Source organism: Schistocerca serialis, chromosome 11 (genome assembly GCF_023864345.2).
Source record: "Schistocerca serialis cubense isolate TAMUIC-IGC-003099 chromosome 11, iqSchSeri2.2, whole genome shotgun sequence".
NCBI lineage: Eukaryota > Metazoa > Arthropoda > Insecta > Orthoptera > Acrididae > Schistocerca > Schistocerca serialis.
The window spans coordinates 179,509,273-179,581,361 of record NC_064648.1 but is presented as its reverse complement, the minus strand read 5'-3'; the positions used below and the strand labels follow the sequence as shown (position 1 = coordinate 179,581,361).

General features: G+C 43.3%; 2 non-coding genes across 2 annotated transcripts; one reads left to right on the top strand and one right to left on the bottom strand.

Moving 5' to 3' along the window:
• Nucleotides 1-50,557: 50,557 nt before the first annotated feature.
• Trnas-cga (transfer RNA serine (anticodon CGA)) lies at nucleotides 50,558-50,634 on the bottom strand. The gene has a single exon. It is a non-coding gene; the product is annotated as a tRNA-Ser (tRNA).
• Nucleotides 50,635-65,768: 15,134 nt separating this feature from the next.
• Nucleotides 65,769-65,839, top strand: Trnag-gcc (transfer RNA glycine (anticodon GCC)). The gene has a single exon. It is a non-coding gene; the product is annotated as a tRNA-Gly (tRNA).
• Nucleotides 65,840-72,089: the final 6,250 nt, after the last annotated feature.

The following is a 72,089-nucleotide window of genomic DNA, read 5'->3' as shown; positions in this document are numbered from 1 at the left end:
CTTCGGCCGGCCAGTTGTGTAACAGCTTTTGCAGTGACAGAGATACGAATGAGAAATGTCGTTTAGCGATCCCCTACGTGCTCACACGTTCAATATTACCTGTTGTCCTATCTGGTACTAATCCCACACACAAGAGTAACATTCCACGGTTGGTTGCACAAGTGTTTTCTCAGCTGTCTTGATTGCAGACTGGATGCATTTTTCCAGTATTCTGAAATCAATTGTAATTTCATCACATTCCTTTAAACAAAACGTTTTTGATATAACTAACTACACCATTACAGTCAAGAAATTGGTACGTAAACACTGAATAGTAAAATGCAATATGAAACATCTTTAATAAAATTTCGAAAATTTGTGTAAGCTCACATTATGTCTAATAGACACTATAAAATACTTACATATATAAAGTGTTATTTGGATTATTAGTTCCAGCTTTAGGTTTTAATTATATCCCGTATTTTAAAATAAATCATGTGATGACGAATCTTTATTAGTATATGTTAATCATATGTGTTCTACTTGACTACGGCACACAAGAAAGCCCTTTTAATCATTTATATGTTATGACATGAATTGCATAATTGGCTCTGAGCACTATGGGACTTAACATCTGTGGTCGTAAGTCCCCTAGAACTTCGAACTACTTAAACCTAACTAACCTATGGACATGACACACATCCATGCCCGAGGTAGGATTCGAACCTGCGACCTTAGCGGTCACGCAGTTCCAGACTGAAGCGCCTAGAACCGCACGGCCGCATAATTCAGATATAAGTTAGTATAGAGAGCTCTTAAAAACACTGGGATCAAGTACTATGACGGAGGCGTTGGAAATTTTATAATGGCGTGCTTCTAAAAAATATTAAATTTGTATTTGGCATCTGTTTTTAATGTTCTGCAAGTTGATTGCCGTGTGGAGTCTTGGCTTTTTTTGTAATAGTTTGTTAATCACCAACTTTTTAAGATTTTGTGTGGGCCGAAAAATTTCCAGGCTATATTTTTTCACGAGTGTATGTCGTGATTAACGCCTAAACAACGTGAAAATGGACTTGGACACGCACTTGACGAAAAAGCCGCATGTAAAGCAACAATCTACACACTGAAGCGCCAAAGAAACTGATTTGGGCATGCATGTTCAAATACAGAGATACGTAAACAGGCAGAACACGGGGCTGCGGTCGCCTGTATAAGACAATAAGTCTCTGACGCAGTTGTTAGATCGGTTATTGCAGCTCGAATGGCACGTTATCAATGTTGAAGCGAGTTTAAACGAGGTGTTGTAGTCGGCGCACGAGCGATGGGACACAGCATCTCCGAGGTAGCGATGAACTGGGGATTTTCCCGTACATCTATTTCACGTAAGGAATCCGGTAAAACATCAAATCCCCGACGTCGGTGCGGCTGGAGAAAGGCCCTGGAACAACCGGAACCAACGACGACTGAAGAGCATCGTTCAACGTGACAGAAGTGCAGCTCTTCCGTAAATTGGTACAGGTTTCAGTGCTGGGCCATCAACAAGTGTCAGCGTGCGAATCATTCAACGAAACACCATCGACATGGGCTTTCGGAGCCGAAGGTCCACTCGTGTACCCTCGATGACTGCACGACACAGAGCTTTACGCCCCGCCTGGGTTCGTCAACACCCACGTAGGACTGTTGGTGACTGCAAACATGTTCCCTTGTCGGACGAGTCTCCTTTGCCGGCCGGTGTGGCCATGCGGTTTTAGGCGCTTCAGTCTGGAACCGCGTGACCGCTACGATCGCAGGTTCGAATCCTGCCTCGGGCACGGATGTGTCTGATGTCGTTAGGTTAGTTAGGTTTAAGTACGAGGGTTATTCCAAAAGTAAGGTCCAGTTATAAAAAAAAAATCAAAACTAAAATGTTTTTTCAAAACAATTGTTTTATTTACATTCCTTACATCTTTATCTATTTTTCTACATAACTTCCATACTTATTTAAACATTTGTCACATCGTTCAACAAGCTTTTGAATGCCCATGTTATAGAAATCGGCCGCCTGTGACGATAACCAGTCCTTAACTGCTTCTTTCACTTCATCATCTGTGTCGAAGCGCTTGCCGCCGAGAAACTCCTTTAAGTAACGGAACAGGTGGAAATCACTTGGCGCCAGGTCCGGACTGTCAGGAGGATGGTCCATCTGTTCCCATCCAAATTTCTTGATCAGAGCTTGCGTTTCATTTGCAGTGTGGGGTCTGGCATTGTCATGCAACAACAAGATTCCAGACGACAAAAGACCACGTCGCTTATTCTGGATTGCACGTCGAAGTTTAGTCAGGGTAGCGCAGTAGGCGGCTTTATTAATCGTTGTTCCTCTCTCCATAAAGTCGACTAACAATACTCCACGTCTATCCCAGAACACAGTCGCCATAACCTTACGTGTTGAGATTGTCTGCTTTGCCTTGACCTTGACTGGCGATGACGTGTGACGCCATTGCATTGACTGACGTTTAGACTCTGGAGTGATGTGAGAAACCCATGTCTCATCCCCTGTGACAACATTGTCTAAAAGACTGTCACCTTCCTTATGATATCGCTCCAAAAAATCAAGAGCAAAAGCCATTCTTTTCATTCGTTGGGGCTCAGTAAGCAGCCTGGGAAGCCAACGGGCACACAATTTGTGAAACTTCAAATGTTCAGACACAATTCTGTACAAAGTTGTTCTACTCACATTCGGAAAATGCATGTCTACGTCTGTAATAGTGAATCGGCGATCTTCACGAATTTTTTGTCAACCGCATTGACCAAATCGTCTGAAATCACTGATGGTCGGCCACACCGTGGTTCATCGTGCACATTATCCCGTCCTTCATTAAAAGCTCGCACCCACTTGCGCACTTTACTGTCGCTCATTATGTTAGGACAGTACACTTCAGTAATCTGCCGATGGATTTCCGCCGCTGAATTGTTTCTTGCAGACAAAAACCGTATCACTGCCCTTACTTCACAATCGGCGGGCTGATCAATTGTCTTAAACATTGTAAAGTGACACTGTGAACTACACTCAGCAACAGTAACAAAGCGAATGGCGGCGTTTGACGCGCAAGGCTTGCCAGGAGTCGGCGCGCATGCGTGTTTTGTCATTGGCGCCAAATTTCAATAGTTACGGCGAATCGGACCTTACTTTTGGAATAACCCTCGTAGTTCTACGTTCTAGGTGAGTGGTGACCTCAGATGTTAAGTCCCATAGTGCTCAGAGCCATTTGAACCATTTTTCGAGTCTCGTTTCAAATTGCATCGAGCGGATGGATGTGTACGAGTATGGAGACAACGTCACGAATGCATCGGCCCTGCACGTCAGCAGGGGACTGTTCAAGCTGGTGGAGGCTGTGTAGCGGTGTGGGTGGTGTGCAGTTGGAGTGATGTGGGACCCGGCATACGTCTAGATACGACTCCGACAGGTGACACGTACGTAAGCATCCTGTCTGATCACCTGCATCCATGCTTGTTCACTGCGCATTCTGACGGACTTGGGCATTTCCAGCAGGACAATGCGACACCCCACACGTCCGGAATCGCTACAGAGTGGCTCCAGCAACACTCTTCTGAGTTTAAACAATTCCGCTGGCCACCAAACCCCCCGAGACATAAACATTATTGAGGGTATCTGGGTTTGCAACGTGCTGTTCACAAGAGATCTCTCTACCTGTTCGTACTCTTACGGATTTACAGACAGCCCTGCAGGATTCGTGGTGTCAGTTGCCTCCAGCACTACTCCAGACATTAGTCGACTCCATGCCACGTCGTGTTGCGGCACTCCTGCGTGCTCGCGGCGGCCCTACACGATAATGTAGCAGTTTCTTTGTCGCACGAAGTAGACTCGCAGTCTAAGACAACTTCCCCTGTCGGAAATTGGCGTCCTCCCTCGGACATGGGTGTGTGTGTGTGTGTTGTCCCTGGCGCTACTTAGTTTAACGGGGGTAGGGGGTAGGACGTCAAACGGGCCGACTTGGAGCAGGAGAGGCACCACAGGACATTTTAATTTCCTACTGTCCATACTTTTACAAATAAATTCACAAACCTTTGTCAGCATCACCAGGAAGGATTCAGTATTCACACTCATTGCAGTGGAAGTTCGAAAACATAACAAAATAAATTTTTTTACGTGTGAAATTTCATCACTTTTTGCACTTACTAATGGCAGCATTTGTTGCTATAGGTACAATTTTCTTCATAAGTAAGAGAGACTGTCCGATGAATTTTGCACAGCATACAAACCATACTTACAGGTGTCTGAAACTGTAGAATTTATTTAATTTGTGAAAAAACGAATGATCTGTTGCATTTTAAACTTCATGTATAGAAGAAACAAAAATTTTGTAGTTAATTACCTCAATTTTTACCACAGTTTTTAATACATTTGGAAAATTCTAGACTTTCGTACATCTTTAAGTATGGTTTGTATGCTGTGCAAAATTCATCCAATCGTCTCTCTTACTTATGAAGAAAAGTTTACCTATAGCAACAAATGCTGCCACTAGTAAGTGAGAAAAATGATGAAATTTCACACGTAAAAAAAATTACTTCTTTATGTTTTCGAGCTTCCACTGCTATGAGTGTGAATTCTGAATCCTTCCTGCTGATGCAGACAAAGTTTTATGAACTTATTTGTAAAAGAATAGACAGTGGCAAATAAAATGTCCTGTGGTGTCTCTCCTGCTCCAAGTCGGCCCGTTTGACGTCCTACCCCCGTTAATTTGGATTAAATAGTGTGTAAGCCTATGGACCGATGTCCTCAGCAGTTTGGTCCCATAGGAACTTACCACAAATTTCCCAGTTTCTTTGGCTCCAAGGCTGGAAGGGGACACGAAAAACAAGTAGGCATGAATTTGAGACTTTACTTCCAGAAAGACCGTCGTATCACAGCAGATGGAGGGCAAACGGCCCGGCACGGCCCGCAAGAGACCGCGGCGGCCGCGCGCGTGTGACGTCACAACACGAGCAGGCAGCTTCAGTGCGTGTGCGTAATCGTGCGTGCGTCTGTCTCGCGGCGTCAACCGGACCAAACCGGCTGATGCAGCCAATCGGCTGCCGTCGATCTGCAGTAGGGTCACGTGCGTTCCCCCGACACGCCGGTCAGTGCGCGTGTGTCTGTGTGTGTGCGTGTGTGTGTGTGTGTGTGTGTGTGTGTGTGTGTGTTGTACGCAGCCGTCACCAAGTACACTACTGGCCATTAAAATTGCTACACCACGAAGATGACGTGCTACAGACGCGAAATTTAACCGACAGGAAGGAGATGCTGTCATATGCAAATGATTAGCTTTTCAGAGCATTCACACAAGGTTGGCGCCGGTGGCGACACCTACAACGTACTGATACGAGGAAAGTTACCAACCGATTTCTCACACACAAACAGCAGTTGACCGGCGTTGCCTGGTCAAACGTTGTTGTAATGCCTCGTGTAAGGAGGAGAAATGCGTACCATCACGTTTCCGACTTTGATAAAGGTCGGATCGTAGCCTATCGCGATTGCGGTTCATCGTATCGCGATATTGTTGCTCGCGTTGGTCGATATCCAATGACTGTTAGCAGGATATGGAATCGGTGGGTTCAGGAGGGTAATACGGAACGCCGTGCTGGATCCCAACGGCCTCGTATCACTAGCAGTCGAGATGACAGGCATGTTATTCGCACGGCTGTAACGGATCGTGCAGCCACGTCTCGATCCCTGAGTCAACAGATGGGGACGTTTGCGAGACAACAACCATCTGCACGAACAGTTCGACGACGTTTGCAGCAGCACGGACTATCAGCTCGGAGACCGTGGCTGCGGTTACCCTTGACGCTGCATCACAGACGGGAGCGCCTGCGATGGTCTACTCGACGACTCACCTGGATGCACGAATGGCAAAACGTCATTTTTTCGGATGAATCCAGATTCTGTTTACAGCATCACGATGGTCGCATCCGTGTTTGGCAACATCGCGGTGAACGCACATTGGAAGCGTGTATTCGTCATCGCCATACTGGCGTATCACCCGGCGTGATGGTATGGGGTGCCATTGGTTACACGTCTCCGTCACCTCTTGTTCGCATTGACGGCAGTTTGAACAGTGGACGTTACATTTCAGATGTGTTACGACCTGTGGCTCTACCCTTCATTCGATCCCTGCGAAACCCTACATTTCAACAGGATAATGCACGACCGCATGTTGCAGGTCCTGTACGGGCCTTTCTGGATACAGAAAATGTTCGACTGCTGCCCTGGCCAGCACATTCTCCAGATCTCTCACCAACTGAAAACGTCTGGTCAATGGTGGCCGAGCAACTGGCTCGTCACAATACGCCAGTCACTACTCTCGATGAACTGTGAAGCTGCACGGCCATCTGTACCTGTACACGCCATCCGAGCTCTATTTGACTCAATGCCCAGGCGTATCGAGGCCGTTATTACGGTCAGAGGTGGTTGTTCTGGGTACTGATTTCTCAGGATCTATGCACCCAAATTGCGTGAAAATGTAATCACATGTCAGTTCTACTATAATATATTTGTCCAATGAATATCCGTTTATCATCTTCTTAGTGTAGCAATTTCAATGGCCTGTAGTGTATGACTGTGGTTGCCTGCATAGTAGTTATACAAATTATCAGCGCCGGCTTGTACACACATTTCTTTGTACTTCATTCCCTACCAGAATGTGAGCACTACTCTTATATTATTTTATTTTTTATTTTTTGAATCATCAATCTTCTGTCACCTGCCAACCTCTTCATCTCCGAGTAGCACTTGCAACCTACGTCCTCAACTGTTTGCTGGATGTATTCCGATCTCTGTCTTCCTCTACAGTTTTTGCCCTCTACAGCTCCCTGTATTATCATGAAACTCATTCCGTGATGTCTAACAGGTCTCCTGTCATCCTGTCCCTTCTCCTTATCAGTGTTTTCCGCATATTTCCTGCCTCTCCACTTCTGCACAGAACCACCTCATTCCTTTACCTTAGGTGCCCACCTAATTTTTAACACTTTTCTGTAGCACCACATCTAAAAAGCTTCGATTCTTTTGTGTTCTGATTTTCCAACAATTCATATCTAACTACCGTACAATGCTGTGACCCGGACGTATATTCTCAGAAATTTCATCCACAAACTAAGCCGTATATATGATACCAGTACAATTCTCTTGGTCAGGAATGCTAGCCTGCTTTGTATGTGCTCCCTGCCCCGTCCGTTATTTTGCTGCCTAGGTAGCAGAATACCGTCATTTCATCTACTTGTTGACCACCAATCCTGATCGTAAGATTCTCAGTGTTCTCATTACTTTAGTCTTTCTGCGATTTACTCTCTGTCCATACTTTGTACTCATTAGACTGTTCGTTCCATTCAGCAAATCATGCAGTTCTTCTTCACTTTCACTAAGAATAGCAATGTCATCAGCAAATCTTTGACATCTTTTCACCTTGAATTTCAGTCCTACTCTTGAACCTTACTTTTTATTTTCGTCATTTCTTCTTTCAAAAATGGTTCAAATGGCTCTGAGCACTATGGGACTTAACTCCTGAAGTCATCAGTCCCCTAGAACTTAGAACTACTTAAACCGAACTAACCTAAGGACATCACACACATCCATGCCCGAGGCAGGATTCGAACCTGCGACCGTAGCAGTCCCGCGGTTCCGGACTGAAGCGCCTAGAACCGCACGGCCACCGCGGCCGGCATTTCTTCTTTGACGCATAGATTGAACACCTCGCTCTTGGTCGTCCACTCTTATTTTTCCAGCCGGCTGCTGTGGCCGAGCGGTTCTAGGCGCTTCAGTCCGGAACCGCGCTGCTGCTACGGTCGCAGGTTCGAATCCTGCCTCGGGCATGGATGTGTGTGACGTCCTTAGGTTAGTTAGGCTTAAGTAGTTCTAAGTTCTAGGGGACTGATGACTTCGGATGTTAAGTCCTATAGTGCTCAGAGCGATTTCAACCATTTGTTATTATTCCCTCTTGGCTCTTGTAAATACTCTATATTATCCGTCTTTCAATATAGCTTACCTCAATTTTTCTCAGGATTTTGAACATCTTGCACCACTTTAAATTGTTGAACCCTTTTTCCAGATCGACAAATCATATGAACGTTTCTTGGATTTTCTTCAGTCTTCCTTCGATTGCCAACCACAACGTCAGACGTGCATTTCTGTTTTGCTTTACCTTTCCTAAAGCCAAACTGATCGCCATATAACACATCCTCAATTTTCTTTTTGATTGTTCTGCATATTATTCTTGTAAGCAGCTTCGATGCATGAGCTGTTAAGCTGATTGTGCGATAATTCTCGCACTTGTCAGCTCTTGCCGTCTTTGGAATTGGGTGGATGATGCTTTTCCGAAAGCCACATGGTATGTCACCAGTCTACATCTACATCTACACGGATACTCTGCAAATCACATTTAAGTGCCTGGCAGAGGGTTCATCGAACCACCTTCACAATCCTCTATTTTTCCAATCTCGTATAGCGCGCGGAAAGAATGAACATCTACATCTTTCCGTACGAGCTCTGATTTCCCTTATTTTATCGTGGTGATCGTTTCTCCTATGTAGGTCGGCGTCAACAAAATGTTTTCGCATTCGCAGCAGAAAGTTGGTGATTAGAATTTCGTGAGAAGATTCCGTGGCAGCGAAACACGCCTTTCTTCTAATGATGTCCAGCCCAAATCCTGTATCATTCCAGTGACTCTCTCACATATTTCGCGATAATACAAAACGTGCTGCCCTTCTTTGAACTTTCTCGATGTACTCCGTCAGTCCTGTCTGGTAAGGATCCCACACCGGGCAGCAGTATTCTAAAAGAGGACGGACAAGCGTAGTGTATGCAGTCTCCTTAGTAGGTCTGTTACATTTTCTAAGTGTCCTGCCAATAAAACGTAGTCTTTGGTTAGCCTTCCCCACAACATTTTCTGTGTGTTCCTTCCAACTTAAGTGTTCGCAATTGTAATGCCTAGGTATTTACTTGAATTTACAGCCTTTAGATTTGATTTATCGTGTAACCGAGGTTTAACGAATTCCTTGTAGCACTCATGTGGATGACCTCACACTTTTCGCTCTTTAGGGTCAACTGTCAATTTACACACCATTCAGATATGTTTTCTAAACCGTTTTGCAGTTTGTTTTGATCTTCTGATGACTTTATTAGTCGATAAACGACAGCGTCATCTGCAGACAACCGAAGACGACTGCTCAGATTGTCTCCCATGTCGTTTATGTAGATAAGAAACAGCAAATGGTCTGTAACACTACCTTGGGGAACGCCAGAAAACACATCCGTTTTACTCGATGACTTTCCGTCAGTTACTACGAACTGTCACTTCTCTGACAGGAAATCACAGATCCACTCACATAACTGAGACGATATTCCATAAGCACGCAATTTCACTGAACCCGCTTGTGTGGTACAGTGTCAAAACCTTTCCGGAAATCCAGAAATGCGGAATCGATCTCAAATCCCTTGTGAATAGCACTCATAATGTGAATAAAGAGGTAGTTGTGTTTCATAGGAACGATGTTTTCTAAACCCATGTTGACTGTGTGTCAATAGCCCGTTTTCTTCGAGCTAATTCATAATGTTTGAACACAACATATGTTCCAGAATGCTGCTGCATATCGACATTAATGATACGGGCCTGTAATTTAGTGGATTACTCCTACTACCTTTCTTGAATATTGGTATGACCTGTGCAACTTTCCAGTCTTTGGGTACGGATCTTTCGTCGAGCGAACGGTTGTATATGATTGTTAAGTATGCAGCTAATGCATCAGCATACTCCGAAAGGAACCTAATTGGTATACAGTCTGGAACAGAAGACTTGCTTTTATAAGTTGCTTCACAACTCCGGGGACATTTACTTCTACGTTACTCATGTTGGGAGCTGTTCTTCATTCTGGATTATTTACTTCGTCTCCTTTGGTGCAGGAATTTCGGAAGGCTGTGTTTAGTAACACTGCTTTGGCAGAGAAGAGATTGATTGTTTCTTGCCGCTAACATACTTCACATACGACCAGAATCTCTTTGGACTTCTTGCCAGGTTTCGAGACAATGTTTCGTTGTGGAAACTGTTATAGGCATCTCGGCGCTGAATTTCGAGCTTCTATAAAAGATCGCCCGTCTTGGGGATTTTGCGTCTGTTTAAATTTGGCACGTTTGTTTCTTTGTTTCTGAAACAGTGTTCTAAGCCGTTTCTGACAAATAATGTAAATAGGCGTTTTGTTATTACTTCCCACAAATGATTTTAGGAATTCCGATGGAACGTTATCTATCCCTTTTTGCCTAATTTGATCTTAAGGCTTGCAAAGGTCTTTTAAATAGTAATGCTCGATGACTATCTCTTCTCTGTCGACTCCTGCTTGTTCTTCTATAACATCATCAAATAACGCCTTTAGTGTACGCTTTCTACATACCCGCTCTCTGCTCTGCACCTAACAATGGAATTCCCATTGCACTCTTAATGTTGCCGCCCTTTCTTTTAGTTTCAGTGAAGGTTATTTTTACTTTGTCATGCTCTGATTCAGTCGTGCCAATAATTTCTTTTCCGATTTCTTCACATTGTTAATCCAACCATTTCGCCTCATCTTCCCAACACTCGCTATTTATTTCATTGCCAATGCTCTTGTACTACCATGTACCTAAACATGTACATTTTGACGTTGTCGCCTACATCAGAATATTTTACTATCTGACGATGCAGCTGCCGAAACTAATAATGTGATAATGTGACAATTAATGTGATAAAGAGGGACCTTTACAAATAATGTGCCCTAACATGATAGCGGACTCATTCATATACTTCAAGTATTCAGTTGGTATACTTGTATTTCTGTATTGCTAAATTTCCCTGAACATTTTTTTACTTCATTCTTTCATCGATCAGCTGAAGCATTTCTTCCGTTGCCCTTGATTTCTTCACACTTACGTTCTTTGTTGCAGGGGCAGGAGTCTGGATGTTGACTAATCTGGTCTTGTAACATCAACGAAAACGATCTTTCTGTGCTGGTACTGAGAACGGCTGAAAGCAAGGGGAAAGTACAGACGTAATTTTTCCCCAGGGCTTGCAGCTTTACTGCGTGGTTAATCTTAGAAGATAGATTAAGGAAAGACAACCCTACGTTTCTAGCATTTGTAGACTTAGAGAAAGCTTTTTACAATGCTGATTTGAATACTATCCTTCAAATTATGAATGTGTCAGGAGTCAAATACAGGGAGCGAAAGCCTATTTACAATTTGTGCAGAAACCATAAGGCAGTTATAAGAGTCGAGGGACATGAAAGCGAAGCAGTGGTTGGGAAGAGAGTGAGACAGGGTTGTAGCCTCTCCCCGATATTATTCAATCTGTATATTGAGCAGTAAAGGAAACAAAAGAAAAATTCGAAGTAGGTATTAAAATGCATGGAGAAGAAATAAAAACTTTGAGATTCGCCGATGACATTGTAATTCTGTCAGAGACAGCAAAGGACTCGGAAGAGCAATTGAACGGAATGGATAGTGTCTTGAAAGGCGGATATAAGATGAACATCAACAAAAGCAAAATTAGGATAATTGAATGTAGTCGAATTAAATCGGGCGGTGCTGAGGGAATTAGATTAGGAAATGAGACACGAAGGAGTAGATGAGTTTTGCTATTTGGGGAACAAAATAACTGATGATGGTCGAAGTAGAGAGGATATAAAATGTAGACTAGCAATGGCAAGAAAAGCGTTTCTAAAGAAGAGAAATCTCTTACATCGCGTAAAGATTTAAGCATCAGCAAGTCCTTTCTGAAAGTATTAGTATGGTATAAGGAGGTGAAACATGGATAACAGTTTAGGCAACAAGAGAATAGAAACTTTTGAGATCTGGTGCTACAGAAGAATGCTGAAGATTAGATGGGTAGATCACATAACTAATGAGGAGGTACTGAACAGAATTGCGGAGAAGAGAAGTTTGTGGCACAACTTGACTAGGAGAAGGGACCGGTTGATAGGACATGTTCTGAGGCATCAAGGGATCACCAATTTAGTATTGGAGGGCAGCGCGGAGGGCAAAAATTGTAGAGGGAGATCAAGAGATGAATAGACTAAGCAGATTAAGAAGGATGTAGGTTGCAGTAGGTACTGGGAGATGAAGAAGCTTGCACAGGATGGAGTAGCATGGAGAGCTGCATCAAACCAGTCTCTGGACTGAAGAACACAACAACATCTGATTGAGGATTTGTTGTGTGCATGAATGACCGTTGCGAAAGCCTGCCTGGTATTCGCCAATTTTTTGTTGTAACCGTTTTATCGATGGCAATCTAAACGGTGCAGTGTATGCTGATTTCCTACGTAATGTTCTACCAATGTTACTACAAGATGTTTCACTGCATGACAGAATGGCGATGTACTTCCAACATGATGAATGTCCAGCACATAGCATGCGTGCGGCTGAAGCGTTATTCAATAGCATATTTCATGACAGGTGGATTGGTCGTCGAAGCACCATACCATGGCCCGCTCGTTCACCGGATCTGACGTCCCCGGATTGATTTCTGTGGGGAAAGTTGAAGGATATTTGCTATAGTGATCCACCGACAACGCCTGACAACATGCGTCAGCGCATTGTCAATGCATGTGCGAACATTACGGAAGGCGAACTACTCGCTGTTGAGAGGAATGTCGTTACACGTATTGCCAAATGCTTTGAGGTTGACGGACATCATTTTGAGCATTTATTGCATTGATGTGGTATTTACAGGTAATCACGCTGTAACAGCATGCGTTCTCAGAAATGCTAAGTTCACGAAGGTACATGTATTACATTGGAACAACCGAAATAAAATGTTCAAACGTACCTACGTTCTCTACTTTAATTTAAAAAACCTACCTGTTACCAACGGTTGGTCTAAAATTGTGAGCGATATCCTTGTGACTATTACAGCGCCATCTATGACAAAGAGAAAAAAGTGGTCCAGCTAAAACATTCAATATGTAATAAAAAATGGGGGTTCCTATATACAAGAACGCAGTTGATATTCGTTTGACCTATGGCAGCGCCATCTAGCGGGCCAACCACAGCGCCATCTGGTTTCCCCCTTCAAGCTAGACGAGTTTCGTTCTTTGTAGTTTTTTCGTTTGACGCTTATTTCGTGAGTTATTTGGCCCGGTCACTACAATGGACCACCCTGTATATTTGCTGCAATACGGCATCGATTCATTTCTGTAAATTGTCTTAAATGATTAATTACGTCATTTCAAGCGCCTAACATGCGTTTTGCGGCTTGAATTTCAGTATTTTGTTGTGAAAACGGAAACTAAATTCAGACAACTTGAAAGCCAGCTAGAACGCTCCGTTCGGATCGTGTGATACCTGTGACGTCACAGGCTACCCCCTCTGTTCTTGCAGTCGTAAAGCTCATTCGCGGCGATGTCTCGGCTTTTGGAATTTACGTTTCGGAAAATGTGTTTCAAATGGTGTGTAGTACCATACTGAACAAATACGTTTAAAAAAGTCCTGAAAAGTTGTGTTTGAGTGCTCCAGAGAACGAGAAGATGCGTAAAAGTGTGGTTTCACCGTACCGGCAAACCGCCACAACAACCGACGCGCAAGTTCACGAACTTAATTAAAAATGTGTTGCACTGTGAAATTAGCGTTAACTTACCTCCCCACAGTCACAAGGAAGCATAGCGTCGTTCAACGAAATTAAACTCTTTGCGGAAATTGTCGTTTTAGCTAAATATACCTTAATTGTTTGGTAGCTTAATTGAAGGGGTTGGAGAGATATAGTCACAAGCCACATCGAACTTTTTTTTAGATACAGCGAGTTTAAAGTTCCACAGAGGTCTGAAAATGTTTAATACAAAATAGAAACCTTATTTCTACTGCAAACACTTGCTTAATACTTGCGAAGCATGTTGTTAAATAGTCAACTCTCTGCATGCTATAAAATATTAATTTTAGATGATTTTAATTAAGATATAGTCAATGGTGGCTTATGACTATATCTCCCAAAAAAATTGTTTAAAACACAAAGTATGAATTTGTAAGGATTTATTTTAACTACTCTTACACAGCAAGCAGAATATATAATTCTTACACATTAATATACACATATCAGGTATCTGACATGTATAACTTACTTTTTCATTGATACAGTTACATCAAGGAAGTTCCTCTACCTCATCATTGTACAAGTTATTTCCAGTAGATGACGGAAAGAAATCTTGATTTGCTGCAGGTATGTATATCATAAGAGACAGTACATCATCAATTTTTTTCTGGTTAACTGGTAGTGGCTTTCCGTAATTTATTGGCAGCTGATATGGATTTGGTTCAACTAGCCTTCCTTTCTTTTTGACACGAATATCCACTGACATGAAAGCTCCTATGTCTGAATAAGAGTGCTTTACACTTAGCTTGAAGGGATCTTCAGACTCAAGCTTAAACTGAGTTGCTTCACAGAAATGGTTGGGATCTCCAGACGTCGATTCTGTATGTTTTGAGGTCAATGTCTCCAGGCTTTCCAAACTTCTGAAGTCTTCTCTTTCCATTTTAGTTACAATGAAAAGTTTTGGACTCACAGATTTTGTTACTTCTGCCCATTCATCTGGAGTGTACACTATTGGACGTCTGTTTCTTGCATACAGTTCAATGCGACCAAAATCACGATCGCAAGGTAGCATGGTGTGACCGACCACAGGGAAGTAACACTGGACAGAATCAAATCTTTTGGTAGCAACAATGGACCTTTCCAAAGCAATAATAGTCCAATTCTTTGCCTGACCCTTGCAGATATCTGTAATTATGTGGAGATGTTTTGTCTGAAGATTAGTTACCTCAAGTACTTCAATAAGTAGCTCCAAACCCCATCTGAACCCCGTCCGCCATCTTTCTCGCTCCACAGAAACATATAACCCGTATTCGATACACCGTCATGGATACCATAGTTGTATGTCCACATTTTCTTCTTGTAAAATGCTGGACCAGCTGTTAGTTTAGGTGTGGGGAACGTTTGCTGCATGTCCACTGCTATCAAATGATGCTCTTTCGAATTTTCTTTATCCAGAGCAGTTAAAGACGCAATCATATTTTGTCCTCTGTCAGCCTTATTGAGATGCAGTTCATATTATTGTTTCTTTTCTGTGACTTCTTCTGTATATAATTCTGGATTATTTATTGCAATTAGAAATCCATCACATTTTGAACAGGTGTCACTTTTTTGTAGTTTGAAGCCTGTATTAAATTCAGATACGAAAATTTCTCTGAATTTACTTTCAGATATTGCAGGAACCTGCTTTTCCTTGCAGTATTCCGAGTATTTATCTCGAAATAAGGAAGCAATTGTGAGATCACAATCCAAATACATTTTATTGGGGTTCTGTTGCCTACTGTAATGACTGTTATATTTCGGTATGGCGTTGAGAAATTCTCTAACACTTTGTACAGCTTCGTCTTGAAATTTATGTGGGTAGTTTCCATGTTTTACTGAAAGAAAAAAAAAGATGAGCTTATATCCTCTTCCTAATAGAAATATCTGTATACCTACCATGTTTCCTATTTCCCAAAATGAATGAAAAATGTTTTCTTCCTAGCCGGTCCGAGTGGCCGAGCAGTTCTAGGCGCTACAGTCTGGAACCGCGCGACCGCCCCGGTCGCAGGTTCGAATCCTGCCTCAGGCATGGATGTGTGTGATGTCCTTAGGTTAGTTAGGTTTAAGTAGTTCTAAGTTCTAGGGGACTGATGACCTCAAAAGTTAAGTCCCATAGTGCTCAGAACCATTTGAACCGTTTGTTTTCTTCCTCTCCAAGCAGTTTTGTGAAGCATTTATTTAAACAAGTACAGGGACTTCCTATAGTAGCAGCCTGAACAGTCTTGTGGGTTTTTAAAGACTTATACTGCTGACCAGCATTTCGTCGACGTTTTGCTTTATTTTTCTTCCACTGATCAATATTTCGCTTTCTTTTCTGTTAAGGCTTTGGTTTTTTGGGTGATTCTTCATTTATTCTACTTATTTCAAGCTGTAATATGAAGAGCAAAATAGTCCAAGAATTTGCGTGAGATATAGTCATAAGCCACACAAAACATTAAATTTCACTAAAATCACATTAATGAGAAAATATTTTTTACACATCTTTTGCCTTTGAAACTACATTATTGCACTATTAAGCAGTAATATAAATGTGCCCATCAAGTTTCATCATTAACACACAGGATGGCTTTCAAATGCGTTAGCAATGTTGAGAGAAACAAAGTCACAAGCCACAGGAAATTAATCACCAGAATAAACCGTTTTATATACTTACCGAAACATCATCTGCGCTGGAACTGCTGGTCGATGGATGCCAAGATTCATCACTGTCAGGATCCAGAGTGTAAGGCTCTTCACTTCCACTACTGTCTGTGTCAAATATGCATTGAAGACCCGAAGACGCTTCAGACGTTCCTGACCCACCTGACATTTTGCCGTGGCTTGTGACTATGTATCTTCTGAAAATACCACCAGATGGCACAGCATAGAACTGCACTCCGTCATAGCCTGGCATCTGTTGCAGTAACACGGAACTTTTTCAACACATTGTGAAGAAGACATAGTTAAGAATGCCACAACATGAAAAACTTAATTTCGTGAAAGTTGTGGCTTATGACTATATCTCTCCGAGCCCTTCAATTGTTAGAGCGGTAGGTCGTCGAAATGTATAAGGCAATGTTCATAGATCGCTCGTTCAGGTCTAGTCCGAACGATTATTTTAACTTATTTGCAAAACGACTCGACATATGAAAACCAAATCACAATAACAACACTTCATCTCACCGATCAGAAAAACAATATTCTTCTGTTTCCCTTCTATTTACATGCGATTGCATTTGCAATCGCTGTTCATACACGTCACGTTCAAAACTACACTCCTGGAAATTGAAATAAGAACACCGTGAATTCATTGTCCCAGGAAGGGGAAACTTTATTGACACATTCCTGGGGTCAGATACATCACATGATCACACTGACAGAACCACAGGCACATAGACACAGGCAACAGAGCATGCACAATGTCGGCACTAGTACAGTGTATATCCACCTTTCGCAGCAATGCAGGCTGCTATTCTCCCATGGAGACGATCGTAGAGATGCTGGATGTAGTCCTGTGGAACGGCTTGCCATGCCATTTCCACCTGGCGCCTCAGTTGGACCAGCGTTCGTGCTGGACGTGCAGACCGCGTGAGACGACGCTTCATCCAGTCCCAAACATGCTCAATGGGGGACAGATCCGGAGATCTTGCTGGCCAGGGTAGTTGACTTACACCTTCTAGAGCACGTTGGGTGGCACGGGATACATGCGGACGTGCATTGTCCTGTTGGAACAGCAAGTTCCCTTGCCGGTCTAGGAATGGTAGAACGATGGGTTCGATGACGGTTTGGGTGTACCGTGCACTATTCAGTGTCCCCTCGACGATCACCAGTGGTGTACGGCCAGTGTAGGAGATCGCTCCCCACACCATGATGCCGGGTGTTGGCCCTGTGTGCCTCGGTCATATGCAGTCCTAATTGTGGCGCTCACCTGCACGGCGCCAAACACGCATACGACCATCATTGGCACCAAGGCAGAAGCGACTCTCATCGCTGAAGACGACACGTCTCCATTCGTCCCTCCATTCACGCCTGTCGCGACACCACTGGAGGCGGGCTGCACGATGTTGGAGCGTGAGCGGAAGACGGCCTAACGGTGTGCGGGACCGTAGCCCAGCTTCATGGAGACGGTTGCGAATGGTCCTCGCCGATACCCCAGGAGCAACAGTGTCCCTAATTTGCTGGGAAGTGGCGGTGCGGTCCCCTACGGCACTGCGTAGGATCCTACGGTCTTGGCGTGCATCCGTGCGTCGCTGCGGTCCGGTCCCAGGTCGACGGGCACGTGCACCTTCCGCCGACCACTGGCGACAACATCGATGTACTGTGGAGACCTCACGCCCCACGTGTTGAGCAATTCGGCGGTACGTCCACCCGGCCTCGCGCATGCCCACTATACGCCCTCGCTCAAAGTCCGTCAACTGCACATACGGTTCACGTCCACGCTGTCGCGGCATGCTACCAGTGTTAAAGACTGCGATGGAGCTCCGTATGCCACGGCAAACTGGCTGACACGTACGGCGGCGGTGCACAAATGCTGCGCAGCTAGCGCCATTCGATGGCCAACACCGCGGTTCCTGGTGTGTCTGCTGTGCCGTGCGTGTGATCATTGCTTGTACAGCCCTCTCGCAGTGTCCGGAGCAAGTATGGTGGGTCTGACACACCGGTGTCAATGTGTTCTTTTTTCCATTTCCAGGAGTGTATATTCGTTACTTAAAGTGACCACACACTTTTTACTTTATTAGAAACAATGTTATTTTATCTTCGCACTGTCCAGCTTCGATCCTTACTGTATAAACGTTTGAAGTGGCATCATCTTACATAAAAATGGAGTAATTATTAGTTATGATATACGGTCCCGTAGATAAACTCTCTACAATTCCTTAGTTTTAAGCAAGTTGCACGGAGTTGGGAAAAGACTGTCCCTCGTTGCACATACCGCCGCTCTAAATGGTAGGACCATAAATGCATCAACTTTCGCTACGTCTCCACTATCGGCGATCACAAAATTTTCTTACATTTTTACTTTAAAGTTGTATTTGCGCTTTCCATCGGTAAATAGCTGAACTGCTGACAAAAAAGTACGTAAAAACCTCGCAACTTCGGCTAACGCTTCTGTAACACGAATGCAGCTTCATCTTTGCTCCTAGTCTGTGACGTAACCAGAGCATCAGCCAATAACAGAACGATTTAGATCACGTGACTAGATCTTGATGTTTAATAATTTTTTAAACTACATAATAATAGACATTCCCGTAACTCCAGGCTTCTTCCATGTATACAACCTTCTTTCATGATTGTTGAGCCAAGTGTTATCTATGATATAATGGTAAGACAGAGATTCAGGAACCAGGTTTTAAATTTTAAGACATTTCCAGGGGCATATGTGGACTCTGATCACAATCTGTTGCTTATGAACTGTAGATTAAAGCTGAAGAAACTGCAAAAAGGTGGGAATTTAAGGAGATGGGAGCTGGATACACTGAAAGAACCAGAGGTTGCTGAGAGTTTCAGGGAGAGCATAAGGGAGCAATTGACAGGAATGGAGGTAAGAAATCCAGTAGAAGAAAAATGGGTAGCTATGAGAGATGAAATAGTGAAGGCAGCAGAGGGTCAATTAGGTAAAAGGACAAGGGTTAGTAGAAATCTTTGGGTAACAGAAGAGATATTGATATAAATTGATGAAAGGAGAAAATATAAAAATGCAGTAAATGAAGCAGGCAAAAAGGAATACAAGCGTCTGAAAAATGAGATCGACAGGAAGTGCAAAATGGCTAAGCAGGGATCGCTAGAGGACAAATGCGAGGATGTAGAGGCTTATCTCACTAGGGGTAAGATAGATATTGCCTACAGGAAAATTAAAGAGACCTTTGGAGAAAAGAGAACCACTTGAATGAACATCAAGAGCTCAGATGGAAACCCACTTCTAAGCAAAGAAGGGAAAGCAGAAAGGTGGAAGGAGTATGTAGAGGGTCTATACAAGGGCGATGTACTTGAGGACAATATTATGCAAATGGAAGAGGATGTAGATCAAGATGAAATGGGAGATATAACACTGCATGAAGAGTTTGACAGAGCACTCAAAGACCTGAGTCGAAACAAGGCCCCGGGAGTAAACAACATTCCATTAGAACTATTGGTAACCTTGGGAGAGCCAGTCCTGACAAAACTCTACCATCTGGCGAGCAAGATGTATGATACAGGTGAAGTACCCTCAGACTTCAAGAAGAATGTAATAATTACAATCCCAAAGAAAGCAGGTGTCGACAGATGTGAAAATTACCGAACTATCAGTTTAATAAGTCACAGCTGCAAAATATTAACGCGAATTCTTTACAGACGAATGGAAAAACTGGTAGAAGCCGACCTCGGGGAAGATCAGTTTGGATTCCGTAGAAATGTTGGAACACGTGAGACAATACTGACCTTACGGCTTATCTTAGATGACAGATTAAGAAAAGGCAAACCTACGTTTGTAGCATTTGTAGACTTAGCAAAAGCTTTTGACAATGTTGACCGAATACCCTTATTTCAAATTCTGAAGATGCCACGGTAAGACACAGGGAGAGAAAGGCTATTTACAATTTGTACAGAAACCAGATAGCAGTTATAAGAGTCGAGGGAGATGAAAGAGAAGCAGTGGTTGGGAAGGGAGTGAGACAGGGTTGTAGTCTATCCCGATGTTATTTACTCTGTATACTGAGCAGTAAAGGGAGCAAAAGAAAAATTTGGAGTAGGAATTAAAATCGATGGAGAAGAAATAAAAACTTAAAGGTTCGCCGATGACATTGTAATTCTGTCAGAGACAGCAAAGGACTTGGAAGAGCAGTTGAACGGAATGGACTGTGTCTTGAAAGGAGGATATAAGATGTACATCAACAAAAGCAAAACCAGGATAATCAGTGCTGTCCACAAGGGATCACAGATCGATTCCATATTCCTAGATTTCCAGAAGGCTTTTGATACCGCGCCTCACAAGCAGCTATAAAATAAATTGCGTGCATATGGGGTATCGTCTCAGTTGTGTGACTGGATTCATGATTTCCTCTCAGAGAGGTCGCAATTGGTAGTGATAGACGGTAAATCATCGAATAGAACAGAAGTGATATTTGGCGTTCCGCAAGGTTGTGTCATAGGCCCTCTGCTGTTCCTGATTTACATTAATGATGTAGGTGATAATCTGAGCAGTCTCGTTAGATAGTTTGCAGACGACGCTGTAACTTACCGCCTAGTAAAATCATCAGACGACGAATTCCAATTACAAAATGATATAGAGAGAATTTCTGTTTGGTGCGAAAAAATTGGCACTAAACAAAGAAAAGTGCGAGGTCATCCACATGGGTACTACAAGAAATCCGACAAATTTTGGGTATACGATAAATCCCACAAATCTAAGGGCTGTCAATTAGACTAAATACCTAGGAATTACAATTACGAGCAACTTAAATTGGAAAGACCACATAGATAATACTGTGGGGAAGGCGAAACAGACTGCACTTTGTTGGCGCCAAACCCACTAAAGAGACAGCCCTACATTACACTTGTCCGTCCTCTGCTTGAATATCGCTGCGCGGTATGGGATCCTTACCAGGTGGATTGACGGAGGGCATCGAAAAAGTGCAAAGAAGGGCAGCTCGTTTCGTGTTATCGCGCAATAGGGGTGAGAGCGTCACTGATATGATACGCGAGTTGGGGTGGCAGTCACTGAAACAAAGGCGGCTTTCTTTGCGGCGAGGTCTGTTTACGAAATTTTAATCACCAACTTCCTCTTCCGAATGCGAAAATATTTTGTTGGCACCCACCTACGTAGGGAGAAATGATCATCATTATAAAATAAAAGAAATCAGAGCTCGAACGGAAAGATTTAGGTGTTTCTTTTTCCCACGCGCCATTCGAGAGTGGAATGGTGGAGAAGTAGTATGAAAATGGTTGGATGAACCCTCTGCCAGGCACTTAAGTGTGAATTGCAGAGTAACCATGTAGATGTAGATGTACACTACTGGCCATTAAAACTGCTACACCACGAAGATGACGTGCTACAGACGCGAAATTTAACCGACAGGTAGAAGATGCTCTGATATGCGAATGATTTGCTTTTCAGAGAATTCACACGAGGTTGGCGCCGGTGGCGACACCTACAACTTGCTGACATGAGGAAAGATTCCAACCGATTTCTCATACACAAACAGCAGTTGACCGGCGTCGCCTGGTGAAACGTTGTTGTGATGCCTCGTGTAAGCAGGAGAAATGCGTACCATCACGTTTCCGACTTTGATAAAGGTCGGATTGTAGCCTATCGCGATTGTGGTTTATCGTATCGCGACATAGCTGCTCGCGTTTGTCGAGATCCAATGACAGCTAGCAGAATATGGAATCGGTTGGTTCAGAAGGGTTAAATGGAACGCCGTGCTGGATCCCAACGGCCTCATATCACTAGCAGTCGAGATGACAAACATCTTATCCGCACGGCTGTAACGGATCGTGCAGCCACGTCTCCATACCCGAGTCAGCAGGTGGGGACGTTTGCAACACAACAACCATCTGCACGAACAGTTCCACGACGTTTGCAGCAGCACGGACCATCAGCTCGGAGACTGTGGCTGCGGTTACCCTTGACGCTGCATCACAGACAGGAGCGCCTGCTATGGTGTACTAGACGACGAACCTGGCTGCACGAATGGCAAAACGTCATTTTTTCGGAGGAATCTAGGTTATGTTTACACCATCACGATGGTCGCATCCGTGTTTGGCGACATCGCGGTGAACGCACATTGAAAGCGTGTATTCGTCATCGCCATGCTGGCGTATCACCCGGCGTGATGGTGTGGGGTGCCATCGGTTACACGTCTCGGTCACCTCTTGTTCGCATTGACGGCACTTTGAACAGTGGACGTTACATTTCAGATGTGTTACGACCCGTGGCTCTACCCTTCATTCGATCCCTGCGAAACCCTACATTTCAGCAGGATAATGCACGACCGCACGTTGCAGGTCCTGTACGGGCCTTTCTGGATACAGAAAATGTTCGACTGCTGCCCTGGCCAGCACATTCTCCAGATCTCTCACCAATTGAAGACGTCTGCTCAATGGTGGCCGAGCAACTGGTTCGTCACAATACGCCAGTCACTACTCTCGATGAACTGTGGTATCGTGTTGAAGCTGCATGGGCAGCTGTACCTGGACACGCCATCCAAGCTCTGTTTGACTCAATACCCAGGCGCATCGAGGCCAGAGGTGGTTGTTCTGGGTACTGATTTCTCAGGATCTATGCACACAAATTGCGTGAAAATGTAACCACATGTCAGTTCTAGTATAATATATTTGTCCAATGAATACCCGTTTATCATCTGCATTTCTTCTTGGTGTAGCAATTTTAATGGCCAGTAGTGTAGATGTAGAAAATGTTTTGCAAATAATGCTTCCAATCACAAAATTTGTTCACAACTAAATTATTGATGTAGCCAGGGTACTATTGGGTACAACCATGAGTAGCACCCGGTACGTACGCAGGGCACTGACCTTTGTCACCAATATGAATGACATAGCGCAACCCCTTCTGCACAACACCCCAGACGCCAGTTTCCAGCAAGACAACGCACGACCACATGTTGCTACACGAACACCTGCCTTCTCGGTGTCACAGGATGTCAGCCTTTTGTCCTGGTCCGCCACATCACCAGACTTACCGCCAGTCGAAAATGTGTGGGATACAGTGAAACGACGGATGAAGTATTGTGACCCAGTGCCGATGACCACAGATGAATTTTGGAACCAGGTGAATAAAGCATGGATGACTATATCACAGGACGCCATTCCAGCGTTACGAGGGGGGTTTGAAAAGTCCGCGCAAAGTCCGGGAGATGGTACAACCGGCTTGTATCGAGGTCACGTTTAGTTAGTAGCATCTTTGGAAAGAACGCACACCACGTTTCAGCCATACTTGTCTATTTCTTTGTGCTTGACATTCGTGTTAATCAAGGAAGTGGAGTGATTGTCAAAAAATGGACGAAAAAGAATTTCGTGTGGTGATTAAACATTACTTTATTAAAGGCAAAACGCCTCAGGAGACTAAAGAGAAGTGTGATAAACATTACGGTGACTCTGCACCTTCGATTAGAACAGTTTATGAGTGGTTTCAGAATTTTTCGGAGTGGCCATATGGGCACAAGTGATGCTGAACTTTCTGGACGCCCTGTGGAGGTTACGACTGCAGAAATCATTGATAAAATCCGTGATATGGTGATGGATGACAGAAGAGTTAAGGTGCGTGAGATTACTAGTGCTATGGGCATCTCGAATGAACGGGTACATAATATTTTGCATAAACATTTGGACATGAGAAAGCTATCCGCAAGATGGGTTCCGCGATTGCTCACGCTTGACCAAAAACGGAGTCTTGTGAAGTGTTGCAAGGATGGTTTGCACCTGTTCAGGAAGAATCCGCAGGTACTTTTAGCGTCGTTTCGTCACTGTGGATGAAACATTGATACATTATTATACTCCTGAGACCAAACAACAATCTAAACTATGGGTTGCCAAGGGAGAATGTGCACCAAAAAAGGCGAAGACCATTCCTTCGACCGGGAAGGTTATGGCGACTGTCTTTTGGGATTCGCAAGGGATAATCCTCACCGACTATCTGGAAAAGGGTAAAAGTAATACAGGTGAATATTATTCATCGTCATTGGACCGATTGAAAACCGAGCTGCAAGAAAAACGCCGGAGATTGGACCGCAAAGAAGTCCTTTTCCATCACGACAATGCACCAGGACACACCTCAGCAGTTGTGGTCGCAAAATTATTGGAAAAAGGATTCCAACTCGTTTCACATCCAACCCTATTCTCCAGACGTGGACTACCATTTGTTCCCCCGTTTGAAGAAATGGCTGGCGGGACAAAAGATTTTATTCAAACGAGGAGGTGATTGCAGCAACTAACAGTTATTTTGCAGACCTGGACAATTCGTATTATTCGGAACGGATCAGCAAGTTAGAACAGCGGTGGTCGAAGTGTATAAGTCTAAAAGGAGACTACGTCGGAAAGGAAAAATGGTTTACCCCAAACACGTAAGTAGTTTTTATTTTTGCACGGACTTTTCAAACGCCCCTCCTATGTGCATTGATGCCATCATGCATGGGACAAGTTAGCAGGGCCTGCTATACAAACAGGACACATGCTGAACCGAGGTGACTGGAATGCTTATCATTTCTGCAGAACGTAGTAATTGTAACATTCCCTGGCAGCACACACACTATTAATAAAATGAAATGACATTTAATTGTACTATGTACGCCACTATGAAGCAATTCGTATGTACTGTAATTGTTTAACAAAAAAAAAATTAATTTTGTATAAAGGACATTCGTTATTATTGTAATATTTTCTGTAATAATATTCTCGACGTATTTATGATTGTAATATTTCTATACTCATAATGTAATTACGAAATATGTTGATATCTGCGAAAAAAAATGTAAAATACAGCCACAGAGGAAAATAATGTTGTAAGATTACAAAGAGACATTCACAATCAGCTAGAGTATAAATAGGAATACATAATGTGCATTCTTTGTCGTCTTCCTCGAGAGCTGAGAGAGAAAGGAACCTGTGACGTAGCATTTTATGAATGAGTAGACGTCTTTTGTCTGTATCTATCTTTAGCCGCCATTAGAGGAGAAATTACAAAGTAATGTAAGTTTAATTATTGTTGTGGTCTAAATACATTGTAATTAATAAAAATTGTGTATTACTAATGTAAATTAGCTTGCCCATGTCATCTATAATATTTCTTTAAAGAATTTTCAGCATTTTTAGCGATTATCGTTGGTGTTGCTGGGCTGTGCCGCGACCGAACGCTTTGCAGCGGCGGCACATTTAAAAAATTGTTCAGCTAAAAAATTAACCAAACCCGTAAATCGGGAGCAGATAAAATTAGCAGTGGATTACGAAATATTTTTCTTTTACGACGATCCTGGGGCTGACTGAATTTATTACTGGTTTTACATTTGTGCATTCATTGGCGGATAATTAACGTTGAAGTTGAAACTTCCTGGCAGATTAAAACTGTGTGCCTGACCGAGACTCGAACTCGGGACCTTTGCAGAACTGAAGCTGTGAGACCGGGCGTGAGTCGTGCTTCGGTAGCTCAGGTGGTAGAACACTTGCCCGCGAACAGGCAAAGGTCCCGAGTTCGAGTCTCGGTCGGGCACACAGTTTTAATCTGCCAGGAAGTTTCGTATCAGCGCACACTCCGCTGCAAAGTGAAAATCTCATTCTGGGAACGTTGAAGTTGTTAATCTGTTGGTTCTTGCAATTTCTAAAGCAAATAACTTAAACGTATAGTGAAGTGTGTTTTGTCAATGATGATTAAACGTTCAGGTCGGCTTGGCAATATTTAACCATTTTATGCTAACAGAGACAGTCTTGTGTTCCATAGCTAACGCCGGGAAAGAATTCAGTAACTATTTTTAAAAAAACCACTGCATTTAGAAACTGTGTGCCAAGGCCGAAATACGTAAAAAATTTAATTTATACAATTTTCAAATAAATGTTATTAATCAGTTAGTATGAATTTATCCGCATGAGAGGGTTGCTAAGGTTCAGGTAATTTTAAATGTGCTTAATTCTGTCTAATTGAATTTTTATTACCACACGTAAATAAGGGGTTCTACAACAAAGTTCGTACTGAAAGAGTAAATAACAAAAATAGTTAAAGCCATTTCAAATCCATCATTTAAATCCATTCACATCATTCTTTATATATATATATATATATATATATATATATATATATATATATATATATATATATATATATACATTTTCTGAATACGAACGTCCTCTCTCTAGTGGTTCAAGGTGTTCTGGTTTTTTTTTTTTTCTGAACATAAATGTACATTTCCATTGTTCGTGCAGTAAAACTACAGCATCAGCAGTGACGTTTTTAGTTTCTTACTTCCTTCCCGCTAACTCTCCTCGCAACACAGTGTGCAGACAACAGTAAGCATGAATACCACTGAATTCACTTCCAAACTTCTCGTCACTGTACGACATACGGACCAGGAGATATGACATCATTAATTTTGATATACGTGGAAAAAAGCTAGCTTTTGTTTAAAACAATCATCTAGACTATACTAGTCCAGTGTTTGATACTACATCTGCATCTACATCTACATGGATTCTCTGCAAATCACATTTAAGCGCCTGGCAGAGGGTTCATCGAACCACCTTCACAGTTCTCTATTATTCCCATCTCGTATAGCGCGCAGAAAGAATGAACACCTATATCTTTCCGTACGAGCTCTGATTTCCCTTATTTTATCGTGGTGATCGCTCCTCCCTATGTAGGTCGGTGTCAACAAAATAATTTCGCATTCAGACGAGAAAGTTGGTGATTGGAATTTCGTAAGAAAATTCCGTCGCAACGGAAAACGCCTTTCTTTTAATGATATCCACCCCAAATCCTGTTTCATTTTAGTGACACTCTAACCCACATTTCGCGATAATACAAAACGTGCTGCCCTTCTTTGAACTTTTTCGATGTACTCCGTCAGTCCCATCTGCAAAGAATCCCACACCACGCAACAGTATTCTAAAAGAGGACGGACAAGCGTAGTGTATGCAGTCTCCTTAGTAGGTCCGTTACATTATCTAAGTGTCCTGCCAATAAAACCCAGTCTTTGGTTAGCCTTCCCCACAACATTTTCTATGTGTCCCTTCCAATTTAAGTTGTTCGTAATTGTAATACCTAGGTATTTAGTTGAATTTACGGCTTTTAGATTAGACTGATTTATCGTGTAACCGAAGTTTAACGAGTTCCTTTTAGCACTCATGTGGATGACCTCACACTTTTCGTTATTTAGGGTCAACTGCCCCTTTTCGCACCATTCAGATATCTTTTCTAACTCGTTTTGCAGTTTGTTTTGATCTTCTGATGACTTTATTAGTCGATAAACGACAGCGTCATCTGCAAACAATCGAAGACGGCTGTTCAGATTGTCTCCCAAATCGTTTATATAGATAAGGAACTGCCAAGGGCCTGTAACACTACCTTGGGGAACCGCAGGAATCGCTTCTGTTCTACTCGATGACTTTCCGTCAGTTACTACGAACTGTGACCTCTCTGACAGGAAATCACGAATCCAGTCACATAACTGAGACGAAATTCCATAAGCACGCAATTTCACTACGAGCCGCTTGTGTGATACAGTGTCGAAAGCCTTCCGGAAATCCAGAAATACGAAAACGATCCGAAATCCCTTGTCAGCAGCACTCAACACTTCATGTGAATAAAGAGCTAGTCGTGTTTCACAGGAATGATGTTTTCTAAACCCATCTTGACTGTGTGTCAATAGACCGTTTTCTTCTAGGTAATTCATAATGTTCGAACACAATATATGTTCCAAAATCCTGCTGTATATCGACGTTAATGATATGGGGCTGTAATTTGAGAGACTTAACTACTTCTCGCACACTTTAAACATAGTTTCAAACCTTTTCAAGTTTTCTGTCCCTTGCAAACTTGAGCTCAAATGTTTAACACATTAAAAAACGTTTGCAGACGAAATGTGTGTAATGAATGTAGTGATAAATTGTCACAGGTCTAGTATTATTTGATTTGTTTCTTTTTTTCACCGTCTGTAAATAAATATTCATTGTCCTGATTGCAACCTTTAAGCTGTTCCCTTCAGAACAGTTCAGTACCTAATACATGGTCTCTTTTGTAGCGCAAATAAAATCGAAGAAAAATCAAATAATACTAGACGTATGACAGTTTATCACTACATCAATTCCTGCGTTTGCTAACCAAAAAACGTATCTAAGTGGTGAATATTCCCTAATGCCCTAAGCTGTGTACCAGTGGTTTGCAACGCGTTGCACCTAAAACGTCGTTAATAGACGATGAACCTTTGATGGAGTGTCGCAAGGACCTCGTAAGCTGAACCCGTCGCGGGAAAACCGCGCCGGTCGCGCAAGGCTGCGTCCAGAAAAGAAAAGAACAATTGTCCGTCCCCATTCAGCAAAGCGCACGACTGCCGGATTAAATCATCGTCCCGCTATTAAACAATTACACCGGGCGACTGGGGCGCCGCCACGAGGAGACGCGTACAACTACTTGCTGGCGGGAACTGGGTCGCCCCAGAGCCATCTAGCGGTCGATGTGTCGCAACAACTAGTGGCACTCCTGGTTCTCGTGTAGCTCAACAGATGGCGAAGCCGTACACATGATAGCAGAAGTATTCAAATCTTTTGAATACGCTGCTTTAAGGGGCTCCGGGACGCCCTATACTTGCAATGTTAAAATAACGCTTATAAATTACATCTTTCCTCACAAAGTATTTGAGGTAGGAAGTTGAACTTTTTACAGATTATTTATTGGAATATGGGCTACAACTTAACACAGGGATTTTACAAAATTTTAGTTCAGTTATTAAAGATGATTTTTTTTCAATTGTAATGAAAATTCACATTTTTTTGCAATTTTTTATTTATATATTCAAAAATATACAGTTTTTTGGAAAAAGGCTGTGTTAAATTATGCAGAAGGCACTGTGTAACATTTACTGAAAGTTTGAAACAAATATGTTTTGAAGATCCTTAGAAAACATGTAATTAGTATGAGAAAATAAAAGTTTTGGGAATCGAGCGACAAAGATTGGATTAACTTTTTAGTGCATTCCAGGTCCATAGGATGGATTATCTTCATCCTCTGCAAACTCCTCCTCCAGCTTCCTCTTGTTCCTCCTCCTGTTTACTCTTGCTAGTATTTCTAGACTCTTTACAGCCCTGTCTGCAGCCCGAAGGCGTTCCTTGTCTAAAGCAAGCATCGCTCGTACCATGTTAGAACCTATCTTCATTCCCATGTTTCTAAATACCTTGCACCTTACAATGTTGCCATCATTGAAAGTCGCAACAGCATCATACACACCAAAGTGAAGTGTTTCTATTCCAACAAATACAGTCTTGGGGATTCTCGACCATATAACACTATTTACACTTTCATTGGGGTTTTGAGTTTTTCCGTGAATACACTTTTTCAACAGTTCAGGTGCTGCTAAGTCTCTGAAAATAGGTTTTATCACCTCCATTTTTGCATGAGGCAGACTATGCTTATGAGTGTACACTTCACCAGTTAGCAATCCTTTGTTATATTTACACCAACTGTCTTCTTCTTTGGGACACAAGCTATGTTGGGGATTTTCATCGTCTTTATTGTTTCCAACATTTCTCCTTTTCTTAAAAGCCTTCAGAGGATTTCTAATAATTTTACTTTTACTCATTATTATACTTCAACAAAACAGAGACTCAAGAAACAGAATTAATTACGAATATTTTCGAGATAACGACAGAGTAAATAAACATGAAACAATCGACAATCACACCAGCGATATATATTGAACCATCACAGGTTAGCCACAACACATACTTTATCTCACATCACTAAAATGTACCTGATGAACACGGACGTTAATAATAACACCATTTGACAGCAGTTTAACAGCGCCACAGTGGGTCACGCCCATGTAGAACACATTTCAAAAAAAATTTGAAAATAGTCGTAGTCTTCGGAATTGAATAAATTATATATCTATTAAAAGGTAATAGTCTGCAGATTCAGAAAACGCAAAAAGTAAAAATTTAACTTTTCATGATTTTGAGCCTTTCCAGAGCCCCTTAAATGGTGGATTAATCTACACAGAAGACTGAAAAAGACAAGTGCTGAAAATGATGAAGTAAAATCATTGAACGACAGCAGCAGAAACTGGACCACATCTGGAAAACGTCTTGCGAACTTGGTTCATTTAAACATAGAGTTCGTACGAAGGGAATCCAACAATAAAACCGTACGTGAGTAAACGAGAACAAGAGTTTAGTGTTTCCTAGCGAGTGTGTAAGGAAGAAAATTGAGTCGCAAGTTCAATGTACATCGAATTGATGGGCGATTAAAAGACGTGAGGGTGGTAGAATACTGAGAGGAATGTTACAAATATGGCAGCTACGGTCATACGTGGAGCGGAAGGGTAATGGTATTGGAATGGATGGCGTCAAGCCGTGCGGGCGAACTAGCTTTTATTGATGGCAACATGATCAAATATGTTTATAGGAATATACTACAGGAACATCTGCACAGAAGACCGCTCAAAATCTAAATCTTGGAAATAATTTTTATTTCCGGCAAGACAACGATGCTAAGCATACCTCAGCCGTTGCAAGGTTATCGATCATTTACTATACAACAAACACATTCACAACACCACTTCAGTCACCCGATCGAAACCATCTGCCAATAGTTGGAAGATAGAATCAGGAAATACCACATCACAAGTAAAACAAAAATGAAAGACGCTATTACGTAGGAATGTAGCGATACTGATTCGGACATAACCAGCAAACGTGTACATTCGTTGCAAAGGCGTTTGGCAGGAAGGATGTGATAACCAAGTACTACGGCACTATTTCAAAAAATGGTTCAAATGGCCCTGAGCACTATGGCTAGAGGTCTGCGCGGGTGCGGATACCCGCGGATATATCCGCGGATATCAGCGGTATTTGTTACTTGGCGGATAAAATCGCGACCGGCGTGGATATCCGCGGGTCATTTGCGGAGAATGAGCAAGGCATCTGCCCAGTACGTATGTTGAAAACTTCAAGTCTGTTGACATTCTTGGAATCTTGCAGGGCCCGGGTAGAGCGGATGTCATTTGTCCTGAGCCCCTGGCTACGACCGGCGTAGCTGTACCCAAGAGAACAGCGCGTAATCCGTTACCGCGGCCGTGTCTTTTGTGAGGCCTGTGAAGCGCTCTCTGGGTGGCAAACCTGCCCACTGTCTACCAGACAGGTGCCCGTTGCAATTCTCCGCTGCCTTCAGTTAGCGCTTTGTAGTGACCGAGTGACAACGTGCATCGTAGCAAATATCAGTGAGAGTTCTTTCTTCAAATGAAGACATATAGATGGATACAATTTCGTGAAAGGTGAAAAAACGTGATTTTACATTAGTGAAGGAAAACAAACTGAAATCACCAATTAGGAAAAAATTCAAATATGTACAGGGCTATTACAAATGATTGAAGCGAATTCATAAATTCACTGTAGCTCCATTCATTGACATATGGTCACGACACACTACAGATACGTAGAAAAACTCATAAAGTTTTTGTTCGGCTGAAGCCGCACTTCAGGTTTCTGCCGCCAGAGCGCTCGACAGCGCAGTGATACAAAATGGCGACAGGAGCCGAGAAAGCGTATGTCGTGCTTGAAATGCACTCACATCAGTCAGTCATAACAGTGCAACGACACTTCAGGACAAAGTTCAACAAAGATCCACCAACTGCCAACTCCATTCGGCGACGGTATGCGCAGTTTAAAGCTTCTGGATGCCTCTGTAAGGGGAAATCAACGGGTCGGCCTGCAGTGAGCGAAGAAACGGTTGAACGCGTGCGGGCAAGTTTCACGCGTAGCCCGCGGAAGTCGACGAATAAAGCAAGCAGGGAGCTAAACGTACCACAGCCGACGGATTGGAAAATCTTACGGAAAAGGCTAAAGCAGAAGCCTTACCGTTTACAATTGCTACAAGCCCTGACACCCGATGACAAAGTCAAACGCTTTGAATTTTCGGCGCGGTTGCAACAGCTCGTGGAAGAGGATGCGTTCAGTGCGAAACTTGTTTTCAGTGATGGAGCAACATTTTTTCTTAATGGTGAAGTGAACAGACACAATGTGCGAATCTGGGCGGTAGAGAATCCTCACGCATTCGTGCAGCAAATTCGCAATTCACCAAAAGTTAACGTGTTTTGTGCAATCTCACGGTTTAAAGTTTACGGCCCCTTTTTCTTCTGCGAAAAAAACGTCACAGGGCACGTGTATGTGGACATGCTGGAAAATTGGCTCACGCCACAACTGGAGACCGACAGCGCCGACTTCATCTTTCAACAGGCTGGTGCTCCACCGCACTTCCATCGAGATGTTCGGCATTTCTTAAACAGGAGATTGGAAAACCAACGGATCGGTCGTGGTGGAGATCACGATCAGCTATTCATGTCATGGCCTCCACGCTCTCCCGACTTAACCTCATGCGATTTCTTTCTGTGGGGTTATGTGAAAGATTCAGTGTTCAAACCTCCTCTACCAAGAAACGTGCCAGAACTGCGAGCTCGCATCAACGATGTTTTCGAACTCATTGATGGGGACATGCTGCGCCGAGTGTGGGAGGAACTTGATTATCGGCTTGATGTCTGCCGAATCACTAAAGGGGCACATATCGAACATTTGTGAATGCCTCAAAAAACTTTTTGAGTTTGTGTATGTGTGTGCAAAGCATTGTGAAAATATCTCAAATAATAAAGTTATTGTAGAGCTGTGAAATCGCTTCTGTCATTTGTAATAACCCTGTATTTAATGGCAACGAAAAGATAAAAGGTATAGTGGCTTGTTTTGGATGTAACAATAGTGGAACTTCAAATTTGCTAAAACATTCGTGTGAAGCTGCACAAAGTAGCATAATTACTTATTTAAATACCAAGAGAGACGTGAAAGTTCCTGAAGTTCCGCCAAATCTGAAGACAGCCGCGACAGAAAAACTTATCAATCTTGTCAGCAAAGACATTTTACAATTCTAAGTTGCGTGTGGATCTGGGTTTCTCGAGACGGCGCAGTTTCTTATTGATGTGGGGGCCAAGTACGGTGCGGTGAGTGCTAAGGAACTGCTACCTCAACCAAACACCGTATCCAGAAATTTGAAGGTAACGGCCGATCGTCTGCGTGAAACTGTCCCCGCAGAAGTGAAGAATATATTCAGAGATACAGGTGGAGCACTAACTGTCGATTTATGGACTGATTCGTACCGTAAAATAAACTATATGGGAGTGACTGCACATTATGTTAATTATGAAGAAGTGAAACTTGAGGATCGGGTGTTGTGCGCCAGAAATTTTGAGAGTGAGATTTAATAAACAGGAGAAAACATTAAACTTGAATTAATTAAGATAGTACGGTCGTTAGATTTATTCAGTGCTGCGAATAACATCGTGTTCGTTACGGATAGAGGTCCAAATATTGTGGCAGCACTCTGCCAATAGAAGAGCCTCTCGTTCTCAGCACACATTCTTAATACTGTGCTGGAGCACACGACTCGAGGAGACGCGAATGATGAGAAGAGTGACGTGCAGCGACTAATAAATTCCTGTCGCGCTATCACAACCTTCTTTAAAAGATCTGGTCTTCAGAATCGCCTTCAGAAGTCACTGAAAGGACAACAGAACAGTAAATTGGATATGTTTGAGTCTATTAATTCACAATGGTTCGAAGTTCTGTCAATTTTGTCAGAGAAGAATCAAAATAATTTGATTGATTCCATAGACAAGAGGATGTTGGAAGCTATAATAACCTTTCTGACACCATTTAAAGTAGCTTCTTGTGATCTCGAAGCCTCCAAAACCCCTACGCTTTATCTGTGTGTGTTGTGGAAGTTAAAACTTCTCTCCTTCCTACAGCCAACTCTATTTTAATCAGCAAATAGGACATAACAGTAACCCATAAACTTGCAAACGTTTTTGAATCCAAAATATAAAAACCTAAAATTTCTTAGCAGTGCCGAAAAAGATGAAGTTGTAAAGGAAGCGAAAAATTATGTTGCGAGAAATTGTCCACAGTTAAAAGATAAGGAGGAAACGACATCTGGAATCCCTGGAAAAAAAAAAAAAAAACAGAAGTCTGACGTACTTTTTATGAATTTGAAGATTCCTCAGAAGATGAATCGACGAGAGATATTGACTTTGCGTCAAGATGAAATTCTCAGATATACGAATGATAAAGTCCAATTTTCGGAAGGCATCGACCTGGTAGGTTGGTGGCATGCACGTGAAAACGTCTACCCGCGTCTTTCCAAACTCGCATACTCCGTGCACTGCATTCCAGCGTCCAGCGCGCCATCTGAGAGAAGCTTCTGTACTGCGGGACAAATAATGCAGGACAGCCGCACGCCTTTGAAGCCACAGGCGATTGATGACATCACGTTCCTGCATAGTAATCTTCCAAAGTAAAAAGGTACTTGTACAGCTTCTCTTACTTCACTGTATTTTTTCGGCTTATCTGAATTAGTTACAATTTTTTTTTCCATCTGATTCTTTCTTCTACAGAATTTGAATCAGAAGCAAGCAGAAGATGAAAATATTTAATGTGAAGCCTGTGAGTTTTTATTTTAATATTTATAGTAAAGAATTTCCTCGACATATTGTTAGTACAGGGTTATTACAAATGATTGAAGCGATTTCACAGCTCTACAATAACTTTATTATTTGAGATATTTGCACAATGCTTTGCACACCATACAAAAACTCAAAAAGTTTTTTGAGGCACTCACAAATGTTCGATATGTGCCCCTTTAGTGATTCGGCAGACATCAAGCTGATAATCAAGTGCCGGCCGGAGTGGCCGTGCGGTTCTAGGCGCTGCAGTCTGGAGCCGAGCGACCGCTACGGTCGCAGGTTCGAATCCTGCCTCGGGCATGGATGTGTGTGATGTCCTTAGGTTAGTTAGGTTTAATTAGTTCTAAGTTCTAGGCGACTGATGACCTCAGAAGTTAAGTTGCATAGTGCTCACAGCCATTTGAACCCATTTGATAATCAAGTTCCTCCCACACTCGGCGCAGCATATCCCCATCAATGAGTTCGAAAGCATCGTTGATGCGAGCTCGCAGTTCTGGCACGTTTCTTGGTAGAGGAGGTTTAAACACTGAATCTTTCACATAACCCACAGAAAGAAATCGCATGGGGTTAAGTCGGGAGAGCGTGGAGGCCATGACACGAATTGCTCATCATGATCTCCACCACGACCGATCCATCGGTTTTACAATCTCCTGTTTAAGAAATGCCGAACATCACGATGGAAGTGTGCGGTGGAGCACCATCCTGTTGAAAGATGAAGTCGGCGCTGTCGGTCTCCAGTTGCGGCGTGAGCCAATTTTCCAGCATGTCCAGATACACGTGTCCTGTAACGTTTTTTTCGCAGAAGAAAAAGAGGCCGTAAACTTTAAACCGTGAGATTGCACAAAACACGTTAACTTTTGGTGAATTGCGAATTTGCTGCACGAATGCGTGAGGATTCTCTACCGTCCAGATTCGCACATTGTGCCTGTTCACCTCCCCATTAAGAAAAAATGTTCCTTCATCACTGAAAACAAGTTTCGCACTGAACGCATCCTCTTCCGTGAGCTGTTGCAACCGCGCCGAAAATTCAAAGCGTTTGACTTTGTCATCGGGTGTCAGGGCTTGTAGCAATTGTAAGCGGTAAGGCTTCTGCTTTAGCCTTTTCCGTAAGATTTTCCAAACCGTCGGCTGTGGTACGTTTAGCTCTCTGCTCGCTTTATTCTTCGACTTCCGCGGGCTACGCGTGAAACTTGCCCGCACGCGTTCAACCGTTTCTTGGCTCACTGCAGGCCGACCCGTTGATTTCCCCTTACAGAGGCATCCAGAAGCTTTAAACTGCGCATACCGTCGCCGAATGGAGTTGGCAGTTGGTGGATCTTTGTTGAACTTGGTCCTGAAGTGTCGCTGCACTGTTATGACTGACTGATGTGAGTGCATTTCAAGCACGATATACGCTTTCTCGGCTCCTGTCGCCATTTTGTCTCACTGCGCTCTCGAGCGCTCTGGCGGCAGAAACCTGAAGTGCGGCTTCAGCTGAACAAAACTTTATGAGTTTTTCTACGTATCTGTAGTGTGTCGTGACCATATGTCATTGAATGGAGCTACAGTGAATTTATGAAATCGCTTCAATCATTTGTAATAGCCCTGTATTTTTACTATTCCCAAGAAGAACATTTAAGTAGCATTAGGTAAAAGAAGGAGATATTTAACAAGCAATTTGTTTTGTTGTAATTTTCATATTAAAGAGCTCAGTTTCAAGTTTTTACTCTTCGCAAGAAGGACATTCAACAGCTAACACGTCAATATTATTGAACTAGGTAATGATGATCTCATAAGTGCCTACCTAAATTTTAGCGTGCACTACAGGAACATTTGCAGCCGCCGAGCATTGTGGCTCTTTGTGGACAGTGAACCAGCCCGGCCGGAGCGGAGGTGGCAGGGCGGGCCTTGTAATTAATTACAGGTGGGACTTCAAACTACGGCTCACGACCACCAACAAGCTGTGACTGCGATGGCCCGCGAGAGATTATTCTGATCACATTAAAAACTTACAAAATATTCAAATCATCCAAAATAATAATGTGTCTTTTTAATTTACCTGCCAGTTAGTAAAGATAAAGGCTGAAATTCGTAACAAAATTGCACATTTTTACTGTAACTCAGTATTGCTTAACAGGGAACAGTGCCTAACATTTGAAGTTATGGGACAGTGGTTTTTATATAGACATCTTGAAATCGTTTGCAGTTCCATTAAACTCTGAAAAAAAATTATTTTTTAACATTGAAAGTATTAACTGCGAAATCTGCTGCAAATTTTGTCTTAGTAATTTAGACCAATGTTGAGGATGTTTTAAAGTGTGAAAAACTTTGTTTAGTTGAGAATGAAACAGACATTTCATTTATCGCTAGGTCTTAATTCGATAAATCAGCCAAAAGGCGAGGGTCGAGATTTCAGTCGTATTTTTAGCTAAACCTAAATGGACTCCTAATTTCTATAACCACTGATTTTGTTGTCACTCTTCGGAAGACGAGTTATTTCTTCCAGACGACGTCAATTATTGCTGGCAGTTTAACCTTTTCACAGGTGCGCCAGCGTTTTGCAGTGTAGGCCTAATACTGTAAATATGTTCACCTGTAAATGACGAGGACTGAACGCGTAAGCTATAATATAATCATCAGCTGACACGAATGGCTTCAAAATTTGACACATACAAGCAGTGAGTACAAAAAAACTGTCGGTAAATGATGCAATGTGCTAGTAACAGTTTAAAACCATCGTTATTATCAGCTGCCTTGGTACAAGAGCAGCGAAATATAATTGTTTCTATACACGTATTTTCATCATTTAATACTATTACACTGAATTTTATTTTTTTAAATAGCGTTTCCAATCTCACGAGATCCGAGCCGCTACTGTGTGTGCTCCGGAGCGCCAATGCTTTCCTGTTGGGAATGGTCTGCTTTAGAGTAGGTATAGAGCATTTCCTGTGATTTAAGAAGTCAAAAGTAGTTAAGTTGTCGCAGAAATGGCACCCTAACAATAACTATGTCATTACATACCATAATTCTAAGTACTACTGTCTATTACTATTAATTACTCATTCAAAACTTTAATATATGCGGATGCGGAGGCGGTTGCGCATTACGGCCTTGCAGATGCGGTGCGGATGTGGATTGCACTTTTCTTATCCGCGCAGACCTCTAACTATGGGACTTAACTTCTGAGGTCATCAGACCCCTAGAACTTAAGAAATACTTAAACCTAACTAACCTAAGGTCATCACACACATCCATGCCCGAGGCAGGATTCGAACCGGCGACCGTAGCGGTCGCGCAGTTGCAGACTGTAGCGCGTAGAGCCGCTCGGCCACCTCGGTCGGCACAGTGCTACTTTTTTTTAAAAAAATTCTTTCGTGCAACTGTTGTGAGAACATTTTTCACTTTTGAGTACGAATATTTATTTATCTTCAATTTAACTAAATACACGTGACATTAAAAATGAAGTACAGGTGTTTTTAAAACAACGAACAGGTTGTTTGTTTTACAGTGTACGTTTTGGTAGTTAACGCGTTCTGTTTCAGTCTCATGAATGCTTCAGTCAGCCTCTGTGGGTCCCAACCATAAGAGGAAGACAGAGAGGTGGCGAAAAAACTAACCGAATAAAAAAACGAACTTGAGGCTGTGTTTACGTGAGTCATGTGTTAGGGCCATGTGTGGCTGTAGTAGTGTTGCCGTCAATCCTGCTCCAACGACGCAGCAATACACACGGATATTGCTGGGTTGCCGGGCAATATCGCTGCGTTGCCGGGCAATACAGCGGGGTTGCCGGGCAATACCGCTGCGCTGCCGGGCAATATTGCTGGGTTGCCGGGCAATATTGCTCGGTTGCCGGAAATATTGCTCGGTTGCCGGGCAATGTTGCCGGGTTGCCGGGCATTTGTTGCCGGGTTGCCGGTCAATGGTGCCGGGTTGCCGGGCAATGCTGCCCGGTTGCCGGGCAATGGTGCCGGCTTGCCGGGCAATGTTGCCGGCTTGCCCGGCAGTGTTGCCGGGCAACGTTGCCGGGTTGCCTGGCCATGTTGCCGGATTGCCGGGACCGTTGTCTGGTTGCCGGGCAAATTGCCGTGTTGCCGGGCAAAGTTGCCAGGTTGCCGGGCAATGTTGCCGGGATACCGGGCTATGGTGACTGGTTGCCGAGCAATGTTGCCCGGACGCCGGGCAATGTTGCCGGGTTGCCGGGCAATGCTGCCGGGCAATGTTGCCTGGTTACCGGGCGATGTTGCCGGGTTGCCGGGCAATGTTGCCGGGTTTGCCGGGCAGTGTTGCTGGCTTGACAGGCAATGTAGCCTGGGTGCCGGGCAACGTTGCCGGGTTGCCGGGCATATATGCCGGGTAGCCTGGCAATATTGCCGAACTGCCGCCCAATATTGCCGGGCGGCCGGGCAATATTGCCGGGTCGCCGGGCAATATTGTCGGGTTGCCGGGCAATATTGCTGAGATGCAGGGTTATTTTGCTGGGTTGGTGGCAATATGGCTGGTTTGCAAGGCTATATTGCTGTATTGCCGGGCAATATTGCTCGGTTTACTCGAAAATTTGCTGGGAAGCTAGGCAATATTGCTGGGTAGGTGGCATTATTGGTGGGTTGCTGCGCAATAGTGCTCTATTGCCGGGTAATATTGCTGGCCTGTCGGGCAATATTGCAGATGGAGTAGGCTATTACAAGTAACTGCCAAAGTATTGCCGAGGTGCTACCGGTGTCTTCTACCAATGGTGGAGGATATTAAGTACCTCAGGGTCATATCTGCCTCTGTCCTCGTCTGTAAATGTTTTTCTCTCTCATTCTGTTCCTACTTGTCCCTCATCTGCCGAGTTACGTAATCTGAGAAGAGGAGCAATGTTATTTCACGTGAGGTCGGAAGTTTGCCTGCGAATATAGAGCCAATCGATTTGTTTGTTCATTACGAGACTTTAGAATTGGACAAATAGATATGATATGCACATTTACAACCACAGCTGTGAAACACAAAGTAAAATACAGAAAGAGCGAAATCAAAAAGGTCACATCCGCAACTGTCATCATAGTAGATCTGCGTCAGTGAACCCAGAGTTCTGTTTTACATAGAATTACACATTTTTGAACCTACATCACATGTATTTCCGCTTTCGTGGGTAGCAGCTCGCAAACTTTCTTTCTTTTATTGTGGTGTTTGGACACATTACTTGCACATCCATGACAAGGGTATTGGAAAGTTGGGACAACGCTACGACAAATGTCTAAATCGTAGTGGCGACTATGTAGAGAAGCACTTGGAAGGCGTAGCTAACTGTTGCAAATAAAACATTTTTGATTTTCACGGGGATTTCCATTTTGCGGCCGATCGGATCTTAGTTTCCGAATAGGCGTCGTATATACGTATAGGCGTTGCCGACTGCTGCTCCGTATTCTATCTGTTTACGTATCTCTGGTTCAAAATGGCTCTGAGCATTATGGGACTCGACATCTGAGGTCAGTCTGGAACCGCGCGACCGCTACGGTCGCAGGTTCGAATCCGGCCTCGGGCATGGATGTGTGTGATGTCATTAGGTTAGTTAGGTTTAAGTAGTTCTAAGTTCTAGGGGACTGATGACCTCAGAAGTTAAGTCCCATAGTGCTCAGAGCCAATTGAACCAAAACATTTTTAGGAACATTAAATACACATTTCTGAAATACACGTTTCTGAAGAAGAGAAATTTGTTGACATCGAGTATAGATTTAAGTGTCAGGAAGTCGTTTCTGAAAGTATTTGTATGGAGGGTAGCCATGTATGGAAGTGAAACATGAACGATAAATAGTTTGGACAGGAAGAGAATAGAAGCTTTCGAAATGTGGTGCTACAGAAGAATGCTGAAGATTAGATGGGTAGATCACATAACTAATGAGGAGGTACTGAACAGAATTGGGGAGAAGAGGAGTTTGTGGCACAACTTGACGAGAAGCAAAACAAACGGATTGTCAAAAATAGCACGACATTTAGGAGTTGCTTTTGCAGTCAAAAAGAGCATACTCAACACGGTAACTCAGTACTAATAACAACCACCCTAAAGTGTGCAAACAAAACATAGACACGTATCAATGCACACATGCCTATCAATGATGGCAATAAAACAGATCGCGCAAAGGTAGACAAATCGTGGGAAACATTAGAAGAATTAGTATCCAAAATTCCATAAAACCACGTCAGAGTCTTACTAGGTGATTTCAATGCTCAGGAACAAATGTGTATTTGCTGTTGGTTTTACAGTTTCCAACGGCAGAACGCGGTACTAAGCTTTCTTCACATACTGATGGGGCTGAAGGCGTGCGACAGTACACGAATGAAGTGCGCGGCTCTGCATTGTACAGTCACGTTATTGTCTCAGTGAGTTACTACGGCTCTGTGCTCTTAGCATCTGCCGAAATGGATAGTGATGGCACAAATACAGGTTACTGGAGAGTACACTCAGACAGAAAAGCCTTGATTAATAACGTAGTTCATTTCTGTCGAGAAAAGAAACGGAAAGGTTTGTTAATACCGTTAGGAAGAGCCCTGGAAAGAGCACCAGCTGCAGTAGGAAAGAGTGCAAGGATAGCGCGTAATGTTGTGAACGATGTTGAGAGAGCTAGGCGGAGTGGTCAGAAAATTGTGACGCCAAGCAAGAAGAGACTGACGAAGAAAAGCAAGTGTCTCGATGACTTTCGTAAGTGTTTACTGAAAAGAAAAAAGAGAAATACCCGCTCTTCGAAAGCTTTACAGTTGGGTCAAGGAGTACGCAGACATGAATTACACAGGGAAACGAACCCGCATTCTGGAAAATTTTGAAGGATTTGGGGTTTCATTTTTTTAAATGTAAAAACAGACGAACGTTTCTGATTGAGAGGGAGGACATTATAGCATGGTGTGCACGCTTTCTTAGAACTTTGAGAGAAAACAAGAAAGGAGCGAAGAAACCCTTCAAATGCTTTTTTGTTCCAGCCTCTGATCACAAATGAATTCTTTAGACGATGACCGGTTTCAGTCTCTTATGACCATCTTCAGAACTTTATTACACAATGTCCTAAGGTGATACGGCCATAACTGCATCGTCAAAACATATATCACTTTAGGACATGGTGTAAAAAAGTTCTGAAAATGATCATAACAGACTGAAACCGGTCATCGTCTAAAGAATTCGTTTGTGCTCAGAGACTGGAATAAACATTTTATAGTGTTGGATCACTGTTTGTACACGCGATTATGTCACAGTTGGTGAAGAAACCCTTCGTTTATACTGGTGAAACATGGATGCATACACACTATACTGTCAGTAAATGTTGGCAGAGTAGTGACGTAGCAGGTTTGTGGAAAAATTCAAAGTTCTGGACAAGGAGCAACAGTGGTTCATGTGGGAGGAAAAAATGGGCTTCAATCGGGTTGCAGGGTTCATGCACGATTCGAGATCAACATCGGAAGATTACCACAACGAAATGGACAGTGAAAATTATATAAAATGGTCGTAAGAGCGCCTTATTGTCTATTTAAACAATATTCCACACATTGCTTTACCTATCGGAAGCCTCGGGCATGGATGTGTGTGATGTCCTTAGGTTAGTTAGGTTTAAGTAGTTCTAAGTTCTAGGGGACTGATGACCTCAGAAGTTAAGTCCCATAGTGCTCAGAGCCACTTGAACCATTTTTTGAACCTATCAGAAATTGTTTAAACAATATTCCATACACTGCAATCGATTCCCCACCAAATACCCAATAAGATCAGTCTTTTTCCTGCTAATTTCCAGGTTGGGGAGCGGAGGGTGGATGGTTTCCTAGAGGGGGAACGTACACTTAATTTATCAATTTAATTAATTAGTCAATCAATTTGACAGAGTGGGAGGGGCCTATTGAGTAATCAGGCATGAAAGTGTGCTTGTATCAGTGAAAGGAGTTCCCAGAGTGGGGGTTGCAGGGGGGTGGAGGGGTGGGGGAGCCTTTTACATAAGGATGGATTATCCCATGAGGGTCATAAATCAACCTGCAGAGGGTCAAAATCCACTTAGCAGAACTGTAGGTTAAGGCGAGGGGGTGAGGGTCACAAATCAATCAGCTGCCACCATTTCCTTAATTTGCATATCAATTCGACATCAAAAGTGGTTTAGAATAATAGGTTAAGGACCTGTCAATCAAAAGAGATCAGTTGAGTAAGGACTGATATGGAGCAGAACAATATATTTGCCCCTGAATGTATGCTGGCCCCTGATGTAGGCAACATGCATTAACAAAATGCCCCAATACCCACTTTGACCTACTACTACTACTATTACTACTACTACTATTACTACTGCCCTATAGAAGATCATTGTGCCGAATTTCTTTGCTCCTCCTATTTGCTACATTCCTGTCATACAGAGAGATACATTAGTTCTGCTCATGTCGAGATGGCTTTTCTGTTGTGCAAAACAATGTGTTCCCACGAGAAAGTATTAGTCATCCTTTCTCACCTGCTGTTACTCGCAACTGTTAAAAATAACCAGTAGGGAAAACAGAGAATAGCTATCAAAACTGTCTCAAAATAATTACCTTCAGATAAGGTGCGACAACATATCAGTTTCGATTCACCCTAGAGAAAGGGTAGCCTGGCAGCAGCTTTTTTCCTTTTTTCTCTTTACTGTATTTCAATTTCAGCCCCCCCCCCCCCCCATAGGGCGGAGGGGTGGGGGGTGGGGTCAGCCTGGCAGCAGTGTAATACACTTCTCTGCAGCCTACAGGTAAAGCTAAAAAACATATTGAGGAGACATAACAATAAAATGAGGTGATAAAACGATGACTGTTTAAAAATGGTACATGGTGAAAAAGTTGTGAAGAAAACAAAAAAGAAAGAGGTCAGTGCTGCTGATTAAAAACATCTTCAATTTTTTTAGTCCTGTCTTCCTCAGTTGCGTGTAATATTACGGTATATTGATAATTTTTACTTATGGACCGTCTGACAGCAGCTGAATAAAACACAATTTTAGTGGCATACGCGTTTCGCCTTTATTTTTCTGCTACGCATCATCAGTGGCCTGGAATATGTACATATATTAGCTATTTAATTTACATTTTTGTCACTGTGCCTATAGGTTATAAACAGTTCCGGTGGTTGGTATTTCCTATTAACACACACACACACACACACACACACACATACACACACACAAATGCACACACAAATGCATACACGAACAGATCACAGATACTTCAATAATTACACTCGAAAGTTTGGTAATAGCATTCGATCTTTGGCAAAAACATTTGACAGTCGGCAACAGAAACCAAAACATTGCACTGAAACAAGCGTTCAGTTCACAGTGCTGTGAAATGTGGGGAAAAAACCGCAAATTGGCATTCATAAGAAGAAGACCAACACCAAAACTAAAGCCGGCTGGAGTGGCCGAGCGGCTCTAGGCGCTACAGTCTGGAACCTTTACCGCTACGGTCGCAGGTTCGAATCCTGCCTCGGGCATGGATGTGTATGATGTCCTTAGGTTAGTTAGGTTTAAGTAGTTCTAAGTTCTAGGGGGCTGATGACCTCAGAAGTTAAGTCCCATAGTGGTCAGAGCCATTTGAACCATTTTTGAACCAAAACTGCAACAGGAGCGTAATATGTACGAAATTGTCCACGCAACCTGTAAGTACAGTTCAAAACATTACTACTTAATAGGAAATACCAACCACCGGAACTGTTTATAACCTATAGGCACAGTGACAAAAATGGTAAATTAAATAGCTAACATATGTACATATTCCAGGCCGCTGATGATGCCTAGCAGAAAATAAAGGCGAAACGCGTTTGACACTAAAATTGTGTTTTATTCAGCTGCTGTCAGACGGTCCATAAGTAAAAATTATCAATATACCCGATTAAAAACGCTTAGGAAATAGACAGGCACAGTTAAAAAAAATGACGACCGTCTAGTTTCTGTTTGCAGCACCTTAAAAAGGTGAAACATAACACTGAACACTCACGGAAAATACTGCGTTATAGAGTACGAAGGCATATGAATATGGGGGAAGGGGGGGGCGGTGGACCCCTTCAGATGAGGGGGGGAAGGGGGAGAGACGATGGAGGGAGAGGGCTCAGAAAAAAGTGGGTGAGAGCAATGTATCGGTTTTTTTTTCTTTTTTTATTTTCGATTCCCCTCAAAGGGGTGGTAGGGCAGCAGCTTAGTATGCCACTCTTCAGGCTACAGAATTTGTTTTAAAAAGATGAAGATAATAAATAATAAAAACAGGCGGTAAAATCGGAGACTTAAATGGTAACATGGCGGAAAAATCGTGGAACTTAAAATCATAGAACAAAGGGATGATGGTGCTAATAAAATACGTATGAAGCAGACAGGTAAAATAACAGACAGACAATTAAAAAACACGGCGACAGTCTGGTTTCTGTTCGCAAGAGACATAAAATTCACACCCAGCGACAGCATGGTTTTTTTTTGCGCAACACTTTGGAAAGACGAACAACACTGCACTAAAAAATTGGCACAAATGTGATACACCACAGCCGAGGGCAGATGGGGGGAACTTGGACAGATGACGTGAAAGGAAAGGGGGGGCGGGGGAGGGAGAGAAAAAAACGAAGTGGGGGGAAGGTGGGGTGAGAGCAATGTATCTGTATGCTCTTATCACGCGTAGCTCCTGGCGCCTGCACACCACTAGGCAGTACAACTTAACAACAAATAAAGACTCTGAAATATTTGCACAATTTAAAATATTGGACCACTGTCTCCTTTGAGATTATGTTACATTTCACCTTCGTAATACTGCGGTGTGGGCCGCGGTCACACACACCCTTCTCCACGCAGGCACCCGTCTCGCCGAAATAGTTCGCCTTTCCGCCGCTGCGTGTCGCTACGTGTTGCAGTGTGCTACAAGGAGAGAGTAATTGCATTTTAAAACAGATGGAGACTGAATGTGTAGATTGAACGAGAAAATTTTAATGACGCGCTCATAGCTTATAAAGATTAATACTATTCGAAACTTGTGATGTATGTACAGGAGGGAGAACAAATCTGCACCCGTTGGAATTCCGTTAGTTAGTATCAATATATTTGCATTTTCACTACCGCATCTGCTACTGTAATTCTTAGATGCTGCCTAACCACACTCTCGGTGATCAATTTTTGTAGGCTGATGAGCCGCCTTTTACGCAATGAATCAGGGGAGAATGAACAACATATTAACAACGACGCGATTTCTTACATTAGGAGTTGTGTAGAACGCAGCAATTGATGTGCAGTATAGTGACTTGTCAAAAGTTGGCGTGACGAGATATTTGTCAACTCCACCGTGGCTATTGCGCTGCGATTGGAAGAACAAAAGCGTTCACTTGCTGATAGTGATGGGCTAAACTGTGATTTTCCGATATCAGTGATTTCTGTGAATGCTACTTTTCAGTATCTGTTATTCTTAACTGTGATTTGTCGCAGTTAAGGAACCTAAGTCGCGTATCCTTCCGCCACTGCTATTTCTGCTACTTCCGCGATTTCTGCGACTTCTGCTACTTCTGCAACTTCTGCGATTTCTGCTACTTCTGCTACTTCTGCGATTTCTGTGATTTCTGTGACTCCTGCGATTTCTGCGACGTACCACCGTATGAAAAAGTTACATCTGTCCACACAGAAAATTGCATCTCAACAAACCTGTCATTGGTAAGTATGTTTTACGTTTGTTCTTCCGTTGGCTTTAATTTTGTATTAAAGAAACAACTGTGAAAATATTAATAGTGTAATCAATATGTAAGTAGCCGCACAGTACCGTAATAGTTCGTGTTTAGAAAATGAATTCTAACATATTGTTATGTTCATAGGTACCTGAACTACATTTCAGTCACTCAGTAAAGTGATAATTCAAAATATCATTGTCAACAGATCTGAAGAAATTGCCAGTCTTTAGACCGTTTTCGTCAGACGAGAGGTTAGTTTCTAAGCGTTTCGATGGACTTAATTACTTCAGTGAGATCGTTCTTGCGAATGTGATATAGCAAATATTAGCAAATGTGATATAGCAAATATTAGCAATCTACTCTGTCAATTATATTGCTAGTAATTAGTGACAGCAAAAATTGTTTAATAATCCTTGTGTTTTTGCAGACGCAGTTCTGGTTGCTGTACATATCTATCCACATCAAGGCTGTTGAGAGAGACTCGTGAAGATTCAAGACAGCTCTTAGAGGATTTGCAGTTTAAAAGTGAAATAATTATGAAATAAGTGTGTGACTGATTAAAGTGTTTTATTGAAGTTGTTGTGCGATTTTAAAGGAATAATAAATGTTAAATACATTGAGTGAATAATAAAAATCTCATTTTCCACATGTTTAGCCGTCCTATACCCGTAATTTTCCGCCACTTATTTATTGGTAAACACTTGTTGGATACCGACGTGCCGCCGCCCCCCCCCCTTACTCCACAATCTTGGTGTGACACTGACCTGTAACATATCCCGAAGTCTACAATATGCATTTTGAGGCTGTTGATATGAAAGTGGGAAGTACAGATCTTCCAGTTAAATCAGGAATAGAATGAGATTTTCACTCTGCAGCGGAGTGTGCGCTGATATGAAACTTCCTGGCAGATTAAAACTGTGTGCCCGACCGAGACTCGAACTCGGGACCTTTGCCTTTCGCGGGCAAGTGCTCTACCATCTGAGCTACCGAAGCACGACTCACGCCCGGTACTCACAGCTTTACTTCTGCCAGTACCTCGTCTCCTACCTTCCAAACTTTACAGAAGCTCTTCTGCGAGTTCGAGTCTCGGTCGGGCACACAGTTTTAATCTGCCAGGAAGTTTCAAATCAGGAATAGCTTAAGTGCATTACTTGAAAGTGACACAGGAAAAGCTTACTTATGTAGGTGGTAGTAGTGTCGGCAAAAAGTTCTTGTGTGTGAAGTTGCCATGTAGAACACCAGGTGTAAAACTTTTCTCCCGAGTCTTGAACTGTGTCAGAACAAAAGTGAGGCATTCATATGACTGTTTTCATTTCTCTACACTTATACAGATGTCTGAGTTCTGCTGTGTTAACATTGCAAAGTCCTGTAGGCATGTGGAGTATTAACCAAAACTGTCATATTGGAAGAAGAATCAAACACATTTGTTACGTTACTTGATATTTTCAGGAGAAAAAGGCAATGTTGCTTCTTATTAATATAATACATTCAGAGTCACAGCAGTATTTGACCAACCATAACTGATGCTGAATGTGCATGTCGTCATATAATATGAAGGGCTTATTTCAATAGTGGTACAAGTCCATTACCTACACTTTTCTGTCTATAATGCTTCTGAAATTAGTGATCCAAACAAACATAAATAAAGGTTCATCTCTAGCAAGAAGCCATATGCTTGAATATTTCTGGTATCTCAACTGCAGATTTTTCAGCACTCATTTAACTTTACGACTCTATATCTCAAAATTAACAAAAATGGACTTGTTTTTTTTTTTTTTTTTTTTTTTTTTTTACTTTATTGTTATTTTAAAACCTGTACAACTCAGGTAGGCTGGCAGCGGCACACTACGCCGCTCTTCAGCCATAGCGTTTTACAAGAGTATAAAACATGGTGAATGACAAAGAACAAAATGACGGGCAAAAGAGAGAGGTCACAGAGACATAAAAAACACGGAGTCGTTCACATGTGACGATAACAACACGGAAAACACGTCGGCACGGCGCACAAAACACGGATGAGTCCGACGGCACAAGTGAACGTAGGAGTGGGACGGCGGACACCAAAAACACTATATGACGTCACACACACGAGACACAAAAGGCGACGATCTCCGGCGCGCGAATGTTCACTATACGTGTGCGAGTCCGGGGACCTGCCAAGAGAGGAGGAGGAGGAAGGGGAGTGGGAGAGCGAGAGGGGAGAGCAGAGATGCCACGGGCAGGGGAGATAGGGGGGAGGGAGGAAGGGGGAGGGGAAGCCTGGGGGAAGAGGGGTGGAGGGAGGGGACAGGAGAAAAGGGAAGAGAAGGGAAGAGAAGAGAAGGGAGGGAGGGTGCCGAAAGGAAAGGACACGGGAAGTGGGGGGCGGGGCAGGGTCAAAGTTGATAGGAGGGGTAGATGGAGGGGACGAGGACATCATCAGGGAGAGGGAGCTGGCGGAAGCCACCTTGGGAGAGGGTATGGAGGGTGGAGAGATGGAGACCGGGTGGGACGTGGGAATACAGGCGCGGCAGCGGGCGGGGGTGGGAGAGGATCGGGGAAATGAGCGGGTGAGGAGGATCAAGTTTACGTGAGGTGTACAGGATACGTATCCTTTCAAGGAAAAGGAGGAGGTGGGGGAAGGGGATGAGATCATACAGGATCCGCGTGGGGGAGGGGAGACGGATGCGATAGGCGAGGCGGAGAGCATGGCGTTCGAGGATTTGGAGGGATTTATAGAAGGTAGGGGGGGGCGGAGATCCAGGCTGGATGGGCGTAACAAAGGATAGGGCGGATGAGGGATTTATAGGTGTGGAGGATTGTGGAGGGAATGGACTTGTACCACTATTGAAATAAGCCCTTCATATGCACACACAGCACATCGACCTCGTGAGGCACAAGGCTCTCATAACAAAGTACGTACGTCGGTCAACAGATGACACTAGGAAAAGTATGTTAACTGCGCTTTTTAGTTGCTACTTGCGACTCTTAGTTGCGATTTGTCACAGAAATCGCAGTTTGACTCGGTAGCGAATAGCGTAGTATGAACTTTGCTCAACAGATGGCAGTGCTAACTGCGCTTTTTAGTTGCTACTTGCGACTCTTAGTTGCGACTTGTCACTGAAATCGCAGAAAGCAGTGCTAAATTCGACCAATAGATGGCTCACGTCTTTGAATGTGAAATACTACTTGCGACTGCTAACTGTGACTGAAATCGCAGTTAGATTCTGTAAAGTTGCTACTGTGATATCTGTGACTTCTCAGTCACTGCGATTTCTAACAGATACGCGATTTCCTGCCCACCACTACTTGCTGATGTTACATCCCAGAAAATGACAAACTGGTAATGCCTCTATACAAAACTAGAGCTACGGAAGGTAGTTAACATAGCATTGATAAAAAATATTCTCAGGAGCTATTGTCGTTTAAATAAAAGACAGTTTTATTTCGTGCTCAATTTCATTAAAGATGAAGTAAACCATGACTGCTTAACAAACGCAATAAGTGCAGAAGAAAAGTTATATTCGACGCTGAGGTAAGTACAGTATTATGTTGTTCTGCAGTCCCAAGACTAGGGTGTGGAGATTAAAGGGCCGATGGTATCACATGGCTAATGTGTTTTGCTCTGTGCAACCATTATTTTATAGTAAGAAACGATATTACACATATCTCTTTTCCTTTCTGCCTTATTCTGGAGGTAAACTCCTTATAACTGCGCTGATGTGACGGAGAAACAGTCAATATCATCTTTGTGTTCCATAAGCGTTTTTAATAAATTTTACCTAATTTCGTCCTTTTTTTCTACGCTTTTAATATTGTATCGTCATTACTACGAACGTTACTACGTTTTCTTTTCCGTGCTGGCACACAACGTTACCCGTTTATTACCTCAGATGTTTCACCACTATTTTCAATTGCATGTGATTCTGCCATACCTTCTTTCTGTGATGCCGAAAGGACCACCTTGATGAGTTTGATCTTCAATAATCAATGGAATGTAAATAATGATTTACAAAAGACGAAACACTACTCTAGCTTCTTTAATCATTTTAACTGGATGAAATGTGGGTTCTTGCTGAAACGTTGTAAACTAACTAAACATTCCAGAATGAGATTTTCACTCTGCAGCGGAGTGTGCGCTGATATGAAACTTCCTGGCAGATTAAAACTGCGTGCCCGACCGAGACTCGAACTCGGGACCTTTGCCTTTCGCGGGCAAGTGCTCTACCAACTGAGCTACCGAAGCACGACTCACCGCCGGTACTCACAGCTTTACTTCTGCCAGTATCTCGTCTCCTACCTTCCAAACTTTGCCCGCGAAAGGCAAAGGTTCCGAGTTCGAGTCTCGGTCGGGCACACAGTTTTAATCTGCCAGGAAGTTTCATATCAGCGCACACTCCGCTGCAAAGTGAAAATCTCATTCTGGAAACATCCCCCAGGCTGTGGCTAAGCCATGTTTCCGCTATATCCTTTCTTTCAAGAGTGTTAGTTCTGCAAGGTTCGCAGGAGAGGATCTGTAAAGTTTGGAAGGTAGGAGACGAGATTCTGGCAGAAGTACAGCTGTGATTACGGGGCGTGAGTCCTGCTTCGGTAGTTCAGTTGGTAGAGCACTTGCCCGCGAAAGGCAAAGGTCCCGAGTTCGAGTCTCGGTCGGGCACACAGTTTTAATCTGCCAGGAAGTTTCATAACTAAACATTGTTTTTTGCCTTTTTTCACAAGCGTTATTATGGTCAGTTTTCATGTTATAAGTCCATTTGCAGGTACATTACTGAAAAGATGATAAAGCAAAGATAAATATGATGGTAAGGCAAAGATAAACATCTCAACTTCTTAATGTATCGACCCTTGACTTGATGTAAAATTACTTCAACGACTACTTTTGACAAAAAGAGGTGAATAATTGAGTTAGGTGTTTATTAAATGAGCAAATTCAGTTATTCACTTTTGTTAGATGATACCACAACTCCTAGATTTAAGTAAATTTTGGGCCTCTATCTATCAGCAAAGAAAAAGTTCTAATTTGGTGTATACCTTTATTCCTAGGTATGTCTACTAATATTAGTGTAATTGCTGAATTGTGTAATTTCTACATCTACATCTACATCTACATAGATACTCTGCAAATCACATTCAAGTGCCTGGCAGAGGGTTCATCATACCACCTTCACAATTCTCTTCTATTCCAATCTCGTACAGCGCGCGGAAAAAACGAACACCTGAATCTTTCCGTACGAGCTCTGATTTGCCTTATTTTATCGTGGTTTCTCTCTATGCAGGTCGGTGTCAACAAAATATTTTCGCATTCGGAGGAGAAAGTTGGTGATTGGATTTTAGTGAGAGGATTCCGCCGCAACGAAAAACGCATTTCTTTTATTGATGTACAGCCCAAATCCTGTATCATTTCAGTGACATTCTCTGCCCTTCTTTGAACTTTTTCGATGTACTCGGTCAGTCCTATCTGGTAAGGATCCCACACCGCGCAGCCGTATTCTAAAAGAGGACGGACAAGCGTAGTGTAGGCAATCTCCTTAGCAGGTCTTTAGTAGGTAATTTGACAAAAAATGGTCATTGAAGTAATTTTACATTAAGCCAAGAGTTGATATATTAAGACGTTGAGATGTTTATCTTTGCCTTATCATCATGTTTATCTTTGCTTTATCATCTTTGAAATCAGTAATGTACTTGAAAATGGCCTTATAAGCCGAAACCTAGGTTGTGTACTAAGAATAAGAAAACCTGTGAAACAAAGCATAAAATAGTATTTGTTAACTGCTTATTTAATATACCGGGTGATCAAAAAGCCAGTATAAATTTGAAAAGTTAATAAACCACAGAATAATGTAGATAGAGAGGTAAAAATTGACACACATGCTTGGAATGACATGTGGTTTTATTAGAACAACAAAAAAAAAAAGTGTTGCTAGACGCGTGAAAGATCTCTTGCGCGCGTCGTTTGGTGATGATCGTGTGCTCAGCCGCCACTTTCGTCACGCTTGGCCTCCCAGGTCCCCAGACCTCAGTCCGTGCGATTATTGGCTTTGGGGTTACCTCAAGTCGCAAGTGTATCGTGATCGACCGACATCTCTAGGGATGCTGAAAGACAACATCCGACGCCAATGCCTCACCGTAACTCCGGACATGCTATACAGTGCTGTTCACAACATTATTCCTCGACTACAGTTATTGTTGAGGAATGATGGTGGACGTATTGAGCATTTCCTGCAAAGAACATCATCTTTGCTTTGTCTTACTTTGTTATGCTAATTAGTGCTATTCTGATCAGATGAAGCGCCATCTGTCGGACATTTTTTGAACGTTTCTATTTTTTTGGTTCTAATAAAACCCCACGTCATTCCAAGCATGTGTGTCAATTTGTGCCTCTCTATCTACATTATTCCGCGATTTATTCAGTTTTCAAATTTATACTGGCTTGTTGATCACCCGGTACTTATACAATAATTGTTGATGCACGTATGGACCTATCTGTTAATAAATAATTGGCAGAATTTACGTACAAGTTTTATTTAACTCCTGTGCTTTCCAAACGTCGCTTTCACTAAATCATTTCTGCATTTTTCATGTCCTGCATCATAAATTACAGCACATTTTGCCACACCGTCAGTGAACTTAACTTCATCTAAGCCTGAGAAGCTCAGTGTGTCTGAACTGGGTACATGCAGCCAGTAAAAAGTAAAAGTCTCCAGTCTACATCTGCATTTTCATCTACATACATACTCTTCAAGCCACTGTACGGTGCGTGGCGGAGGCTACACTGTACCACAACTAACCGTTTCCGCCGGCCGGTGTGGCCGAGCGGTTCTAGGCGCTACAGTCTGGAACCGCGCGACCGCTACGGTCGCAGGTTCGAATCCTGCCTCGGGCATGGATGTGTGTGATGTCCTTAGGTTAGTTAGGTTTAAGTAGTTCTAATAAGCTCTAGGGGCCTTATGACCTCTGAAGTTAAGTCCCATAGCGCTCAGAGACATTTGAACCATTTAACCGTTTCCTTTCTTCTTCCACTCGCCGGTAGAGCGAGGGAAAATCAACTACACTATGCGATCAAAAGTATTCGGACACCTCCAAAAACATACGTTTTTCATATTAGGTGCATTGTGCTGCCACCTATTACTAAGTACTCCATATCGGCGACCTCGGTAGTCATTAGACATCGTGAGAGAGCAGAATAGGGCGCTCCAGACTTCGAACGTGGTCAGGTGATTGGGTGTCACTTGTAGTCATACGTCTGTACGCGAGATTTCCACACTCCTAAACGTCCCTAGCCCCACTGTTTCCGATGTGATAGTGAAGTGGAAACGTGAAGGGACACGTGCAGAACAAAAGTGTACAGGCCGACCTCCGCTGTTGACTGACAGAGATCGCTGACAGTTGAAGAGGGTCGTAATGTGTAATAGGCAGACATCTATCCAGACCATCACACAGGAATTCCAAACTGCATCAGCATCCACTGCAAGTACTGTGACAGTTAGGTGGGAGGTGAGAAAACTTGGATTTCACGGTAGAGCGGCTGCTCATAAGCCACACATCACGCCGGTAAATGCCAAACAACGCCTCGCTCGGTGTAAGAAGATGAACACTGGAAAAGCGTTGTGTGGAGTGACGAATCACGGTACACAATGTGGCGATCCGATGGCAGGGTGTGGGTATGGCGAATGCCCGGTGAACGTCATCTGCCAGCGTGTGTAGTGCCAGCAGTAAAATTTGGAGGCGATTGTGTTATGGTGTGGTCGTGTTTTTCATGGAGGGGGCTTGCACCCCTTGTTGTTTTGCGTGGCACTATCACAGCACAAGCGTACATCGATGTTTCTAACACCTTCTTGCTTCCCAAAGTTGAAACGCAATTCGGGGATGGCGACTGCATCTTTCAACACGATCGAGCACCCGTTCATAATGCACGGCCTGTGGCGGAGTGGTAACACGGCAAGAACATCCCTGTAATGGACTGGCCTGCACAGAGTCCTGACCTGAATCCTGTGGAACATCTTTGAGATGTTTTGGAACGCCGACTTCGTGCCAGGCCTCACCGACCGGCATCTATACCTCTCCTCAGTGCAGCACTCCGTGAAGAATGGGCTGCCATTCCCCGAGAAACCTTCCAGCACCTGACTGAACGTATGCCTGCGAGAGTGGAAGCTGTCATCAAGGCCAAGAGTGGGCCAACACCATACTGAATTCCAGCACTACCGAACTTGTGAGTCATTTGCAATCAGGTGTCCGGATACTTTTGGTGACATAGTGTATCTATATGCCTCCGAATGAGTCCTGATTTCTCGTATCGTATCTTCATGGCCCATAGGCGAAATTTGTGTCGTCAGCAGCAGTAGAATCTTTCTGCAGTCATCTTCAGATGCAGGTTCTGTAAACTTTCTCAATAATGTACATCAAAATAAATTTCTTCTTCCCTCCAGGAATTCCGACTTGAGCTCCCTTACGTGTTGTTCCAACCTGCTGCTAACAAATTTAGCAACTTGCCTCCGAATTGCTTCGATGTCCTCTTTGAATCCGAACTGGCGCGGATCCCATACAATCGAACAGTACTCAAGAATAGGTCGCACTAGCGCTCTATAAGCAATCCCCTTTACAGATGAACCTAAAATTCTCCCAACGAACCAAAGTCAGCCAATTCCCTTGCCTACCAGAATCCCCACATGCCCCTATTTCATATCGCTTCGCAACGTTACACGCAGATGCTTACACCCTTGTCTGTAATAAACACTCGCCGTCGAGGACAACGTACTGGGTTCTGTTACTTAGGTAGTCTGCGGGCCACTCACATATCTGGGAACATATTCCGTATGCACATATGTTCGTTAACTGTCTACAGTGAGGTACTATGTCGAATGCTTTCCGGAAATCTACACTACTGGCCATTAAATTGCTACACCAAGAGGAAATGTAGATGATAAACGGGTATTCATTGGACAAATATATTGTACTTGAACTGACGTGTGATTACATTTTCACGCAATTTGGGTGCATAGATCCTGAGAAATCAGTACCCAGAACAACCACCTCCAGCCGTAATAACGGCCTCGATACGTCTGGGCATTGAGTCAAACAGAGCTCGGATGGTGTGTACAGGTACAGCTGCCCATGCAGCTTCAACACGATACCACAGTTCATCGAGAGTAGTGACTGGCGTATTGTGACGAGCCAGTTGCTCGACCATTGACCGGACGTTTTCAATTGGTGAGAGATCTGGAGAATGTGCTGGCCAGGGCAGCAGTCGAACATTTTCTGTATCCAGAAAATCCCGTACAGGACCTGCAACATGCGGTCGTCCATTATCCTGTTGAATGTAGGGTTTTGCAGAGATCGAATGGAGGGTAGAGCCACGGGCCGTAACACATCTGAAATGTAACGTCCACTGTTCAAAGTGCTGTTGAAACGTCCCCTTTGAACAATTTTATATAGGACTGTGCTTAAACTGATACACAATACTTTTAGCGCAACGCAATCTGACTTTCAAAATTCCCTACAAAACAATGGCCCTGACTAACATTTAACTATACCTTTCACAAATCACTTACCTCACAAAAATCTTCGCTGCTCAAGCTACTGCAATACAGCGAGCGCCACTACTGCCAGCTAAATAAAAGATTCAAACTATGGAAGGCACTAACTACTGATAGGGATAGTTAGCAAATGAAAGATATTAATAGAGAACAAACAATGTATTTACCTTGATATCATCATATATAAATATATCAGTTCATGAAAAATTACAAAACTCCGCCATCTCTCTCCCCACATCCACCACTGCTGGCGGCTCACCTCCAACTGCGCAACGCTACGCGCTGTTCACATCCAGCTGCCCAACACTACAATGGCAGACAACAATGCAAACTAGCCACAGACTGCACACAGCACAGCCAGTGATTTCATTTTGAGCGCTACGTAACGTTGCCAATAAGAAAACATAAACAGCCTACTTACATAGAGAAAACATAAACAGCCTACTTACATAGAGAAAACATAAACAGCCTACTTACACTGTCAATGCGAACAAGAGGTGACCGAGACGTGTAACCAATGGCACCCCATACCATCACGCCGGGTGATACGCCAGTATGGCGATGACGAATACACGCTTCTAATGTGCATTCACCGCGATGTCGCCAAACACGGATGCGAGCATCATTATTCTGTAAACAGAACCTGGATTCATCCGAAAATATGACGTTTTGCCATTCGTGCACCCAGGTTCGTCGTCGAGTACACCATCGCAGGCGCTCCTGTCTGTGATGCAGCGTCAAGGGTAACCGCAGCCACGGTCTCCGAGCTGATAGTCTGTGCTGCTGCAAACGTCGTCGAACTGTTCGTGCAGATGGTCGTTGTCTTGCAAACGTCCGCATCTGTTGACTCAGGGATCGAGACGTGGCTGCACGATCCGTTACAGCCGTGCGGATAAGATGCCTGTCATCTCGACTGCTAGTGATACGAGGCCGTTGGGATCCAGCACGGCGTTCCGTATTACCCTCCTGAACCCACCGATTCCATATTCTGCTAACAGTCATTGGATCTCGACCGACGCGAGCAGCAATGTCGCGATACGATAAACCGCAATCGCGACAGGCTACAATCCGACCTCTATCAAAGTCGAAACATGATGGTACGCATTTCTCCTCCTTTCACGAGGCATCACAACAACGTTTCACCACGCAACGCCGGTCAACTGCTGTTTGTGTATGAGAAATCGGTTGGAAACTTCGCTCATGTCAGCACGTTTTAGGTGTCGCCACCGGCGCCAACCTTGTGTGAATGGTCTGAAAAGCTAATCATTTGCATATCACAGCATCTTCTTCCTGTCGGTTAAATTTCGCGTCTGTATCACGTCATCTTCGTGGTGTAGCAATTTTAATGGCCAGTAGTGTATTACTGTGGGATCTGCCTGTTGCCCTTGATCCATAGTTCTCAGTACATCGTGTGAGAAAAGGTCAAGCTGAGTTTCACACGAGCGATGCTTTCTATTGGGGTGGTGATACGTGGACAAGAGCTTTTAGGTCTCTAGGGAATTCTAGAGTTGCGCAGCAAACCGATGTTAAGGTTATCGGTCTGTTATTTTTCGGGTCCGTTCTGTTACCCCTGTTATATACCGTATCACCTGTGCTTTTTTTTTTGTCATTCCACCCGGACCTGGTGATTTATTTGTTTTCAGGACTTTCAGCTGTTTCTCAACGCCAGGGATGCTTATTGCTATGCCATACATACAGCACTCTGTGGCATGTTCAAACGACTGTTCAGAACAGATGTATTCTTCCTCAGAGGCTACTGGAAAGCCCCCAGAATCCAGAAGTAATTTGTCAGTTGTCGAGGTGTTCATTTTCACATGGCATCAGCCCGATTCGTAATCTTGCGAGGTGCCGGGGCAAGCAGTGTATTTAACACTAAATTCTAGAATCTTCATATGGAAATGGTGCTCTAAGCCCCCCCTATTCTAACTCCTACTTTTGCTGTTGCACATGGATTAAGAAGACATGCGAACTGACTGTAATCGACCCTGCAAGTGGAGTAGAAAAGAGTTTGGCACCTGCAATAATTTAATTTGATAGACATTAAATAAAGGAAAGTTTCAGCAACATAGTGAGAAATGAAAGGGTTCCTCTACCGATTAACAGAATGAAAGTTCTGTCCAAAATAACAATTTCATTTATTTTTATCTTCTGGTAAACCTTCCGGGATGTAAGGTCGTGGTCCATGAAACTCTTCAGCTCCTAATATTTTGTCCAGAGCTGCGGTGGACATCTTCAGAGGGGTGTTTCTCCTCCGGTGAGTCTTGCCGACTGACAGGTCGGACGTCTGAGAGCGACTTATGTATTTGATTTATTATGACTAAACACACGAAACATTTACAATACATCAAATTGGATACTCAAATAAATGCTGTGAAGGTGAAATTGTCCATATACTAGATTGTGACATTTATGACGAAGTGGTATGTGGAGCCAATTCCTGTCAACTCAAATCTTAAGAGAAACACCCAGCCAACTCAACATTAATTGCTGCTACATTAGTGAGAACTCAGACGATGAACACCCAAGACAGAACAAAGTTAGAAAAAGACGAACAGGCGCGCTCTGCTGAGCTCTGATTATCACCTAGCAAAATCCCTGTCTGCCGGTGCTGCGGACGTACATTACCAAGCTGTCTTCTTAACTGCAAGGACACGATCTGGCGTACCGGAGGCGATGGCTGGTTGCTTCGACGTCCCGTCGTGGTAGTGATAATGTCGCGAGTACAGCCCGAAACAAATTGTCCTGGTCTGGTTGTTCCAGACTAAAGACTTCCTAGCAACACAAATGAGCTTCTGGGGGAGACGAAGAAGGCTCCTCACAGAATCACTGATGGTACAGTGATTGATTTTAACAAGCGAAGTAACACAGCAACTCTGGTACAGTCAACTCTAGCCAAAACTGCCCAAGACAGACAACATAGGCCGCTTGTACGCAGAACGCACAATTGCCAACTGTATTCGGAAAGTTTCGTTGAAGTCGAAACTTCAGCAACTTCGTCAAACAGCTACAATCAAATGAAAGTATATTAGACAGCCAACAGAAGGCAGGCTGTCCAGAGCAGCGAAAGCTCACTCTTGTAACCTACTCTGACCGAAAGGCGAGAGCCGACTCCTCACAAGAGCACCCGTACAAGCCGAACACCAAACATTCCCGCCCCCACGACAGTGGCCGTGGTTAACTGTTCCAATCAGCAACTCGAAAACCGGCGGAAAATTCCACCCTATTGCCGGAGCACTACCATTCCACCAATGGAGATTCTTGGCGCCAATTTCTGCGCCGATTTTGCTACGTCACGGAGCTATGCCCTGAGCAAGCCAATCACATTTACGATTTTGAGGAAAACGCGGTAATTTGCCCGCCAAGACTGCCTGGGAACACAAGTCATTCCTACGCCTCGCTGGTAGCCCGCCGGAAAGTGTTTTCGCTAAGTTTCTGCGAAGTAACGGAATCTAGTCCCAGCTGCTCCATCAGGCCCCTGTGGGCGTGTCGCCCCAGCTCTCATGACAATGTCGGGGCCTGGACAGCATCCAATCAACTCCCTCACACACATCGGCTTAACCCTTTCGAGATCAGCAGAGCCCGCCTGTCACCGGACCACCCGGGTGACGAGAGACGCTGCGTGGGAAGTCCGCGTGTGAAGGAATAGCAGCTTTTCACCGCATGCAATTAGAGAGGAAAATCTAATTACTCAGTGTAAGATAGAAATATGAGAGGGGGCTCATGCCACCTCTCAATCTGGTGCATAATTTTGTGTTTTAACTTGCTTACAGACCTCTACTTGTACATTAAATTTTCATTATTACTCTCTTGTGCATTTTATCTGTTCTACTGGCACCTCTGCACTGTGTTTGTCATTTTGGGGTTTTTCTTTTATTTTACGCTCAAATGGCTCTAAGGACTATGGGACTCAACATCTGAGGTCATCAGTCCCCTAGACTTAGAACTACTTAAACCTAACTAACCTAAGGACACCACACACATCCATGCCCGAGGCAGGATTAGAACCTGCGACCGTAGCAGCAGCGCGGTTCCGGACTGAAGCGCCTAGAACCGCTCGGCCACCGCGGCCGGCTTAAGTCTGTCTGTATGCTATTCTTCTCATACTGTTATGTCATTTGCAATTCTGTTCTTCAGCTATTGTTGTCCTTTTTGTTTGGAGAACGATGTTTGACCTTTCATGTTTTGTCTTTCACTACACTAAAGAGCGAAAGACATTGGTACGCCTGCCTAATATCGTGCAGGGCCCCTGCAAGCACGCAGAAGTGCTGCAAAACGACCTGGCGTCGACTCGACTGATGTCTGAAGTGGTGCTGCAGGGAACTGACGCCGTATATCCTGCAGGGCTCTCGGGTGGAGATCTCTTCTGAACAGCACGTTGCAAGGCATCCCAGATACGCTCTGCCTGGGGAGTTTGGTGGCCAACGGAAGTGTTTAAACTCAGTAGACTGTTCCTGGAGCCACTGTGTAGCAATTCAGGACGTGTCGGATGTCGCATTGTCCTGCTGGAATTGTCCAACTCCGTCGGAATGCACATTGGACACGAATGGTGCAGGTGATCAGACAGGATGATTACGTATGTGTCACCCGTCAGAGTCGTATCTACTCGCATCAGGGGTGCCATATCACTCCAACTGCACACGCCCCACACCATTACAGAGCCTCCACCAACTTGAACAGTCCCCTGCTGACATGCAGGGTCCAAGGATTCATGAGGTTGTGTCCGTACCTGTATACGTCCATCCGCTCGATACAATTTGAAACGAGACACGTCCGACCAGGTAACGTGTTTCCAGTCATCAACAGTCCAAAGTCGGTGTTGACGGGTCGAGGCGAGGCGTAAAGCTTTGCGTAGTGCAGTCATTGAGGATACATGGGTTGGGCTTCGGCTCCGAAAGCCCATCTCGATGAAATTTCGTTGAATGGCTCGCACGCTGACATTGTTGATGGCGCAGCATTGAAATCTGCAGCAATTTGCGGAAGGGCTGCAATTCTGTCACGTTGTACGATTCTCTTCAGACGTCGTTGGTCCCGTTCTTGGAGCTTTTTTTTCCGAGATCAGATTTGATGTTTTACCGGAATCATGATATTCACGGTACACTTGTGAAATGGTCGTACGGGAAAATCGCCACTTCGTCGCTATCTCGGAGATGCTGTGTCGCATCGCTCGCGCGCCGACTACAGCTCCACGTTCAGACTTACTTAAATCTCGATAACCTGCCACTGTAGCAGCAGTGACCGATCTGACGACTGTGCCAGACACTTGTTGTCTTATACAGCCGTTTCCGACCGCAGCGCCGTATTCTGCCTGTTTACATATCTCTGAATTTGAATACGCGTGCCTATGTCAGTTTCTTTGACGCTTCACTGTATGATGTTTTTTGCAATTCTGTTCACCAGCTATTGTTGTATTACTGTATCGGAAACGGTGTTTTCCCTTTCATCATTTGTCTTTTACTATAAGCATGTTTGTCATAATTTTGCTGGATGGTGCTATGTGCAATGCTGCTCCAATGTCATTGTCATCACTGCCGCCTGCTCTCTGGAGTTTGTCTACTTTCGCTTTTATTTTACTTTAAGAGTGTGTTTGTGCGCTAAGTTCGTAATTTTTTGATATTGTTCTTTTTTGCGATTATTTTTCTTCGGCACTGTATAACCATTGCTGGCTGTGTGCTTGTAACCCAGTGTCAAAATAAAGAAATAAAAAAGAAATAAGGAGCGGGTATACGGCGTCAGAGGCCGCTGCACGCATCACGTCTCAAGCGATGGGGAACAGTGCTGCCGCCTGTCTGACGTGTTGCGAATCTTGCCTTTACGAAAATCGGGAACTGCAGTCGTAACTCACTGTTGTTACAGCGGCAAAGAAAGTCGCTCGTATCTTATCGTCATATGCGCCAGAAGACCGTTTGTTTTCCTTTTATTTTTCCACCTTAACCTACAAAATAACTACTACAGTTTTGCGTGTCGACCGTTAGTAACAAAAGAGCTGATTAATCGTAGAGTATATGTAGGCAGAACAAAACCTCACGAACAAAACGACACAATGACTTCGTGAAGGTAAAGTCACGAAGTTGCGATTTGTAAGGTGACCATATTTTCTAGACCCAGATTCGGAACGTCACCATATATTCTAGACCCAACTACAGGATACATCACTAATTTGGGAAATGCCGGACATAAGTTCATTACACCTTTTTTGTTCCCTATCCTCTGATCGATCAATCCCTAGAGTTTGTATATTCTGGAAAAAATTGCCCTATATACATATACAGGGTGAGTCACCTAACATTACCGCTGGATCTATTTCGTAAACCACATCAAATACTGACGAACCGATTCCACAGACCGAACGTGAGGAGAGGGGCTAGTGTAATTGGTTAATACAAACCATACAAAAATGCACGGAAGTATGTTTTTAACACAAACCTACGTGTTTTTTAAATGGAACCCCGTTAGTTTTGTTAGCACATCTGAACATATAAACAAATACGTAATCAGTGCCGTTTGTTGCATTGTAAAATGTTAATTACATCCGGAGATATTGTAACCTAAAGTTGACGCTTGAGTACCACTCCTCCGCTGTTCGATCGTGTGTATCGGAGAGCACCGAATTACGTAGTGATCCAAAGGGAACGGTGATGGACCTTAGGTACAGAAGAGACTGGAACAGCACATTACGTCCACATGCTAACACCTTTTCATTGGTCTTTTTCACTGACGCACATGTACATTACCATGAGGGGTGAGGTACACGTACACACGTGGTTTCCGTTTTCAATTACGGAGTGGAATAGAGTGTGTCCCGACATGTCAGGCCAGTAGATGTTCAATGTGGTGGCCATCATTTGCTGCACACAATTGCAATCTCTGGAGTAATGAATGTCGTACACGCCGCAGTACATCTGGTGTAATGTCGCCGCAGGCTGCCACAATACGTTGTTTCATATCCTCTGGGGTTGTAGGCACATCACGGTACACATTCTCCTTTAACGTACCCCACAGAAAGAAGTCCAGAGGTGTAAGATCAGGAGAACGGGCTGGCCAATTTATGCGTCCTCCACGTCGTGGTAATGTACATGTGCGTCAGTGAAAAAGACCAATAAAAAGGTGTTAGCATGTGGACGTAATGTGCTGTTCCAGTCTCTTCTGTACCTAAGGTCCATCACCGTTCCCTTTGGATCCCTACGTAATTCGGTGTTCTCCGATACACACGATCGAACAGCGGAGGAGTGGTACTCAAGCGTCAACTTTAGGTTACAATATCTCCGGATGTAATTAACATTTTACAATGCAACAAACGGCACTGATTACGTATTTGTTTATATGTTGAGATGTGCTAACAAAACTAACGTGGTTCCATTTAAAAAACGTAGGTTTGTGTTAAAAAACATACTTCCGTGCATTTTTGAATGGTTTGTATTAACCAATTACGCTAGCCCCTCTTCTCACGTTCGGTCTGTGGAATCGGTTCGTCAGTATCTGATGTGGTTTACGAAAGATTTCAAGCGGTAACGTTAGGTGACTCACCCTGTATATTTGAAAGTGAAAATAGTGTAATGCAAGGGTGTCAACAGCACAAGGACTCAATAGATCGGTTCTAAGCTAGAGATACCATTGAAAAAGACTATAAACAAAGAAGCGACAAAGGAACTGGTATAGGTAAACGCATTCAAATACTATGTAAACAGGCAGAATATGATATATTAAAAGTTTAGGGGTTTGGACGTTGATTCGTATATATGCAGTAACGTGAATGCGTAAAATTGGAAACTAATATGGAATGGGCTACCTGTTTGACAAGCAGGATCTTTCCCCGCCTATAGCGATATCGGAGATACGATATTTCACCGGTTTCCTGATATTTACGGTACACTCGTGAAATGGTCGTTCGGGAAAATCCCCACTTCATCGCTATCTCGGAGACGCTGTTTCCCATCGCTTGTACACCGACTGTAATGCAACGTTCAAACTCAAATCTTGGTAACCTGCCATTGTAGCAGCAGTAACCGATCTAACAACTGCGCCAGACAATTACCTGGCCACGAAACACGACTTCAGAATAGTGATGACCGTAAATAAATTCCAGACAGCGAGGGTCCTGGAGGCGCGTATCACTGGTTCTGAATCAAAATCGCTTTTAAACCCGCCAGGAACGGCAACCAGTCGCAACGGTCCCCTGTAGAGTCTCCCATCTTGCGGCAGATATCTGTACTAGCTGCAGACTCCGAGTATGGGTTGGCAGATGGCGCAGGCGTGCACGTTCTGGTGTCTCGGATCAGCGCATGCCACAAAGCTGAAAAGTCGTAACAATAAAAACATAATATTTTCCATTCCATAAAACCAGACTCATGGGTCCTTTACAGTTTATCAATATACCGTCCAAATAACGCACAAAAAGATATTTCGAAACAAGAACGAGCGGTCAGCGATTTTGCAGTTAATTCACAATTTTATTAGCACACACAAACACACACACACACACACACACACACACACACCCTAACTCCTTATGTCCCAATTATAAGCACTTGTCCTAACAGTATTCAATTTTTTCTGAATTAAAACCTATAAGTGAATTTTATCAAATCGGAATCAAAGTAGCGTCATTTTAATTAAATAAATTCTCGGATATTGGCACTTGTAGTAATTTGAAGCTACTTCGCTCAAAGTATTATGCTGAAAAACAGATGTAATTGGTACCGATAACAAAGGAAAAAAAGGGACTTCCGCTTTACGTTAAGAAATTATTTTTTAGAGCTAGAACGAATGTTTACGTGGCCAGGCTTACTGATTACTGCGACACGACCAGCATTATGAATTACTCTGGATACATACCAGATTTTGATTTTCTAATGGGTCGGTTTTGTTGCTTCTATTATTGATACAACCAACTGAGATACACTAAAACACGCAAGTTGAAGCATTTAATAAGCCCAGTTTTCATTCGTTATTTGAATGTGCTGTTAAAGAAGACAAGAAAGCTGTGTGAAGTCATTCTCTCACTTTGTCGGAATGCGGAGCTGACGGTCGCAATACGAAGGGCGAGAGAAGAGGTTGGCGTGATACTTATGCCCACCTTTTGAAAATATTGTAGTCTAGCCAATTACTTTGTATTTTAAATTTTTTTTTCAATGAGTTTTCTTCCAGATTCTATAACGTTTAATTTTTTTAAAATTTACAGTTAACCCGAAAATTTAAGTTTTAGTAGCAGATGGCACTTTTCCCAATAAAAGTCATAATCAGTCTTTCCGGGGTCAAGAACTTTCTCAGGCATGAATATCTCTTGAAAATGTATTTTGTGAGCAAATGTGAACAACAAGGAACGAAATTTTGAGTTTTATAAATTTGAGGGTCGTCATAAGCTATCGTCCGTCGGTAGTACAAGTTATTGAAGTATGTTGATATTGCTAAGAGAGTGCGAAAACATATTTCCACTTTCTGGACGCTACTTACACATCGATACCCATTTAAAAATTATGTTGTTAATATAAGACATCATCAACTGACCAATTTTTATTGTTTTTAAGGTGGACACAAAGTACCTCCTCCCCCCCCCCCCAATATGGTTATGTACCTTATGGAAAATGCGTTGATATTGACAGGGTTAACATTCAGCATCCGTACACGCAGAGCTCAAGCGAATAGTTTGACTTTATCCTCTTTGGTTTGTGGCCTCTGCGATAATACTGAGAAATACGTTGATTAAACGTAGTGGTGCAATAGATAATTTAGGAAATAATCTCACAGAATTCAACAGAATCATTTAAAATACAAAGATTAACTTAAAAAAAGAAACAGAACATGGCACTCATGTCATTGTTAAATACTGAACATATCATGCTTCCTTGAAGCATCGGTGGTTCAGTGGTAGAATGCTCGCCTGCCACGCGGGCGGCCCGGGTTCGATTCCCGGCCGATGCATCAACTTTTTCTTTTATTTCTATGTTCCTCGTTTGTTCATATTGAATGATACAGATCATTTGCTCACACAACTGCCTCCCGAAAAGAGCACAGCATGAAGGGTAATCCGTTCAACATCGTATTTCAAGATCGACAACTACCCAAAAGGGACAGGCGTGACCCCCAGAGCCTCGGAATCGCACGAAATGCACTCAGTATAAATCGCCCACCCAAAACAGAACGGCACGAGCCATTCGCATGTAAACCTGCATGTCTGACGACGCGACTCATTCGAATGGTCACCTATTCAAGGTCAAAGAGAGAAACTTGGGTAAGGCAAAGTAACGAACCGGAACACAGGCATATTTCAATGTCGTGACTCTTTGCTGTATTTCACTCTGCCTAAAATAATTACACTAATTTAACTGCAAACTTTTTCTGCTGAGCTGGTACTGATGGACAGCTATTCAGTCTTCGAAGTCCAGGTGTGGGATTTCGATGAAGTGGTCGAAGCAAAGTTGAACTGGATAACAACACGCAGCCCCCAATATACGATATTTCCCACCCCGGGAAAAATCTTTATATTGCCGCCCTCTCCCTTTCAAGCGTTTGAAGTAGGACATCATAACTTGTAAAACTTCAAATATATGTTCATTTTGTGGCTCTCACCTGTCTGAAGAGCTTTTTATGTGAAACATACGAGTTCTAGAAAATGTAAGACATGTTGTTTGGTCTTAAGTGTGCCAAAGTGCAGCGTCACGCAGTCCTCTTGATACAGCATTCTTCTAACGCACGTCACTGTATTTCGCTCTGTGGAATGCAAACAAATATGTTTTGCAATTGGTGCCATCAAACCTATAATCAGGGCAATTAAAATTAAAATGTCCTATGATGTCTCTCCTTCTCCCAGTCAGCCGTTTCGACATGATAACCACCTTTTTTTTTAAAAAAAAAAAAAAGGAGAAGGAAGCAATTAATACTGGATGGGATTATTTGTGTCTGTGAGATTAAAAGTTCTTCAGAAAATTTGCACTCTTTATTGCCTATTATCTAATAACTTTCTCTTTTGTGTGACATAAAATTAAATATAGGAAGCGTAAAACCAGTAAAGGCAAGAGACAAGCAAAACAGTACACATTTCTTCAATCCTCATGTCCCCAAATTCTTTTATCTCTAATCTTGCTACAGTTTTAAACGGCGTGCTTTCCTTTCTTGCGAATGAATCCGTTACCTCATCAAAGTCCGGTCAAACGTTTTGTTACATGATAAATCAAAAGTCGTTGTCTAATACTGACAAAGTTCTTAATACTCGTGTGGGTTCTCGATTTGTTACGTCTATTTTGTCACTGTCTGCTAGATAAAACTATAGGCCTTTCTAATATTGCGGCAGTTGTAACACACGCCAAATAAGCGAGACTGTTTTTGCAAGAAATGGCCATTTTTTCTATCTCATACACATAGATAACACGACAGTATGTAGTTTACTTTATGTCCCCGTTTCTTCTCCTTCCTCGATCCAACAAACAATCTTCTCATCACTAATTCTGTGATTATTGTTGCCATTGTCAAAACTTATTCTCCGGTTGACTTCACTAACCCTGCCAGAATCATCGGTCAATTACCCCGCGTTTATTCTCCGGTTACGCGTTATTACGTGTTCGTGCAACGTGTTTTCCGCGCTATTCCGAGAGCAGAATTAAACAGCTGCTAACCGAGAACTGTACAGCTGGCCCTTAGTAGTGTAGCTCATGTTGTTGGATACACCGAAAAGATAATATGTAATCTTTCTTACCTGTTACTCCTTTATTCCCAATCCGGTAGCCTGAACCTAGAGATTTCGTTAGTAATTAATAACAACGCTTATCAATGGCAGGACCGATCAACCACATAAACAGCGTTTGGCATTCACCCTTTCGGGTTTGTTCGGCTCAGGTCGTATAGCTACGTCCCCTTTTGTCTGCGGGGAAGTTTTTTGTTTCTAGACGCGTCGGTGATTCTCCTGGCAGAAACGTTACGTACTCTGTGCACGCATTCAAAAATCAACTAATGATTCGTTCAGAAATCATCTTAGAATGTGTACAAAAATATTCAAAAACCAGCAGGGATGCATCTCGATATCATGTGAACAACCGATAGGCTAACGTGGGCTGGATGCTAGTTGCTTTGTGAAACAAAGATTGTTTTTTCTTCGAGAATATGAATTTGGAATTTGGCGTCCCCTGAAACTGTCGCCCGAGGCAGATATCCCGGTTTGTCCCCCCCCCCCCCCCCCCCCCTCTCTACCACCGCGACCCAACCAGGTACGGGCTACACTACATCCACATCTGAGTAAACCCCTTTCACTCAATGAGCATCACTTTTTTTTTTTATTTTCTCATCAGTCTACTGACTGGTTTGATGCGGCCCGCCACGAATTCCTTTCCTGTGCTAACCTCTTCATCTCAGAGTAGCACTTGCAACCTACGTCCTCAATTATTTGCTTGACGTATTCCAATCTCTGTCTTCCTCTACAGTTTTTGCCCTCTACAGCTCCCTCTAGTACCATGCAACTCATTCCCTCATGTCTTAGCAGATGTCCTATCATCCTGTCCCTTCTCCTTATCAGTGTTTTCCACATCTTCCTTTCCTCTCCGATTCTGCACAGAACCTCCTCATTCCTTACCTTATCAGTCCACCTAATTTTCAACATTCGTCTATAGCACCACATCTCAAATGCTTCGATTCTCTTCTGTTCCGGTTTTCCCACAGTCCATGTTTCACTACCATACAATGCTGTACTCCACACGTACATCCTCAGAAATTTCTTCCTCAAATTAAGGCCGGTATTTGATATTAGTAGACTTCTCTTGGCCAGAAAAGCCTTTTTTGCCATAGCGAGTCTGCTTTTGATGTCCTCCTTGCTCCGTCCGTCATTGCTTATTTTACTGCCTAGGTAGCAGAATTCCTTAACTTCATTGACTTCGTGACCATCAATCCTGATGTTAAGTTTCAAATGGTTCAAATGGCTCTGAGCACTATGGGACTAAACTGCTGTGGTCATAAGTCCCCTAGAACTTAGAACTACTTAAACCTAACTAACCTAAGGACAGCACACAACACCCAGCCATCACGAGGCAGAGAAAATCCCTGACCCCGCCGGGAATCGAACCCGGGAACCCGGGCGTGGGAAGCGAGAACGCTACCGCACGACCACGAGATGCGGGCGATGTTAAGTTTCTCGCTGTTCTCATTTCTACTACTTCTCATTACCTTCGTCTTTCTCCGATTTACTCTCAAACCATACTGTGTAATCATTAGACTGTTCATTCCGTTCAGCAGATCATTTAATTCTTCTTCACTTTCACTCAGGATAGCAATGTCGTCAGCGAATCGTATCATTGATATCCTTTCACCTTGTATTTTAATTCCACTCCTGAACCTTTCTTTTATTTCCATCATTGCTTCCTCGAAGTACAGATTGAAGAGTAGGGGCGAAAGGCTATACAGCCTTGTCTGACACCCTTCTTAATACGAGCACTTCGTTCTTGATCGTCCACTCTTATTATTCCCTCTTGGTTGTTGTACATATTGTATATGACCCGTCTCTCCCTATAGCTTACCCCTACTTTTTTCAGAATCTCGAACAGCTTGCACCATTTTATATTGTCGAACGCTTTTTCCATGTCGACAAATCCTATGAAAGCGTCTTGATTTTTCTTTAGCCTTGCTTCCACTATTGGCCGTAACGTCAGAATTGCCTCTCTCGTCCCTTTACTTTTCCTAAAGCTAAACTGATCGTCACCTAGCGCATTCTCAATTTTCTTTTCCATTCTTCCGTATGTTATTCCTGTAAGCAGCTTCGATGCATGAGCTGTTAAGCTGATTGTGCGATAATTCTCGCAACTTGTCAGCTCTTGCCGTCTTCGGAATTGTGTGGATGATGCTTTTCCGAAAGTCAGATGGTATGTCGCCAGACTCATATATTCTACACACCAACGTGAATAGTGGTTTTGTTGCCACGTCCCCCAATGATTTTAGAAATTCTGATGGAATGTTATCTATCCCTTCTGCCTTATTTGACCGCAAGTCCTCCAAAGCTCTTTTAAATTCCGATTCTAATACTGGATCCCCTATCTCTTTCTTCTTCTATCACATCAGACAAATCTTCACCCTCATAGAGGCTTTCAGTGTATTCTTTCCACCTAGCTGCTCCATCACTTACGCTTGCTAAAATGCTGGTTTTGATACTGACGTACAAAGATGATACTTTGAAAGTGTGAATTACTGTGGTGCAACGGGAGTCAACAGCACGAGGACTCAGTAGATCGGGTCTAAACGAGAGATACCCTTTAAAAGGTTAATAAAAATCAAGATGCAAAAACCACTTTTTGGCAGACTTTGGACGTCTCAGACTATGTCAATTGAAGCGACACAGAAACTGGCATAGGTATGCGTATTCAAAAGCGAAGCTATGTAAACGGCGCTGCGGCCGGCAACGCCGATATAAGACAATCAGCCGTGGCTGGCTCATGTTACGTGTTGGATTAAACCTTGGTTGCTATTCTGTGTTCAGTCTGCCGCGGCTATGGCCATTGTGCTGTTATCCTCTCCCTCCGCAGGTGGCAGCATCGGTGTGTAACAATATTCGCACCTTGTACTATCTTTGGCCTGGCACTTATAGTTTCCGGCTGTGCCGTGTGCGAGAGTTGGTCGGTTTGCATGAAGCAGCGAGGATATCTCCGCGGCGCGTGGTTTGGCCGGGCTCGCTGGCGGCGTCTACGCGCAGTCGGAGTGTCTGGTGCTGTCCTCATTGCTACGAGGTCCGCGGCGCACCGATCCCGGACACGAAAGTTGAGTTTTGACTTAACCTACCAGCAGGTCAAGACTGTTCACATTGTGTCGTTTGGATTTCGTTGTCGGCTGCTGGGACATTCCCGCGGGCAACAACGCGTGTTTCCAAGTTGGCAAATTTTAGCCACCCTCTGGTGGCGTGCGTGAAGAGTTTGACAGAGCACTGAAAGACCTGAGTCGAAACAAGGCCCTGGGAGTAGACAACATTCCATTAGAACTACTGATGGCCTTGGGAGAGCCAGTCCTGACAAAACTCTACCATCTGGTGACCAAGATGTATGAGACAGGCGAAATACCCTCAGACTTCAAGAAGAATATAATAATTCCAATCCCAAAGAAAGCAGGTGTTGACAGATGCGAAAATTACCAAACTATCAGTTTAATAAGTCACAGCCGCAAAATACTAACACGAATTCTTTACAGAAGAATGGAAAAACTGGTAGAAGCGGACCTCGGGGAAGATCAGTTTGGATTCCGTAGAAATATTGGAACACGTGAGGCAATACTGACCCAACGACTTATGTTAGAAGAAAGATTAAGGAAAGGCAAACCTACGTTTGTAGCATTTGTAGACTTAGAGAAAGCTTTTGACAACGTTAACTGGAATACTCTCTTTCAAATTCTGAAGGTGGCAGGGGTAAAATACAGGGAGCGAAAGGCTATTTACAATTTGTACAGAAACCAGATGGCAGTTATGAGTTGAGGGGCATGAAAGGGAAGCAGTGGTTGGGAAAGGAGTGAGACAGGGTTGTAGCCTCTCCCCGATGTTATTCAATCTGTATGTTGAGCAAGCAGTTCGGAGTAGGTATTAAAATTCATGGAGAAGGAGTAAAAACTTTGAGGTTCGCCGATGACATTGTAATTCTGTCAGAGACAGCAAAGGACTTGGAAGAGCAGTTGAACGGAATGGACAGTGTCTTGAAAGGAGGATATAAGATGAACATCAACAAAAGCAAAACGAGGCTAATGGAATGTAGTCAAATTAAATCGGGTGATGCTGAGGGGATTAGATTAGGAAATGAGACACTTAAAGTAGTAAAGGAGTTTTGCTATTTAGGGAGTAAAATAACTGATGATGGTCGAAGTAGAGAGGATATAAAATGTAGACTGGCAATGGCAAGGAAAGCGTTTCTGAAGGAGAGAAATTTGTTAACATCGAGTATAGATTTAAGTGTCAGGAAGTCGTTTCTGAAAGTATTTGTATGGCGTGTAGCCATGTATGGAAGTGAAACATGGATGATAACCAGTTTGAACAAGAAGAGAATAGAAGCTTTCGAAATGTGGTGCTACAGAAGAATGCTGAATATAAGGTGGGTAGATCACATAACTAATGAGGAGGTATTGAATAGGATTGGGGAGAAGAGAAGTTTATGGCACAACTTGACTAGAAGAAGGGATCGGTTGGTAGGACATGTTTTGAGGCATCGAGGGATCACCAATT